Here is a 68,177-nt window from a genome sequence, read left to right as displayed (position 1 = left end):
GCCATGGAAAGGAATTTGGGAAAGAGCTGGGAACTGGCCTTCAATCTTGCACAGCTCAAGTCAGATCTGGCTTGTCTTCAGGATAAATGATATTATTGTAAATGCAGGGTAAAGAGTTGAGATGAAGGAGGGCAGTCCTCCAGTGTGTGTGTATTCCTGAGGGTGCTGCACATTCCTGAACATGGGTCCCATGTGGATAAAGTGTTATTTGCTCCTCAGGACGGAGAAACACACAGGGTCCCTGGAGGGGGAATCACCAGACCCAAAGGCCAGGGGCTCAGATGCTGCTGAGGGCTTACAGAGATTCTGTGACACACCACAAGAAGAGTGACAATGAAAACTGTGCCTCACAATTTTATAATTTCCTTCAGGAGCAGCTGAGGTTTCTCAGCTGTGAAGCCAAGTAACTTTTATTCTTCCTGTGGGGGGTGGTTTACCAGTCATCCAAACCTGACATGGGCTGGAAAACTACTTAACTCGGGGCCTGCAACATTCTCTGTCCTGCAGCATCTGTGCAGCTTTTGTGAAGGGCAAGCCTTGCTGCCTGCTGCAGCTCTTTGGCTGTTTCTACCTCTTCTGGTATTGAAGAAATTCTGGAGATAGTCCTGAAGACTCAGTAAAATGAGGGCTGGGTTTGCTCTGTTTAATAGTGTCACCATTAAACAAGGTGTGGGAGGTGAGAGGCAGCACCCAGCACCGAGTCTGGTTCATTAATTGGATGTTTTCAAGTCACAGATGTGTTTTGCTGGGTTGTTAGTGACACTTGCTGAAAAGAAAAGGGCAAGGAAGTGGGTGGGGGTCCCAGAGGGTGGGAAGGGATGTCAGAGCTGGGGCATTGCTGGACTCCCCCTGTGGGGAGGGGACTTGGGGGACACCACGCTCCCTAAGCACCACAGATTCACTGGGGAAGAGTTTTACCCATCTGGGTGTCATTTTTCCCTCCTGGGCCGATGCAAATATTTTGTGCCTGAGCTCCCTTCCACGCCCTGCCTAAGGGGACTGTCAGGTTCAAGTCACCATGCCCCAAATTCCCCAAAAGCTTCCACGGAAGAAGGCAGAGAGGCACCTCCCGCCCCTTCCCAGCAGAATTTGAATAACCAGGTGAGAGCCTCCCTCGTTAAGGTGTTTGATAATTGACCAGGCGCTCATTCCTGCAGGAGGGCGCCGTGCCCAAGTGCAGCGTGCGGCTCTTCCTCCGCGCTCCGGGAGTCCCAGCCCTGCTGCCACCATGCCTGCCCGCTGCCTGCTCCTCCTGGGACTGCTCCTCCAGCTGGAACCTGCCTTCTGCCAGGAAGGTAAGTGCTGGCAGCTGCCTGACATCCCAGGGAGATCGAGGCAGGAAGGTGCGCCGAGGTGGGAGCTGCTGGTGGGGGACAAGGGACAACTGTGGAAAAGCCTCTTGGGAAAGGAAAATACATCCCAGCTCCTGCCTAAGCTTTAGCTCTGGCTTCACATCGGGATGAGTGGGTGTCCTGTGGGTTGAGAGGTTTTGCCAGAGCCAGGACATAGAAACTTTCTACCTGTTTTGCTGAAGGCTGAAACTGCCACCTGAGGTTTATCTGAGCTGCTTGCACAGAGATAAACTGCTCTGATTTACCCCTGGCAGGACTGTGCACTCAGATGAGTAATCTGTTTTCTTAAGGCTTTTTTTTTTCTTTCTTTTTTGTCATTCTTATCCTTGAGCAAGTGTTGTTCTGGGTTGCTCTCTGAGCTCTCAGATCCTCCTGTTAATCTATAATTTTGACCATTGCTGAGGAGAGGAAGCAAATATTTTCCTCAGCAAATTGCCCTCCTCTTCCCAAAGACTTAACAGAGAAACTTCCTATGGCTAGGGTATTATTTTTAGGAAATTCACTGAAGGGCTTCTCTAATGCTAGAAATAACGAGGAGTAATTAAAACTCATCTGGTGCTGCCAAAGTCCCGGAAAATTCCCTCCCCCTTTCTCCTCCTGATGCCCCAGCCCTGACCGCTCTTCCTGTGTTTGTTTACCAACTTTCTGAGGATTTAACAGTCTGGGGTGTCCATTGTCAGCAAGGTTAAAAGTTTTGCTGTTGCTTGGAAAGAGTAAAAAAAAAAAAAGAAATCCTTTAATGAAGATTCAAAGCCTGGCACAACTTCCTTAGAGAGTGGAAAAGACAGGCCAGTCAAAGCTGTCCAAACACTCAGGGAAGAGGTGTTAAAAAGCAGGTCCGTGTCTTCAAATCAGCTGTTGAGTATGGCAATGGAATTGCAACAAGTGCACAGGCTTATTTTGGCACCGGCGCTTCCCTCGGTCTGGTTGGTAGCTGCAGATGTGTGGAGACACATCTGCCAGGGCTGCAGATTCCACATGGCAAGGAGATCTTGTTTGTGAGAGAAAGCCCCATCATTACCATGGGGCGAAACAGAGAGGAGGTGGCAGAGCCTGAGGCGCAGGCTGACCCAGGAGGGGCATCCCCAGTGAAGCATTTTTCCAGGAGCACAGTCCTGTTTCCACAGGTGAGGCTCATCCTGTCAGCCATCCCTCCTGGCAGGGCAGCAAGGTGTGCTCGGTGGGACTCCAGCCAGGCAGTGCCCCTGAGGGCTGGGACCCAAATATTTACTCCCTGGATAGATCCTATCGAGCTCTTGCTTCTGCCTGATCCCCACTCCTCCTTTCTTTGCCCATGCAAGTTTCCCAGTGGGTGTTTCAGCCCAATGCAGAGGCATTTGCCATTCCCCTAGCGCTCTTATCTGCCCTTGCAGCCAGGCTCTACATGATCTCTCAAAACCAGAACCTCTTGATTTTGGTTTGGTGTTTTCCCTTTTGGCTTTGGATGCTCTGGAATCTGGTGGAAACAGCCACAAGAGTGAGAATTCACTTGCAAAAACATCCAGTGCCTCCTGAGCATGGTTGCTCCAAGGAGGTTTCCTACCACTTTTCTTCCCCCCCCCTTTCCTGGAAGATCACAAGATGCGAATCTGGCAGTTTAAGTCTTTGCTGACTTCATTCCCCACTCGGCCTTGAACTCCCTTAACCCCAGCAGAAACCTCAAGAAGGTCTGGACTTGACCACCCCCCTCTAGGCTTAGGCTGGAAACCCCGGGTCCGGCAGGAAAAAGAAACTACAACTAATAAATAAATAAATGTGGCCAGCAGCCAAGGGAGGATGCAAAGTGAGCCAAAATTCAGCCAGGAGGCAATAGGTGTGTTTGGGGCTGCACTCACAGGGGGGGTGGGCAGCAGGGCACGAGCATCCTTGCCCACCAGTAGGGCAGGAGGAGACCAACACCTGCTCTTGCCCACTGTCACCACCCCGGGGTCCATCGCTGCCTGCTACCACGGCCAGCAGCCTGCTGATACGGTGGTATTTCAGTCGAGACACATTGATACAAGAGGGAATTTCTGTCTGAATTCCTCCTGCTTGAGTTTCTGCCCCGGGACCTCGCAGTAAACACGGCAAATGCCTCTGTGGGGGAGAGGGGGCTGAGAGATGCCCCCTCACAGCCCCTTGCCCGGGAATACTACTGCTTTCTAGACTGGCGCTGCTGGTGAGTCAGCTGGCCAAGCTGATTTCCCTTCCAAGAGGAAAAAAGAGCTTGTTTTGGGGGTTGAGCTTTTGTTGTTGTTGTTTTATTATTTTTTGAATAAAAGTCTCTTACAGTAAAGACTCAAGGAACTGGGAGTGTTACCACAGGACAAGTCTCCCTCCCCAAAATCAAAGGGAGGAGGGGAGAGCTGTCAGCAGCAGAGCCAGTGTGAAGCTGGCAGCAGGTTCGGAGTTTGCATGTGTGGAGCGCGCAGCCTACTCTTACTACTGCTAGTAAAGATAATTTCTGTTTACAGCAGAGGTTTGTCTCCTGTGAGACAGAGGAAGTGTTGAGTGTAAAGTTGCTGAGGGAGATTGCTCGTCCTGGGGCAGCTCAGCCCAGCAGGTGTCCCTGGCTGGGTCTGGGTCTGAGTGTCCTGAGGCTGATGCTGGGCTGGCAGGAGTCACCCTCCACCTGCCACACCTGCCCATGCAGAGGGACCACGTTGTGTGCAAGGGCTGGTGTTTTCATCAGCAGATGAGGAAAAGCTGGGTCTGAGTAAACAGTAATTAAATCTCAAAGGGCTGTGGCTGTATGGACAAGGTGTCCTTTGGTGCTCATGTGGCAGCACGTAAGGATGCATTTGACTATGTCTGAATGGTTCATCGTCCAAAATCCAGTGGGAGGCAAGGAGCAGCCATCCCAGCAAGGGCTGGGACAAAGTTTCCTCTTGTCATCGCCTTGCCCTTGCATTCTTTCCACATCCAGGAATGTGTCTCACAGCCTTCCCACCCATGGCCAGATTCCTGCTTAGGTCTGGATAGGGAAAAATGAACTTGTGAGTCCATTCCATCCCTGGGGGAAATGGGGATATCCCAGTCAGCTCCCAGTGCCCCATCACCATCCCAGTGCTGCTTGGGCACCCTGCCAGCCCTGCCTGGCCTTTGTGCTGAGGTTATCTCTCTGACTGCACCAAGGTTATTCCTCTGAATGCATCAGCCTTCAGCTTCTTTCATAAATCATTAGCTGCACTGGAAACTTGTTGAATGGTGCGTTTTACCAAAATCCACAATAACAACTTTTTGCTGTCAGAGCGGCAACCAAATTTGACACTCTCCCTGTTGTGGAGTCCTTATTTTACCAGTCAGTATTTGGAAAACATCCTGGGAATGCTGTCTGTGGCATCTGGGGATGGAGAATAAGCAGTTTGCTGAAACCCCTCTGCCTTCTTTCCTTTGGCAAACATCTCCTTCCCTCCCTACCTCCATGTCCCCCAGCCCTTTTTTTTTCCCCCCATCACAGAGTCACCAACCCCTCAAGGTGCATGTAGGTGTATTTGTATGTATATGTCAGGGTACATGGGGCCACAAAGCTGCAAGGCACAACATTCCACATGCAAACACCAGCAGCACCACTGTTACTTGCACTTGATTTCATTGCTGTGAAAACCTGCCTGAACTGACAGCAACACATTCTGCTCAGCTCTGCAGGACCAAGCTCTCATCTGGACCTTACTGGAGGTGGACGGGAGAAACTTGGCAGACAAACCTGAGGATGAATTTCTAATGTGTGTTCTTCTTTCCCTGCAGCCCGGGGCAGCCTCCAGCCGTGGTCACAGGGTGTCATCGCAGTGGCTGTATTTCTAGTCCTGGTGGCCATTGCTTTTGTGGTCAACAGGTTCTGGTGTAAGGATAAAGTGTAAGTGTGGGAGGTCGCTTTGGGTTGGGCTTAACTGCCTTGGCACATGTCACTTCCAGCAGCCTCTGTGCTCGTGCCAGGGCTGGGAACACTGTGCTTGCTGTGCCGGGAGGTGGGCAGGGAGAGCAAAGACTCCCTGTCCTCATCTCCCTGTCCTCTTCTCCCTGTCCTGGTCTCTGATCCCTGTTACTGATTGCCAGGTGTGAGCTTACACTGTGCAAATGCTGCCATGAGAAAGCACTGTGCTGGGAATGGGAAAGCCACAGCATTGTGGCTGGATTACATGGGCACTTGTTCAGGGGGCTGGCCCAGCCTGGTTTTCTATGGCTTTGGGGGTGCAGTTCCCATGAGCCATATATCCATGGGATAATAAGCCCAAACCAGCTTTGCTTGCAAAGCAAATGGAGCCAAGTCATGAGAACACACTGAGAGGATCTGGGAGAAGAGGGAGGTAGCCAAGCCATGGCAGTGCTCTCCACCTGGAGCCCACGGCACAGGCAGATGTGGTGTCTTTATTCATCCAAAAAAGGCTCTGTGAGATGGGTCTCCTCTTGCCTGATGCCAGCCAAGCAGAGTCACAGGCTGCTGCTCCTGCTCAGCCAAGCAAGGCCAACTGGCTAAGTTGCAGTAACCTGATAATGAATCTGAGCCCTAAGGCAGCAGGGGACAAAGACCAAAAGCACCCCATACCTGTTTGCCGGTTCCTCTGCACTTGTGTGGTCACTCTGGGCTTTGCACCCTAAGGTGCTGGAGTCTTCTTGTATCTGTACATTCCTGCAGCCTCTCCAGGCAGAGGAATTGAGGAGTTCAGGTATACTCTGATGCTCAGCAGGTCAGCTTTAGCCCCAAATGTGTTTAAAACAGGTCCCTTTGGGATGCATTCCAGGCCAATGCATAATACAATGTGCATATATATATATATTTATATGGTCTCATTTGCTACTGTAGTCTTTGTTTCCCAAAGAGGAACCTTTGTCTTCAAGCTGAAGGAACCCCCAGCCCACGGAGTGGAAGGCAGGGATGGTGTTTCCCACTGCTGCTCGTGCCTGGTTGCCTTTTCCCAGCCTGGAGGCAGAGGATGCTGAGGAGGGCTTGAGGAGGGATGGTGCCTTGTTTTAATTAATCTGGCCTTCCTTCAGAAGAGTGGGAGTGAGGCTCGGCAGCCTGGAGCCCTGCCAGCTCTGCACTGTCACTGTGACAGCAGCTATCAGCTCGAGCCTGTTTATGCCAGGCTGTTCCTTGCAGAAGCCTCTGAAATTGCCCTTGGGCAAGTGCTGGAGGAGGCAGGGACATGCATGCAGGGTGGACCTGCACCCACCCTCTGCAGCTCAATGGCCCTGGTGCTGCTCAGGCCACAGGCTTGCTCCAGAGCTGAGCTTTTGGAGCCTGGCTGATGTTGAACACCCCATCCCTGCCCAGTGGTTCCTTCTGCAAGCAATCCAGACTCGCTTTTGAGAGAGAGCAGCTCGGCTGTGCTCCCATGGACGTGCACAAGGACAGCCCTCCTGCGCCAGGGCTGCAGCACCAGCAGAGCCTTGACTGCTCTCTCTGTGTCCATCGGGATCCGCAGGGGACTATTTTGCAACAGATTACATAGAAGTAGACTGGAAAAACCAGTTAGTGGGAGAAAACAATCCCGCGTGTTGACAATGAGTCCTGCTGACTGCCAGCACGGTGCTGGGAGTCACAGCTATGGAGACAGGGGCTGGCACTTGGCACAGCCTCTGCAAACCTGCAGTGAGGGTGTTTCTCCTTGTGCTTGTCCTGCCGGGAAGGGGGCTGAGCAGGGTGTCTGAGGACAGAATCACATTCAGGTCCCTTATTGTGTCTCTAGTGTCATCACCACTAAGAGGCCGCTCCCCTGCAGGCTCCTTTGTTGCTCTATCTCAGCTCCTCTCTTCTCTCCCTCCAGGGAAAATGTCGAGAATGTGGTGAGTGTGGAGGACAAGCCAGATGCTGTCACATCCAATGGCTATGAAGGGAGATATGTATCAGCTGCAGCTGACTTCAGGTGAAGGACCTGCTCAGACCTCTTCCCCATGGCTCCCAGGCTCTGTTCCGGCCCTCTTGGGGACAGCTCAGACACGCAGAGCTCTTGCCCACTCAGGGTCTTACACGTCCCATGCACCTGCTTTTGAGGCTTTTAACCTTTCCAGGAGCTAAGCAGAAGGCAGTGAGGGAGTATCCCCTTCTCCCTCATCTCTCCCCATCCCTGCAGCTGAGCCCCACAATCCATCCACCACCTCACAACCTGCTATGCCACATTTTTCTTATGCTATATCACACCTTTCTCAACAGAGGAAATCACCAAAAGTGACCTTGGGTCACCACGTAGATGGTGACAGTCAAAACAGCCCTCACTAAAAATTAGAGTAATTCCCACCCCACACTTGGCTTCCCTCCTGTCAGGGTGACCCCTGTGGTCCCCACCTCACCCCTCACTCAGTGCACAGCTGGCACCAGCAAGGTCAGGACCTCAGTGGTGGCTTTGGGCACGCTGGTCTTGCTGGGACTGAGCTCAGCACTGCACTTGTCCCTCTTGATGCAGGTCCAAAGAGAACCAGCATGCCTACGAGAACACGGTGGAGCCCGAGGAGAAGGTGATCACCACGGCCATGTAGCAGCACCCACCAGCCGCCCTCCTCTTCCTCTCGATTCGCTTCCCGCTATTGCGATGGGCAGTTTCACAGAGACCCTCTGCACTGGCACCTCCCGTGAGTGATGGGGCCCCGACCTCTCCACAGCACCACCACCTCCTCATCTTTTCTTTTCCCACCCATGGGACATGCTCTTCTGCCCCGGGGCTGGTGTCCACACGGGCATCGACCCCCAGGAGAGGTCTGGAAGTGCCGCCGTTCCTGCCTGGTGGTCACCCCACCTGGTTGGTGAGGTTGATGTCCCAAGTCCCAGGAGGGTGTTGACCTGTTCAAGACACAGAGGGGATCCCACTGGGTACCAGGGACCTCCCCACGCCCCCAGCTGCCCTCCAGGGAGCTGCTGATGGAAAACCTGCTCTTTTCTCCCCAGTTCACCCTCCTTTTTATGACCTACACCGTGCATTTTAATGTCAGAACAAACCTCCCCCTCTGTACATACCTTCCCGGTGAGCAATAAAGAGGATTGTTGCCTATGACAGCAAAGAGGGTCGTTCTGCTAATCAGCCAAAGGACTTTCTGGCATCTCACAGCTCTCCCAGCCTTCAGGCAGTTGGGAGAATGAAGGATATCAGGGAATGCTCAGCATTTGGACCGCCCCAGAGCCTCAAAGGGATGTATAGGGAGGTGAGAACATCATTCCCCTCCATGTGCCAGGTGGGATTACTGAGCCACAGAAACAATCCAGCACTTCCCAGCGCTGCTTAATGGGTGAAAGGCAGCACTCCCTGAATCCCACTGACCACAACGTGCAGCCCTACAGCCAACTGAGGGCCATTTCCAGGGCTGGAGGCTGGGAATGGCAGTCACTTCTCAATGCTGCCCGGAAGTGGCCGGGGGCTGCTCCGGGCAGTGCTGGCTGTCCTGGGACAGCTGGCCCTAGTGCAACCTGCTCCTGCCAGGCTGTTCATTAACCAAGGTCTGTCTTTTGCTGTGGTGGGGACAGCGCCAGGGTCACCACGGGATCAATGAGCGTTTCTAAGCTGTGGCATCTGCAGATTGAAGTGAGAGACCTCTGATGCCCTGACCATTCCTGGAACATGAGTTACTTCTGTGGCACGCAGGGTCCTCTTCCTGACCAGTGAGGAAAGGATTAAGGGACTCTGCAGTCAAGGGCAGCCCACCTGGAGCAGCGCTGGGATGGGAGGTTTATAAGAGGGGCATTTTTGGCAGGTTTTCCCTGGTTTTAAGGGGAGCAGCGTGTTTTTAGGGTTCTGCTGTGCACTTCCCACAGGTGAAGCTGCTGATGTCCCTAGCAGGTGGTGACCCAAAAAGTCAGGCAGAAGCCTTCCAGTAATAGACCCACCTCAAAAGGCATTTTCCCTAGAGCCTGAGGTAGGATAGTATTTCAAAAATGCCCTCAAAGACTTGGCATTGAGAAATCACAGCTGCCGTTGAGAAATTGCACGGGAGTAGAAGAAAACAGGCAGAAGGGTTAGAGGGGTCAAGCCCTCGGCTGTGGAGGCAGGATGGCTGCATCCCCAGCATCACAGCAGAGCTGTTTCCATCTACCACCCTCCCCTGGGCAGCTGGAGGCTGAGCCAGCCCCAGGCTGAGTCCTGGACCACTGCACCCTGATGGAGGCTGCCCCCCGACTTCCCTCTGGCAGGTGCCAAACGTCACATGGGTTTGGAAAAACAAGCTCCCCAAGGTTCAGCAGTGCTGCTGCACTCAGCAAGGTTTAAGTGTTAGTCATTGCCTGTTCCTGCTGTGTCAGCACCTGGGCTGGGGGTGTGGCAAGAAGAAGGGAACCCATTAATTTTTTACCTCTCAGTTGCAAAAGAAGTTAGCAAAGACACCCTTATAATGAGTAACAACAGGAGTTTATTCCCTGCCCTGTGCGCAGGGTGAATGTGTGACAGATGTCCGAGCTGTTCACCCTGCAATGCCTTCATTTGGGTTTGGAGTGGAGCTGTGCTGAGGGCTCAGTGGGTCTCAGTGTCCCTTTCCCCACGGAGCCCTGCCATGGCTGTGAGTCTGAGCAAGGACAAGGATGAGGCTTTACTGCTGGGCTTGCCCAGGAGCTTCCGTGCTTGGTCTTATCACCACCAGTGCCCCTTTGGAGTTCACTTCCCTGGGGAAAACACCTTACGCAGGCGCCAGTGCTATGTCCCAGCAGGATCTCACCTCTGCACTGTCCAGGGTGCTGTCCTGCCTCAGTTTCCCCTGCCTGTGAAGCACAAGCCGAGGCTGACTGAGGCTGCCTTCCCACGAGCTGCGCAGCTGCTCGCAGACTCTTCTCGGTGTGATCCTAAAAAGAACAAAAGGGAGCGAGTATAAATGAAATTTATTGTTGGAAAATCTTAATTAGATTTTAAGCCCCAAAGGGAGAAAAGTGAGGTATTATCTGACACAGCTAATGAGTGTTAAGGGTCCATTGTTATATTTCTTGTTTACCTTTCTGTACTGGCTGATACGGCCCAGATCCTCGCCTGTACTGCCATAATTAGGATATCTCATCTCTTGCTGATAGGGTCGGGATGCTCTTTAAAGCACAATGCTTTAATGTCTCATCCCTCCCTGGCAGGATGAGCGTGATTGGGAAGACAACTTCTGGCGTGCCACTGCTCGTGCCTTCCACACTGCCCCTGTGAGCTGGGGAATGTCCTCCAGAGTCAGGGCTCTACCTGAGAGCCTCCAGGTGAGGGGCACCTCCCACAGCCTTGTTGACCTCTCTGAAGGCCCCTAAGCCACCTTGCCTGGGGGCCAAATCGTCCCCAACGCCTCTCTCCACACAGCACAGGGGGACGAAGCTGTCCTTCACAAGCCTCCCCATGCCCACCAGTGAAGGGGAAGGACACCATGGGGGCTCCATCCTACCTCCCCACTCCATAATGCCATTATCTCTGAAGCTTTGGGCTTCAGGAAGATGTCCAGGGTTGGGCTCTGCTGCAGAAAGGATAGTTTTCTTTTGAGCAGAAGATATTCAGGGTGGGGTTTTTTGCATTTCCACCTTGTTACAAGGTGTATCACAGCTTTTCTTTGTGACCTAGGAGGGTGCAACCCATCTTTGGACCCCCATATAATGGGGTATCTTGTTGAAAGCCACCTTTACTCTGATGTTCCCCCGATCTCTCCTGAGGCTCTTTAGCTATGAGGGTTTGGGGTGTTTCTGTTACCAGCTGTAACTACAACCCTGGAGCAGTTTGGGCAGGTGGACACTTACCATATAAATTATCCAAGGTAGTTTAATTAAAAACTTGCTGTATTCAGGTAAACTGCTGCTGGAAGCAGCACCAGCTCTATCCCTGCACCTGAGCAGTGTAGCCTGGGGTTTGTATCCTGGCACTGGGCACCTTGACACCCAAGAGGTGTGATTTGGACCTCCAGAGGAAAAAAGGGAGCCTGTCCCACCATTGTGGCCCTTTGGGTGGGGAAGAAGCCCAGCCCCCCAGGTAGAAGCCAGGAGCACCGCTTGGAGGGGTGGCTGTGTGTGGGCAAGGGGGCTGCAAAGTTTTTGGTCTCGATTCAAGCCACTGAAAGCCAGGAGTAAAATACCATCCATTGTTGGTTTATACACCCGTAGTAGCCAAACAAACATCCCCGGAGCCTGTCCTTATCACTTTATTACACCTGCTAGAGTGAATAGATTAAAGAGGATGGGGGAGGAGGGAGAAAGCTGAAGAATCCAGCAGAAAAACTGGGTTTTGGGATTGTTAATTATTCTCTGGGGTCTCTAATCTTTAACTGGCAAACAGCATCACTAACTGTCTTAAAGCCCCTCCTGGAACATCCTGATAATAAGCCATCTGCATGAAGGCACCCCGTTATCTGCCCTCCTCCAGCCGCCTGTGACATGGCTGGAGTGGGAGATAATGAATGTGTGGTGTGTAATAACGACACGTCATTCATGATTATCAGCCTGATACCCAACCTTTTAGCTCCATTGTTTGTGCTTCAAAAAGAAAAAAAAAATAAATAAAAGGAAAAAAAAAAGAGAAAATAAAAAGGAGTGGGGAAAGAAGAAAAAGGGGAATTTTTGGTGCTGTGGATTGTCCCGGGGTCCCCAAAGTGTCTCCCTGCCAAAGGGGCTGGCTCTCGTAGCATCTCCCAGAGGGTTTGTTGGTACTCGGGAAGGACTCGCCCGTGGATTGGCGGCTGCTGTAGCCATGGTGATGGAGGAGCGAGCTGAGACAGCACAGAAATGTCACTGCCTGGCAGGGAGACATTTGGGGCAAATGTGTGGGTGATTAGATCTGTGTCGCTGGCTGCTGCCCGGCTCCTCACGCGGCTCCTTTGCTGCCCTCCCAGCCGTTTGGTGGTGGCTTGGCAGAGGAGGTTATCTTGTACAGGCTGCTGTCCAGAAACTGCCACTGTTTGAAGGTGGGGGGATGTTTGTGCTGCTCAGTTTGACCTGGCTGAGCTGAAAACTGGAAGAATTTTCTGCTGGTTGCTGCTGCATTGGGGCTCCACGATGCATTGGTGCCGCGAGATCTTTCCTCAAAAGCTTTGGCCCTTCAAACTGCAAACCTGGTTTAAGCGTGATTCTTAACAGGAAGAGATTTTAGTGTTTGGCTCAGGGTACCTCAATTACTGTCAGAGCTGCCTGGAATAACAATCCATTTTTTGCATCAGAAATGGCAGCAGCTTCTCCTCTCTTTCCCAAGCAGATTTCCAAGAGCAGTTTCCCTGGAGAAAGTCTCCACTGGAAGTGATTGAGGTTTGGCCATTCATAACAATCTAGCAATCAGAAGGACTCTTGGAAACCAAATGTTGGTCATGGCAGTGAATAGGGTGATGGCCCCAAAACACAGGGCACCATACAGGCCATGGGGTGGGCAGCAGCTGGGGGTCCTATCCCTCCCATTCCCAAACCAGAAGATGCTGTGGTCACACCTTTAAGTGGCACCTGGTTTCCTTCGCAGCCCACCACCAAGGAGACTGGGATGAGTCTTTGTGGCCAAGCGCACCCAAAGCTCGTTTCTTGGACCACCTGCTGGAGAGTAGATGAGCAGAGCTTCAAGGTGGTTTGTCTGTTCCCACATGAGTGGCTGAAGTGTCTGACAAATAGGATTTTTCGGTAATGAAAAGGTGTTACCAAACTACTGCCCTCTGAAGGCCTCACTGTGCTGGAGCTGGGGACGAGGACAGCAGGAGTCTGACCTTTCAGACCTGAGCTCAACAGCAGTGCCAGGGTGGTGGCACTGGCATCTACACGATCTACATCCAGTCTCCTTCTGTGGGTGGGAAGGGGAGGGCTGGGAGAAGAGGAACTTGGTCTCCAGCTGCCTTGCAAAATAAACACAAGCTGCACCTTGCTGGTTAATCTCAGCATCCCTGTCCCTTTTGGTATCCAGACAGCCAAAACAAAGGTCTGGATCCAGCCTGAGGAGAGTTTTGTTTCTCCAACTGAGGATACAGCAGGCAGCAGAGGTGGGGAGCAGGAGGGCTGCACGGGTTCAGTCAGATGGGGAGATGGTCAGATTGGCTGTCCTGATCTGGCCATCAGCAGAGAGCTGCCCAGAGAGACAGACAGACAGACATGGTTTGGATATGTTGGTGCCTGCAGTGATTCTGGTGATGCCATTGCTGTGGGTGAAAGCTGCACAGTCTGTCACTGTGGCATGGCACATATGCAGGCCTTCATGCTTTAGTTTCCCCTGATGCCCGCTGGGTGCCCAGGCCCTCGCAGTGACAAAATTCCCCCGGGCTGTGGGTAATGCCATCTACACGCCAAGGACTGTGACAGAACAGTGGCTGCTCAGCTGAGGGTGGGCACAGGGATGTCCCCAGGGATAGGGTACATCAGCTGCCTGCCAAGCCCAGGGGGTTTTACCAGGGACCAAGGAGGGCTTTTTCTGGGTCTCCCACTGCCACCTAGTGATCCATTTCACACTCCGGACTTGCAGCTCATCCAGATGGTCCACCTTGACTGGTGCTGGGGAAAGGCTCCCTGTGCCCCCACAACAAGCCCAGTCCCAGGGCCAGTGCTCACCTGCACCCCTTGGGCAGGCCATTCATGAACTGAGCTGTCGACTCTCAGCCTCTGCAGGACAGGGTTGGAGGCAGACCCATGTTTCCTCCAGTTTTATTTTGCAAGCTGATGTTGTTCTTACCGCCAGCACTCTTGTGTGTGCAGTGTGTATTTCTGTTTTGCTTTGTTTGACCACATATCATTTCAGTTGTTTCCTTACCATGGGAACTCCTGGAGTCAAAGGTGAGGTGATGGATGGGTGGGATGTGTGGAAACAGGCTCCTCAGGCTCAACAGGGTGCGTGCAAACAGTGCTTGTGGCTTGACAAAACACTGACAGGGCTGCACCCTCGGGCACAGCCTTGCCTCTGGCCTGCTGCACCCCCAGATGCAAAGGAAGCCAAAGCCATGCTGGGAGATCATCCCCACAAGGCTTTATTCTCATTTCAGAGAGGAGAACAAGGCTGATCACATGCTGTTTCCAGTGTGCCAAGTGCTTCCTCCAGGTTAGCTGGTGACAGGTTTCTGCGCTGGCTCCTGACTACCCTCAGCCCAAGGAAGTTCAGAGCTGGGGCAGAAAACAACCACAGGCATTCATCTCCATAATGGTGGGCACAGTGCCAGCCCCAGAGCAGGAATCTTTTGGAGGGTGGTGCGTGGGGATGCAGTGAAGCTGCCGGGAGGAGCCCTCCTGCCCTGGCACACCCAGGCTGGAGGCAGGGCAGGGACTGCGCTGGGGCAGCGCCCAGGCTTTAGGCATCCGTGCAAACCATGCCGGGCGTTGTTCACTGCCAAGCCCAAGCGGGGAACTGACAATGGGACAAATCCACAGATGGGTGACAGAAGTCCTGTCAGGGAGCGTATGAGGGCAGGTTGGAGGTGAGGAGATGAGCAGGACATGGAGGACGCCCGTGGAGGTGAAGGATGAGCCACAGCCATGCTGTGGAACACCCTTAGCAGTGCTGCTCCCCCTGCAAGGAGGGGACCTGCACCTGCTGGGTTTGGTGTTTGCAAAGAGCACCTCTGGACAGCAGCAGGACAAGGGTTAATATGGGAGAGGTCCAATGTGGCCACTGTGGGTCTGTTTGGCACTCCCCTCTTAAACCTCTGGGTGGAGGGTCTCCCCTGGGAGAGCTCTTGCCCCTCTGCCATGGTACCCCACAGGATCAGAAAATCTTCTTCAAATGCAGGTGTATCCCGTTGCTGGACCTGAGGATGATCTGTGGTACCATTATGGGAAGCTTGGATGGGTCTGGGCGGAGCTCGAAGTGGAGCAGGGTCAAGGCCAGCGCCACCTTCATCTCGTTCATGGCAAACTGCTGCCCGATGCAGTTCCTGGGGAGGGGGTGACAAATGCTCCGATTGCTGCCTTCGTCCCTGACCACCCCCAAGCTGGACTCACCCCATGTGTGAGCTGGGGGACTTCCAGCTGCTGCGAGGATGACACCACAGCTTATCTAGTAAGCCCCTGATGAACTCAATTCTGTGGTGGGGTATTGCTATTTTTCTTATTAATAGGCATTGGAAAAAGATACAAGATTGAGAGAACTGGGGCTTATTTCACTAAGAAGTGCAGCCAGGATCCAGACACCTCTAAAAGGTTATTTCTGGCTCTGTGTGGTGATCCTCTTGCAAGTTACTGAGACCTCAGTATCCTGCATCTGTCTATCGATACAGCATTGGAACCACAGAGAGGTGGGCCCAGCTTGGCTTGGAGGTGCACTCGGATTCACCCCTAAACAAGGGAGCTGTGTTCCCACTGCAGGCAAGAGAAAATGTAAACATCTCCACAAAGCCACACAAAAAATGTGTGAAATCCTACTGTGACCACAGAGCTTGGGGTGTGGGAAGTGCTCTGGAGCTGACAGAGCATGGGAATCCCATTACAGGAGATGCTGTAATAGGAAATCCTGTTACAGAAAGCCTGCTTGAGTTGGCCAGGCCAACTTTGCTTGTGGAGACTGAGGGAGGATTAGCTGCAGGGGCTTGACTCTGAGCTAGGTCTCACATGCAAGGCAGCCTGATGGGAAGGAGAGGGCTGAAGGATCTCCCACCTGGATCCAGCAGAGAAAGGCAGGAAAGCATGGGAGTGCCTCTGTGTTGAGTTCTCTGGAGAAAACCTCAGGGGATCATAAACCTGTGGGGGAAACAAAGACCATTTGTTCGGTGTTTGGTCTGATCTGAGTAGCACCAAGGTCTTCCCTGGTCCCCAAGTTAGGGCTGGACATGGCCTCTGCTCTTCCTGGGAGAGCTGCAGATGACAGTCATCTCTCTACAAAGCCACCGAGTGGATCTTCCCCTTGGAGATATCCAGGTCACCCACCACAATGCCCAAGATGCCTGCAGGTGTTTCCTTATCCATGGCAGTAATGACCAAGTCAGGATCCCTCTGTTCCAGAGATGCCTGATCCTTGTTCTCCAGACAGAGAGGCAGCTATGCACCCTGCCTCAAACTTTCCAGTTATTTCTTGAAGCCTCTAAAATATCATCTTCAAATCACTCCCCGGCCTGAAGGGCTTGGGGACTTCTCAAACCATTCTAAGTGGGCAGCTGAAAGCAGTCTGGATATCTCTGTGTCACCGTGCACAAAGAGACTATTGAACACCCATTCCCAGCACTTTCTCATATTCAAAGCCTTTGGGGTGTTTGGTAACTCAACTGAACTTTGCATTTGGATGTGGACTGTTGGAATGACAAGGGAAAAAAAAAACATAGCAGGGAGGCACAGGCTGCCTGGTCCAAGGGGAATGGATGTCTGGGCTCAGAGATCATCTTCCCTTTCCTGTTATAAAGGTGAAATACCTCGGGGTCCTCCCAGACATCCCGGTTCCTGTGAATAGCAAATATGTTCAGTCCAATCTGGCAGCCTGTGAAAGAAAAGGGAGAAAAAGCTGATGACACCTCAGAGTGAAGATGCAGGAGAGGTGTTTTTGGGATTCTCTCCCTCCCTGAGCTCTGCAGCGGCTGTTGCAGGAGATCTGGCAGGGATCTCCTGGAAACCTCACATGGAAAAAAGAATGGCCTTAGAGCTAGGCCCCTTTCTCTCATCAGTGTATCACTTTGATTTGGCTGGGAACAACACTCCACAAGTCCCCTCTGAGCTCTGTGAACACCCCACCACCCTGGAGCATGTCATTGGACTCTGTCTGGCCACCCTTTACAGGCTCGCTGTGGTGGCAAAGCCATGGTAGCTCCATACAGCCCTTGGGAGAAAGAAGGGAGTCTGGAAGACCCTTCAGCCTCTCCACACACAGCAAGGAAGCCCCGCTTGTCACGGACAGCCGCAAGAAGGATGAACAAACTCAACAGACCTGCTGGCAAGCTGCGTCCATCAGGAAATGTGACGGGTTTGGAGAGCTGTCGGGACACACCAGGAACTGGTGGGAACAGGCGCAAGCTCTCCTTGATGCACATCGTGGTGTAGGTCATCTTCCCAAGGTCTTCCCTGAAAGCAGACTTGCTGAGGGTGCACTCAATCCCTTTGTCTATGTCACTGATGAAGATAATAAACAGTACTGGCCCCAGTATGGACCCCTGAGGGATACCACCTGTCACTGATCTGGACATTGAGACATTGACCCCTGCCTGCTGGATGCCACCTTCCAAACAATTCCTCAACCTCTGAACAGTCCACCCATATCTCTCCAATTTAGAGAGAAGGATGTTGTAGGAGACCATGTCAAAAGCCTTAAAGGGTAAGAAAAAGAGTTCAAGATAACGGAATAAGCACTCCTAGCTCACCACTCAATGGTGTCTCGATCTCCCAGGATTCCCTGGATCTCCTCCCTGCACCGTTGCTGGTGCTCAGGGTGCAATGACATGCAGTAGAAGAGCCAGGAGATCCCACTGGCCGTGGTATCATGACCCTCAAACATGAAGGTGTCCACCTCAGCACGCAGGTCCTCATCGGACAATCCAACTCCATTTGCATCCTGATGAAGAGGAGAGCATATAATGCCTAATCACACAGGCCTTTTATTTTTATACCCAAAGGGTTTGAAGGATTTGGTGTCTCTTGTGCTTCCTTTCTTGTGCTGTTGCACCCTCGGTGCCACATGGTTCTGTTCTTTGGCATTTGGTACAATAATTTAAAACATTCACCTTGCTACAAAGCAGAATGTCCAGAAAATCCAGGTGTCTCTTCTTCTGGATCTTTTCAAGTTCCCTCTCGTTGGAGAGCAACATCTTTCTTTCTTGTATTACCTGATCTGCACAGAAGAGAGATCAGTTCGGTGCATCCTGCCTCTTCAGAGTACCCTCATGTACCTGACCACTCGGTCATCAGCTTGGGCTCTTGTTTAATGTGTAACCCTCTGGCCAACGCATACTGCAACCTTGCTCTGTGCCACTCCAGAGACAAGTGGGGGAGAGGTTCAGCTGGGGGACAGGACTGGGGAGAAAGGGGCAGGAATACCTGTGTGGGTATGGGCCAGCTTGCAGGCATCCTGAAACTCACGGCCTTTGCGAGTCAGGTCGTAGAAGACATCCTTGAAAGAAAAAGTCTGGATTCTTTTGTTCAGGAGGCAGCTCAGGTCATAAACAGCTCTAATGTAATAGTGGGAGTTGCTGTAAGGAGGCCAAGGTTAAAGCTGGTGTTAGCAAAATGAATGGTGAAACAGGAGCACTTGCTTTGCCAGGGTTTAGAAATTCAGGCACCGACCTCTGAGTCTGACAGTTGGAATTAAAGCTGAAGGCACATTTCATGATGCTGTCTAGTGTCATCAAGCTGACATCTTGAAAGAGCTCCACTGACTTCCTCTCCTTGATACGCTTGTCCCATTTATCCTAGAGGGAGAGACAGGGGTAAGGAGAGACAGACTACCATCTGTGGTCAGGTCAAGTTTTCCCGTCCCTCTTCCCAGATCCACAGTGCTAATTGCTTTCTTTTCTGGAAGCAGAGGCCGTAGTTCATGATATATTCCATTAATCTAATCTAACTCTTCTGTGCATTTCTTTTTCCAGGTGTATCATGTCAAGGTATGAAAGGATATTCTTGCAGTGGTTGATTTTATTGGCAAAAAAAGAAAGAATAAGTGGAGAGTCCAAAGGGACACTGAAGGTGAAGGGAGAAATTTCAGAACTTCCAAACTACTCCAAAAGTTCAGTGAAACTCTAGAAATTATCTAAGTGCAGTCTCTTTCTCTCACTCATTCACAGATCTGATTATTTTCACTGTTTCACAGCTGAAATGTAAAAGTAGCAGGAGTGGGGATTCTTACCAGCATCACTTTGACAGAGTCTGACATCAGGGTCACATAAGATTTCAGAACATCGTAATGAAAAGCTGGGGTGAGCATCTTCCGGTGCTGGAACCATTTGCTTCCTTCCAAGATCAGCAGCCCCTTCCCTGAAGGCACAAACAGCAAAGGGACAATCAGCTCCTTCAGGCTCTGATCATAGCTCTGACATCCTTACTCTTCTTCTGACTTACCAATCCAGGGAATTAGGAATCTGTAGGGTAGACTAGCCTTGGGATCTGTAAAACAGAGCAGGTATCAGAAATACATGAATAATGAATTCAACACAACAAAAGAGGAAATTCAGGATAAATTTGCAACGGATTTCACCCTCTAAATCACAAGATGGGATTACTCTCATTTCAAGACATAAAATATTGTACCACCAGAGGTAGCGTTTAAAAGCGGTCATCTACAATTATGATGGCAGTCGACTTGAAAAAACAGAGAAAGAACAAAAAAATGCGTGTGGAAAAGAAACAGCCACGGCAAATTTTAAAACTGAGAACAATGGATGGGAGTTACTGGGGATGGCCCCGTATTTAACACTCACATGCTCCACAGAAGGGAGCAGAGGAGAAAACTTAAGATGCTTTCTGAGAGCCATTGCCATGCCAGCTCACCCTTTTTACTGGGTTTACTGGGAAGCACAAATATTGCAGTGGTAGAATCCATAGAAGACAATAAGACAAATGACCCTCAAACTGGGAACTGACAGGAAACTGGAAGTAACAGTGCCCAGGAACCTGGTCACTGTTTTGCACAAGAATACAAACTGCTCCATAAAACCTGGGGCAGGCTGGCAGTTCATGAAGAGGAGCAAAAGAATTGCAATAGCTGTGAAGGAAGCTGGCAGAGGGGATGATTCCAGGTAAGTTTCCCAGTATTTTCTTGGTAGGAAAGCATCAAAGACTTCTCAAAACCAAATGTAGAGACTTACCTGTTCGGCCAAGTATGCTTTTGGCATATTCAGGATGATGGACAACTAGAGAAGGCAAGACTGGTCCAAACCATCGGGGAAAGGCATAGGGATATTCTTCTCCCCATGACACTATCTGATGTAAAAAATTTTCAGAATGTATCTGCAATGAGAATTAATCAGGGATTAATAAAGGCAAAAAAAGAGGGACATGGAAGGGAGAGCAGAGGTTAAACTTGCACTCTCATGGAAAGCACATGCAAGACATTCTCTCTTGGGAAATGAAGGAAGAGTGGGCGGACTCGCCACACAGGGGCTTTTGTGCTGCAGGTGGAGGACAGGATGAGCATTGCAAGGGGACCGTGCACAAGAGGAAAAGCTGCCTGAGCCACCAAATCCCTGCAGCACAAGACAGCTCCACGGAGCGTCCCTTGCTGGGCTGGCTGCAGCTGAGCCACCTTAGGATGGCCCAGGCTCGGAGCAGCTCCGTGTTGCACTTGGGAGTCTACAGCTGGCATGGGCAATGCCAGGATGCCTGGTGGACAGGCCAGGCAGACCAAGGCTGTCACACCCCTGTTCCTAATTTCAGCAGTGCAAGGTGGGCATGCAGGGTGAAAGCAAAACATCTTCACCATAGAATGATGGAAATGGCTGCATTAAAATTCCCTGCTTTTGTGGCCGTCTTCTTCAGTGGCTATAGGGCAAGGCACTCCTACTGGTAGAAGGTTTCATGTAACAAAGAGACGTTTTATGGTTGCTCATACTCAAAGAACTTCATGGAAGTCCCATAACTCTATGTTTGAGGGCATGATTGAAAAGAGCATGACTCTTTTTTGCCAAATGATGTACACCTCATATCCAGCACCCTTTCCTCTTGCCCTGCAGAAGTCTTGGCACTCCTTCTGCAGAGGTCCTCTCCTGAAGGAAGACACAGGAGCAGGGGACACACACACCCCATGCAGTCCTTCTCATCCTGACTGATGCCTTGCACAGTTGGGATAAACCCACCCTGGCTGAGCCCAGCTCACTCCTTACCAGGTGATTGTGGCCATAGAGCCAGTGTTTTGGGGGGCCAGGGAATGCCTCCAGAGCTTTGGTGAGTTTCTTCCTCTCCCGGTAGAACTGGAGCACCTTCAGCAGCACAAAGATTACACCAAGCAGCACAGACAGCTGCAGGACGACAGCAGAAGGTCTGGCTATGTTGTCCAGCAGAGATGCCATGCTGGTCCGGGACACTGCCTTCTCCTGCCTGTTTCTCACCTGCTGCTCTCACACCTGAGCCAGGTGGGGAGCTCAGTGCAGGTAAAAATCCTCTCCCTCCTCCTCTGCAGGAGCAGAGTCTGGCGAAATGGAGCTGACAGCAATTTATAGCTGCTGGAACATCATGGCAAACACTGCGTCAGCTCAGCCAGCAGCCTGTGCTCCCACTCGCCCTTTGACCTGCTTTCTGCAGCCTGCCCCTGCAACCTGGATAACAGATAGCCTCTGAATCTTTCCTGCTTTCTCTGAAGTCCCAGCAGCACTGTCACACACTCACAGTCCTCCATGCCCAGGTGGACAAAGACAGAGGAGGAAGGAGGTGAGATGTAGGCAGGCTGGGGCTCTAGTTGAGCTCTGTGCTGTCCTCAGACAGTTCAGGTATAGAAGCCATCCATCTGCCCGCATGAGGTGAGGAACACAAAGGCCACCTCTTCCCAATGAGTGAGCTGCATGGATTCAGCCACCTTCATCTGTAAAAGCAGCGCTCTGGGTGACTGCAGCATCACCCAGCACTGCTGGGCTGTAATCGAGAGAATGGACATAACTCCAGCAGCTCACAAGGGATGTGGCCCTGCTCCCCGAGGGCTCCTGCCACAGAGAAGGCAGGAGACAAAACTGCAGTCCAGAGGAATTACCATGGCCAGTAGATGAGACAAGGAGAGGAAATGCTGCAGAGCAGTGAAGTGAGCGGCATCAAGGTGGAGAGCACATGATGGGGAGGTGTGATGGAAGGTCATGTTCCCTCTACCGTGCTGGTGAGCCCTCCTTCCTCTGTCCACATGGCATCTCACCTTCTCCAAAAAAGGCTCTGTATCACTGCATTTACCTCTCTATTGAAGTGATTGGTTAGGGCCCAGGTAGGACCCTCCTAGGAATCCCTGTGCAGCTCCTGCTGGTTACCTGGACCCACATCCCATAAGCCCAGAAACCTGGAATGGCAATGTGGAGCTGGTGGAGAATTGGGACTGGAAGCATATGTGTGTGGGTGACTTCCAGGCATATTGTGAAAAGGAGGATCCCCAGATGGGCTGAAGTAATGTCCCATTTGTGTCTTGGGATATTATGAGGATAAATGGGTTATCATTTGTGGAGGCTGATAGTCTGATAGGATACAACATAGGGGCTGCTGAACTTTGTGAGTGCTTCTCTTCAATGTAACACATCTCTGAGATACAGGACTTCTGATGTTTGGGCACTTTCCTTTAGTTTTTAGTCTAAAATATGCCATGTCCCACTTTTTCTGCCTGTAGAGTCATTTTGTTGATAAAACGTACTGTTTATCTGATGTTCAATGTCACTGCCTTGGAGAACATCCCTGGTAGGCACTACACTGAGCAGCATTACCTTTTCACACACTTGGCCATCTTCATGAAAATTAGTGTTTCTTGTTATACTGAGCCAGCTGGATCTGTGTGAAAGTTCAGGGGAGAGTTAAAGGTTGATCTTTAAGAGGCAGAAAGCTACAATCTGTCGGGTTAGGCATTTCTTAGGGAGGGCTTTGGTGGGAGCCAGAGCATGAGGGACCCAGTTTGCCATGACAAACTCTCACGTGAAGACCTGCAGCAAATTCCTAAATCTAATGATGTTGTGTAGTTGGGTCTCTCGCAAGGTCTGCACAAGGAAAACAGGGAGGTCTGATGTTTGAGCCTTTGTTCATTGCCAATGGAGCTGTCTGGAATTTCCTGTGGCACCTATCCCATTGCCAGACTGACCAATCTGGATTTGGCTGGCACCTTTCAGTAATGATGTAAAAAATAAGTCATAAATACCCCCAAACCCACAAGTGGAGGGGACAGGCCAGTGGATGGAGTTTCTGGTGCAGCCACAGATGAAACTTTTATAACAACCCAGAAATTCTTAGTGGTGACAAAGTCCCTGGACAGTTGGTTTGACCGTGAACAAAGTCAATTTTTACCAAACTGGCTCCCTTATAGTTATAAAATAACCAATAACAACTGTTGAGCACGAAGCCAAAGCATATGGGTTGTCGTGAAGGTCAAGTGAGATGTCAAGTGCTGAGCTGATACGGAGGGAACATAAGGGACAGAGTGGCTAAACCCACATTTATGGGGATTTGGAGCAAGAATCTGAGCTTGGGTGATAGCAAAACTGGGTGCTTAACCCAGCCTCCAGCCTCTGCATTCTATATTTCACTGGTGGAGGGGAGAGAAAAGCCTTTCTCCTGTATTTCAGAGGTTTCACAGCAAGAGGGGCCATGAACACTCACAGCCTGGGGAAGATAACTCAGAGGGTTTTGCAGGGAAAGAAATCATGAAAGTTCAAAAGGAAAAGTGAAGTTGCTGCAGAGCTGCAAGCGGAGAAAAGTGAAAAGGGACAGTACTGGTTTGATCATTGTAAGGGCCTGGGACAAGGCCAGAACGATCTGTTAGCACCAGAAGAATCTACAGCTCTGGAGGAATCCAGAAGAAGATCCCAGCATGAAAAAGCAGGTACAAGGGTCTTCTGATAGCCGCAGCAGTCTGGGGGGGCTGGCAGGGGGAGCAGAAGCTTGGCTTGACCTTCTGGACATTTGAGACTGGTGAAACTGCAGTTGGGTGTTAAAGGACACTTGGAAGGTTGTCAAACGTTTGCAGAGAGCCTCTGGAGGGTTGGCTCGATGCTGCAGATGTTCACATGATGGCAGTGGGGACACGACAGGTCAGGCCACCAACATAAAACAACCCACTTACACTGAAAAATTTCCATCCCATACCCCAACCATGGACACAGCAGGCTGTGAAATTTGGGAATTTTTTTTCTTTCTGGGTCTTGTGAATTTCTCCGCTTACTTTAGACACCTAAGCAGAAGAAGGAGAGGCTCTTCCTCACTGATTTAACTCACACTGTTGGAATTCATTGCAGAAGAACTGGTTTACTGAGCAGGTGAAATTTAGGTGGCAATTGGGTACTTTGCCCCAGAGTGTGATCTTGCAGCAGCTGCTTTCCCTGGTTGTGCCTGTGTTTATTCAGATAGGAGGAAGAGTCCAGGCCCATCTGTCCCTGTGTGTTCCTGCAGCACTCAGTGATGACAGATGAAATGTAACAGTAATGCCAAAAAAAATAATAACATTTCAAGCTTCCAAACACATGATAGATGAGAAAATCATGGCAAGAGCCCAGCAAGTGTTGCAGAGTAATGCAAGCTGCCTGGATCCCATCTGACCACACGTCTCGAGGATGAATGTATATCTGGAAGCATTTAATACAGCTGTCTTACAAATATGTTGCAATATTTACTTAATTTACAGGCTGCTTCCAGTGTAAAATCCCAGCGGAGTTTAGATGGAAATTGCTGGTGCCATCTGACAGTGAATTTTCCTGGAGAGCAGCGTGGGTCCTGTGCAGGGACAGCATTCCCGGTGCTGCAAGCCAGCTGCTCTCCCTGCTGGTCCTGCTGCTTCCAACATGCCTGGAAGCATCTGAAAAAGTGCCACCACTGAACTGAGATGGACAGACACCCTTCACGTGACAGGGATGCGGCTGCACAGTGCTGGTGACAGTCTGTGGGGAAAGGAGTAATTGTGAGGGAGTAGGTGGCATCTTTGCCCTGCTGCTGCTGAAAAACCAAGCTGCAATGAGAGAAATCCAGGCTGGTTTTAACTGAAACAAAGACTTAACCCTTGCTGCACCTCACACAGCCCCTCCCGTGAGTTCTTGTTAAAATAGTTATCTGAAGGTCTGAATCCTTCAGACAGTCCAAGGTCAGCCCATCATCTTTGCAATTACCCTTTCTGCAGAAAGTAGGGAAGGATTAAAGAATGAGGTAAGCTCTCTGCAGCTGGTCCTTGACTGTCCTTAATGCTGTGAGCAGTACATCCCATGTGACCAGGTCTTTTTATTATTACCTTGTCTCTAATACCCAGGAGGGGAAAGGCAACTGGGGGGAATTGCTCTCAGGAATCACATTCTGGAAAGATCTGGCTCACTCTGGCCCTGGGGCACAGTAGCTCCTGTTGCAGCCTCAGGCCCACTCTCCAGTTCAGAAGCAGAGCAGACATGGAAGATCTGTGATGTGAGACGGTGCAGGATGTGGGATAATGCAGGATGCAGGACATAGGATGTGGGATGAGAGATGCAAGATGTGGGATGATGCAGGATACAGGATATGGGATGTGGGATGCAGGATGTGGGATGCAGGCTGGCCAGCCCGGCATGGAGAGCTGGCCTGGCATGAGGTGCTGGCCCATGTGGCTCAGGGAAGTTGGGAGCTGGGCTGCCATGTGTGGGGTTATTTGGAAGAGTGTCTCCAGTTCCTAGCCTCAGGGGGTGACAGCACCAAGGAGAGATTTGTGAACAGGTCTTGTGCTGGGTTTGGGTGGCTACAAGGGGAACCAGGCTCTGCTCCCTTCTCATGCGAAGAAGCCACAAGCACAACACAGAGAGGATGGTGAGAATGCTGCAGAGCATCTTCCCTTTTCCTCTTCACATTTGAAGAGGCAGATTTTTAGTGAATCCTAGAAGTCACAAGGGGGACAATGGCTGAACAGGATGAAGACAGGAGCAGTCAGGCTTTTCCATCCTAGGGCCCAGAACATTCGTGTGTTTCCAGCTGGGAAAGCAGCAGTGCAGCTTTTCCTGTACCCCCAATTCAGTCCACTCACAGAAACCAAGCCAGAGGTAACCTGCTCCAGCCTTACACCACATCCATTACCTCCTTTGGGCTTCTGGAGTACCCAGTAAAACCAGTCACCAACTTCTAAAACGTCTGCAGATTCCCCAGATAACCTATGTCAGGGCTTTAGAAATCTTAGGGAGTGCTTGATGTTACGTAATCTGTATCTACCCAAATGCAATTTAGCAGCTGCCATTTATTTAGACGAGGACTGTTATGTCAAGCTCCCCTAGTTTTATCCCCTTTAACCTACTCTCCTTCAGTGGGTACACCATGATTTCAGCCTTTGCTCTTGCTCATTAGGTGCTTGTGCTTTAATCTTTCACATTGGAATGCCAAGGTCCATCCACTCCTCTTTAGATGGCATTTTTTTCAAATCTTGTCTTTAAAAGAAAATTGCATCCAATACAGAGATATATGTAATTTATTCTAGTAATTTCAGTTATTTTGATTAAAAATTTTCTCATTTTGCACTTTAGAGTATGCAAGCTTGGAGTAGATGCCGTTGCTTTTATACTTAAATCTCCAAACAGGGTTGAAGGACACTGTCTCATTCCATTTGCTGAAAGAGAAGCAAGTGAAAAATTTTTGAGAAATATTTGTGTTTATGCATCCAAGTATGATGTTTGCTGTGATTGCAACAGCAGGATATTATTGATTATTATTACCTTTTCTGTCTCTCTGAATACCCACTGGAGAGATTGCTGCCTGTCAGTCATTTCCTCTCTTGTCTTTGTGCAATGTCTGTGCCTGCTCTTGTGTTTCAGACTTGCATCCCATTCACTGCCACAGTTTTTCAATTTATCGAGATAATTTTGCATCCTGATATGGCCCTGAAAAGAGCTTGTAGTGTCTCATAGTTTTGTAACTTTTTATATTTTGTTAAGCATACTCTGTCTCTCTTCTTTGCATAGTTGTGATTCCAGCTCGAGAGCTGCACCTCTTGTCTCAAGAGGGGACAGGCAGCTGCAGAAAGTGGATTTTCTCCTGGGCTGCCCCAGCATATCCTTGCAAACCAGCCTCTGCAGGGGGGAGCTGTATGAAGTCAGCTGCTGTCTTACTGCACAGCAGCCTTCTCACAATCCTGGAACCACAGCTGACATCACTGTGATGATAATTGCAACAGCAGCCTTTGGGATTCCACATTTGATGTGTGATATTCTATCCCAACAATGATCCCTGCAGGGGAGGAGGACAGCTCACTAGTGTCTTCCAGTGTACCAACTCTCATAACTTAATCAGCTTAAGAAAATAAAATAATACTAAAAAAACCAGGGACATCCCCCCCTCCCCCACACACCTTCTAACTATCAGAACTTTGACTGAAGATTGCTTATTGGACCCCTGTTAGAGTTGCCCATGGAAGGAGATGCTGTGTTGGCTGTGCCTGGAGACCCACAGGCAGTTTCCTGGCCTGCCCAGGATCATCTCTTGCTGCTCATGGGCTTCCTCTCCATCTTCCATTTCTAAATGGGTTTTACACTGCATTTGTGATGAAGCAGACAAGCACCGTCAATATAAACAACACAGTTGCTGTTGCAGGAAAAATTATTGGTTTATTAAGACAAAAATTACAGAATATTTTGCAGTTTGGGCAGAATTTCAGAGCCCAAACTGGAATCAGTGCTTTCAACAAAATAGAGACCCACTGAGTGTGAGAAGTGAGACAGAGGCCTGCCACAGGCCGTCCCCACTGCAGGAGAGGAGGGCTGACCTCTAGGCACTGAGGAAGGTGCTGACGACGGAGCAGGGCTGGAAATGGTCACAGATTTGGCCAGGACACGAGTGTGAAGGCAGGATTTGGTAAGAAGGAAGCTGGTGGGGCCTGCAGATGTTCCCAGGCCAGGCCAGCCCTTATGGCAGTGCAAGGGGACAGACAGCATGGCCATGCCTGGCTGCTCTGAGATCAGTGCCCTGGAGCAGACGGCTCACAGTGGTCTGTGCAATGTCATCCCAGCTACCTGGGCCTAGCCTGAAAAGGGCTTTCAGCTAGTAGACAAAGCACAGAAATCAGGAATCCTCATCCCCAAATCCTGCCCTGCACTTCTGCCCCAGAGAAAGAAACATTGTCCGTCATCTGCTTGGTCCCTCCCTCTGGTAAAGGCAGGAAGGTTTCCAGCATCAGCGGATTTTCTTTAAGTACAGGTGAATCCCATTCTTGGAGCGAAGGATGAGCCGAGTAATTTTGCGGGGAGGCTTGGCAGGGTCAGGCAAGAGCTCGAAGCGCAGCAGGGTCAGAGCCAGTGCCACCTTCATCTCGTTCATGGCAAATTGCTGCCCGATGCAATTCCTGTGGAGAAACAGAGCAGCTCAGCCACCTCCACCACAGTGCTGGGCACAGCAAACACCCGCAGCCCATCCCAGCCCTCCCACACCAGCACACATCCTCTCCTCTGCAGCTCAGGGGCTCCAGGCAGTGCTTTGGGCAGCAAAACCAGAGGCATGGGCTGAGCAGGAGGAATTTAGAGGAATATTGGGAGCTCATAAATGTGTGTTCAATGAGCATGGAGAAGGAGGGACATGGGGAAACCAAAGGAGAGGCCAGCAGGGATGAGGTGGTGGGTCTCCAAGCAGGGAAGGTCTGCAAGGTGCTTGCCTTGAAGGAGTGAGCACAGGGCAAAGGGAAGGATTGAGGGGAGGGGAGAAGGGGGAATGAAAGGGCAGGAGGGTGGGATGGGATCTTTGCATCAAGGAGAGGATAGCAGGCTCCCTGCAGGAAGCCAACAGAATGTTCCACAGCTTTGGGACCCAGTTCCCTGTCCCCAGAAGGGGCTTGGCAATGCTGCCTTCCCATTTTGCCTGCTGGTATCAGAACCCCTCTGTTACACAAACACTTATATCCTCATTTAACTATTCACTGCTGCAGGGCCAGGACTGCAGGTGGTTGTTTCTGCCCACTACACCTTCAGTGTTCAATTCCCCTTACCTCATTCCAGCAGAAAAAGGCAGAAAGGCGTGAGAGTGCCTGCCAGAGAGATTCTCCGGGGAAAAACGCAAAGGGTCAAACACCTGGAAATTAAGAATATGCAGCAAGGAGAAGCAATTATTTAAAGAACACAGTACTGACTGGTATCTTGAGAAATTTGACACCCCTTAATTTATGAAGAACCCCACAGGAGAGAGAGAATTCTTCTCTCCTGCTAACGGGTGAAGGGCACATGGGAAGAGGCACATCGTAAAGGGAAAAAATTATTAGGAGATCAAAAGAAAACTCACCAAAGGATCTTTCCATACTTCAGGGTTTCTGTGAATGAGGTAAATGCTTATTGCAGTGATGCTGCCTGGAAAACAGTTGAGGAGGAGAAGAGGGCTCACTGACAAAGAAACAAGCAAACATCTGCACAGCCCAGCCTGAACATCTGTGCCAGCGAGGATGCAGCTGGTGCCTGAGAGCAGAGTTTTGTGCAGCGGGAATGGGATTTACAGACCTTCCGGCAAAGTGCGTCCATCAGGGAAGGTGATGGGCTTGCTGAGCTGCCGGGACACTCCAGGCACTGGGGGGTAAAGGCGCAGGCTCTCCTTGATGCACATGGTGCTGTAAGTCATCTTGCCCAGGTCCTCCCTGTTGGGACAGGCAGGCTGAGCCCCACGCACCCCCACTGCCTGTGCTGGGAGGTCCCTTCACCCACAGACACCCACCCCCTGAGCAGATCCCCCTGCAACAGAACAGAGGCACCCACAATGTCCAGACACAGGCTGCTGGAGGCTGGGGATGCCAGGACACCTCTGAACAACCTGGACAACCACTGAACAATCTCAAGTGCAGAGTGACAGCGAAAGGTGAAAAGCACATCTATGATGTCCTGTGGTGAGAAAACAGGAGAGAGCAAAGAGCAATGCTGGTTGCCCAAGACTTGTATGGCATGCAGAATGTCCCTTCCAGGGTGGCAGACTTAGCTGAAGGATCTGCTCCATCCTGTGAAGTCCCTGGGCATGCAGCAACCTTTAGCACCCCAGCTTTTGAGCCTTGAAGACATTGCTCACTTAGAAATGGCAGAGATAGGAAAAGAGTTACCAGCAGAGGAAATGGTGCAGCCTTACCACTGGATTGTGTCCCGGTCCCCCAGGATGCTCTGGATCTCCTCCCTGCACCGTTGCTGGTGCTCAGGGTGTATTGCCAGGCAGTACAAGAGCCAGGAGATGCCGCTGGCTGTTGTGTCGTGGCCCTCAAACATGAATGTGTCCACCTCGGCACGCAGGTCCTCATCAGACAGTGCAGCTCCATTCTCATCCTAAAAGTCCAGAAACACTCTCAGTGGACCATACATGTAAAATTTATATATATATATATATTACAGTACACACACACACATATATAAATATATAAATATCCTTATATTCTTTCAGCTATTGCAAAAGGGGCGTGATGCTGCCTGTGGGATACATATAAACAAAATCAATGTCTGTTTACACTGAATTCAGGGCCCTTTTCCCTTCACTTTTAAATCTCTTTATCCCTCCATATTAAACCACCAGGACTATGAAATCCCTCTGCAGGTTGTATACCCAAAAAGACACTGCCAACATTTCAACAATGGAAAATTGGATCACCTTGGTCTCTCTTCAACTGGGTGGGACTGGGCTAATTTTTCTTTTTCTTTATGGATTGAATTTTTTTTAATGGACCCTGAGGGTCTCTGGGGGTTTGTGGCACCCTTGCAAAAACTGACTGGCATGTGCCCTGCCACACACACACTCCTCACCACTCACTTTGGCACACAGCAGAATGTCCAAGAAGTCCAAATGTCTCTTCTTCTGGATCTTTTCAAATTCCCGTTCATCTTTAAGGGATTCTTTTCGCTCATGGATCACTTTGTCTGGGGGAGAAAGGGTTAAAGGTTCAGCAGGACCAGGAGATGCCAAGCTGCAAAACTGTCCTGCCTTTGAATGCAAAGCTCACCCAAGGGGGTGAGCACTGCTCAGTCCATGATGCATTTGATCTGTGCTTCTGCACCCCAGGCACTTCAGCTCTTCAGCAGCACAGCAACAAATGCCATGGATATTGCCATCCTTTTCTGCAAACTTCTTAGTCCACCACAGACTTTTCAGCCTGTTTTACACACCCCTCATGCATTAAAATCACACCTGGCTTGGAAAATAAAAGCATTCCTTGCATTAGTGTTGCCTGCAGTGCTCATGCCTTGTTTCACCAGTCTCTGGCCATTTTACAGGAGCATTTCCTGAGGGCAATTCCTCCATTAGTCCAGTTTAATAACCAGGTAGCTGTGGGACCCCTTTGCTTCATGCCTAGATCAGACCACTACTGCAAGCTGATGCTCTGCTTGGATCTCAGCTCTGAGCCTCTGGGGAGGATCACTGCACAGGCAAGGAGGGACTGACTGCCTCCTTCCAAAGTTTTGGGAGAGGATGACAGCAGGGAATACCTGTGTGGTCGTGAGCAATCCTGCAGGCCTTCCTGAACTGAAATCCATGGGGGCTGAGCCAGTAAATGATGTCATTGTGGTAGGGGAAGATGCGGAGGCGCTGGTGCACCATGTGGCAGAGGTCGTAGACAGCCTGGATGTAGGTGTTTTTCCTGGAGAGTGGGAAATAGGAAGCTTGTAAATTTGGGAGCACAGTGACAAGCAATTTGCCCATTTCCCTTCTGAGCTGCAAACTTCCTGCCAGGGTTTGGGGCAGCCAGCACTGACCTGTTGGTCTGGCAGTTGCTGTGACAACTGAAGGCACATTTCATGATGCTATCAAGAGTCATCAAGCTGACGTGCTCAAAGAGCTCCACTGGCTTCCCGTCTGCTGTTAGCTTTTCCCACTTATCCTAGGGCACAAAGAAGACAGAAATGAGAAGGCAAAGGTCAGTTCTGCATGGATCTGCAGTCATACCCTGGTTAAATGAGTGCTCAGATAGGGATACATCCCTGAGAAATGGAAAAAAAAAAAAGGGGATCCCTTAGACACCATCAAAATCCCAGAGAAGAGAAGCCAAGAGTGGGATGGTTAATACAAGATTTGCCTCAGGCAGCTGCTACTCTTGGATCCTGGTGGTGGTGAGCCCTGCTACACCTTATTCTGAGGCAAGAGCACCCTGGAGAAGCCCAGGATAGGTGCATTTCTGGGTGATGGGGAGTTATCTAAGTCCTCCTTAGGACGCAGTGTGTTCTCTGTGTAGGAGCAGCATATGCTGGCATTGGGCTTCACTGGGTCTGTTGGTGAGCACATATGAGCTTGGTGCTCAGGATGCAAACTTCGGAGCAAGGTTCTTTTCTCTGTCACACGATCTCTGTGCCAGTGCATTTTCCCAGCATGTAATACAGGAGCTCTTGCCCCACTCTGATCCCTAGAGAAACTATAAATCCTGTCTCTCTTCCCCAGCAGACATGAAGTGATGATGAATCCTCTGTCCCCTCACAGTGGCAAGGAATGAGTTGACTTAAAAGCTGGGAAAGAGAGGAGAGGGAGGAGTACGGTCCAAACCAGGCTTACAGGGACAGATGCACGTCCGTAGCACGTACAACGATTGCCACCTGGTGGCACGGGCTCACACAATTGGCGCTGACGTTGTGCACACGGAATTCCAAACTCCCAGGCACTTGTGAGCCTTGCAAAAGTCTTCCTGGCTCTCCAGCCCTCGGCTCCTGGCTGCTCCCTGGGCCGCAGGAGGAATCCAGCCAGGATCCGTTTGAAGCTGCTGGGGAGGTTGGAGTGAGGGTGGTGAAGGAGAAGGAACAGATCCAGCACCCAGACTCCTCCAGTTCATGTGCACAAAGCCTGGTGCCCTTTGCCTGTAATTCCTACTGGTTTCCATCCTGCCCAGCACCAGTGGATTGAAGAACAATGCATTTTCACTGTTTATGAGGCATGGCAGGGATTGCAGTCCACTCACGGGTATGCCAACAGCAAATGATACCCTTTAGGTTACAGTGTAGCTCTGCTACAACCTTTATTTTTGGGGGATTTATTATGAACCTTTATTTACTTCAATTCTTCATTTAGACAAACACCTTGTAAGAAGTTGCTGTTGGAACTGAGATCATGCAGGGTTTGGGGATGGCAGTAACATTCATCCTGAAATCTCAGCCACAGATCCCAAGGCAGTACCAGAGATGTCATCACTGCAGACAGGCTCAACCTGCTCATCCTTTCCAGCTCAAGGGCAGGGATTTGGGGTGACTCAGAAAGACTGACCACCAGGACACAGTGTGTCCTTACAATTACCAGGTAAAGAAAACCCTGCTTCAGCATTTACCTCCTACCCAGACAGGATGGGGAAAAGAAAACAGGGCAGAGAGAGGAGCACTGTGAGTCCTACCAGCATCACATTCGTAGACTCTGCCATCAGGCCCACGTACGGTTTCAAGACATCGTAATGAAACCCTGGAGTCAGGAGTTTTCGGTGTTGGTGCCACTTGGGCCCGTGTAAGATCAGCAACCCATTCCCTGGGGAAACACAGGCAAGGCACGTTTTGCTGGGAACAGGCAGCAGGCTGCTCTCACCCGCCTGCAGACACAGTGTCAGCAAGGAGCATGATTAAATCTCGTGTCTGAACTGCTGTGAGAGGGTCTTTGCAAATGTTGCCATCAGCTCCAGGGTTCCCGGAGCTGAGGAAAGACTTGCCAATCGAAATGGCACAACAGTGTCTCTGAAAAGAAACATCAACCCCGCTGGAATAGAGAAGTTCAGAAAGTTCAGAACAGCAGATATATTTTTCACCAGTCCTCCACTGAATCTAAGCTTCTCCCACCACCAGCCTTTGCTATCTGTGGACATGTAAGAATTTGTACATATGTTATGTCTGAACTTTCCTTCCTTGAAAATAAATAGAACTACTTAGCACCTTTATCAATAAATGTAATAATTGCAGGAAGCTTTTAGGTATAACTCCATCAAGGAGCAAGTACAATGCTGTTTACTTATAACATATTTTGTCTAACTTCAGAATCATTCCTGGCAGGCAAAGCCCTGGGAATACATACCAATCCATGGGACAAGGTGTTTATAGCTGACATTATCCTTGGGGTCTGTGGGAAAAAAAAAAAACATAAAAAAAGAGAAAATAAAATGGTATTTTCAATATTTTCAATAGCATGAACCCACTGGTTTGCAGCTGAAAGCTCCCTCTGGGCTCTCACTTTTGGTTGGGTATGAAGCAAAATCAGTGGCATCCCTGCAGAACTCCCAGTATTTCACAACAAAACAACTTTGGCAATAAGCACATATAAAAGCAGATGCCCACACCGGAAAAAACAAGAATACTGGTAGTCCAAAGCCTGTGCAGCGTGATAAATGGTTAACCCTCTCAGAGACCACTGTTCAGCACCTTTTCTTCTCAATGCATAAAGATCTTCCTCTGCAGTAGGAGCCAGATCTCTGAGCCTAGAAAAAAGCTCCCAGGTGTCTACTCCTTGCTGGGATCAGGCACTGAGTAGTTAACTTTCAAGGAGCATTTGAGGAAGTCTGATTTTCCAGCAATGCACTTGGAGTCAGGTCAGCCCTGCAGCCCTGTGCCTGAAGCACCCAGGGCACATGCCTTGAGATGATTTCTGCAAGAAACCCTCTCTGTGAAACCCTGCCCTGCTGTAAATTTTGAGGCTGGCATGGGAAATCTGCAGGCTGGGGTTGCTGCTCCACAGCTGAAGCCATAATCTCTCACCTCCTCTGGCCAACAGAACCTTGGCATAGTCGGGATCAGCAACAACCAGGAATGCTGAGAAACTCCCAAACCAGATAGGGTGAGCATATGAGTACTTCTGTGCCCAGATCTCTGACTTGTCCAGCACATCTTCCTCCTTGAGAAACTAGTTGTGGAAAAGAAAAAAAGAGAAAGAATACACAGATTCAGAGAAAAAAAAATTAAATAATCTCTCAATACTCTGTCTTAAAAGTTCAAGGTCTTTCTGATCACAAAACCAGATAAGGGCAAACAAGGTGTTGTTCCTCTGTGTTTGCAGAGCATGGGTAGTAGAGATGTTTGCTACTTTTAAAGCTCATATAAAATAATTCTTCCTTATCACTTGACCTTGAGATAGACAACATCCTTAGGCAACGAGGCGGTGCCTATCAGCTCATATATGTTACCTGCTCTTTTTCCATGGCCACTCCATAGAAGACTCAGATTTGTCCCAGACAGCATCTGCACTTGTGGCAAGCAAATATATTCTCACTTGCACATGGCTGAGCAATTAGCACCCTGCAGCTGGGAAAAAATACAGCAGCACTTTTACAGCAGCCAACTGCATCACTGCTGGGTCTGCCCCAGCAGTGCCTCCTGACTGGGAAATCGCAGCTTCCTCCAGACATTTAGGTGGAGAAGGCCAGTGTCCAGGCAAAATTCAACAGAATAAGTCCAAACTCACCAATGGAGTGAAGAGAACACTGGTTAATATCATTACAATAAGAATTCATTTATTTCTGTGAATTGAATTTCATAGGCAACGAAGAGCTGGTGCTCCTAGAAGAATTTACCTCCTGTCCTTGGAAGCTGCGATCTGAGGAGCAGCATGAGCACCAGCGTTCATATCAGCAGCAGTGGCAGGTTCACTCCAAAGTGATCACTGCTTTATTGCTTTTATAGCCTGCGCTGTTATGTTCAGGCAATAGACAAAGAACAAGTGGAAAGACCCGTGGAAAGCTCCACAGTCACAGGCAAAGGAAAAAAATCACAGAGACAAAACCTTGTAAGATTCTTTTTTTTCTTTGAACAGAAACTACTCTGGGCCAATATGCAAAGGGAAGGATTTTGGTAAGCTAGGTCTGACAGAGCTGCTGCTGCTGCTTTGACTTGAAGTTTGAAGATTAATTAAATCAGCGTACTGGTGCAGAAATCAGCCACAAAGTCACCCTATTGACTGTATCAAGTGAATATTTGCTCAGGCGCTTTCGTGCTGAGTTAGCTCAGCTCAGTCTTTAGTCTGGCTGGTGTTTCTCAACCCAGGACATGGCTCATACTCAAATAATCACGCACATCAAATTATCAGCCACGTGCGGCTTATCTCGGACAGGATACTCAGGAGTCAAGGGGCATCTGCCAGGGGCTGCACAGGCTGGGGGGGGCATGTCCAGGTTCAGCTCCAAGGCTGAGCACCCCCTTCCTCACGAGCTGGGGGAGTCCCTGCAGCACAGCCCGTGTGTCTCCCACACGCAGCAGAATTATGAACTATACCCCTTTATTACTTATTACAGAAAGCTCAGCTTCAACTTCACTTACTCAGGTTCAAGATTGTGAACTTAGTAAACAGAACCATCAATTTCTCTGATTTCAGGGATCAAGTTTTGGGGCAAAAGGAGGAAGCCCTCCTCAGTGCCCACCTCTTCAGCAATGCCAGCAGAAGCAGGGCTTGGCACAGTGCCTTTAGCTAAGTGACACTTGAACATGTGAAAGTCCCTTTGATACAGCTGCTTGTGCTTCTCCTGTCATGAATCACAGAAAGCATAATGGAAGTAACTGGGAGATGCTGAGCAAGTCTCACTGGCAGAAGTCCTAATCCTAGAAACTTTTGCATCCAGCCTTGTTTTGGAGCACCAGCCTTGGTTTGTGCTGTCAAGAACCATTCCTGTGCTGGCCAGAGGGTTGAATGGGTTTATTTAAGAGGAGAGGTTACCCTCAAGGTGAGTAACCTGCTGCACCGAGCACTCCTGGAGCAGAGAGTGTAAAGTTCTGTGAGCTGCAGAGGAATAGAAAGCTCCCAGTCCTTAATCAGGGCTCCAGCTACCCGGCTCTGCATGAAAGACCATTACTTCTTTCTCCCTTGGGGGCTTGAAAAGAAAAGCATAAACCCCACTTGGGTCTAAGAAAGAAAGGTAATTGCCTGATCTCATGCTGAAATGCAAGTTTTGAAATGGATCCAACACTAAAAGCATCTAAGGAAGAGGCTTGAGGGCACTTTTAATGACTATACACTGATAGCAAATGATAGACAAAACACAGGAGCTGAAATCTGAGCATGAAGCTGTCCTTCGTGCAGCCAGAGCCGGGCTGGCTCCTCCCCACACAGGGCAGAAGTGGGCAAAGGGCTGCTGAGGAACTGACACCTTGTGCCAGTGGGGCAGCGACCCTGCTGTCCTTTGCTTCCCACCAACCCCGGCCATGGGGAGCCACTTTGGTCAGCTCAGGGCTGGCACTCTGGGTTTTAGCTAAGTCGTGCTGCTGCAGTGAGACTGAACAGCTCCACACAACCTCTTCCTGATATTTTAATGTCATTTCTACTGAGCGATTTGGATAAGCAGAGACTACTACCCGGAGAATGCCTTAAAACAAAGTGATGTATTCCCAGGAGATCCACCCAGAGCATGACAAATACATTTGAGATTCTAAACTGGCCTGGATCCAAACTGGCAAATAATCAGTTAAATCAACAGAACAGGAAATGTCAGTTCTCTCCCTGAATACAGCTCGAAGGTCCTCCTCGAGGTGTGTGCAAACTTTGTATTCAGCGTGTGCCCAGAGCATTGCTGGTTTCTTTGCTGGCTCGACGAACTGTTAGGCTTTGGGAATTCAGCAGCATTAATCAGCAAATGATTAAATCTTCAAAAAGGAATTCTCAAACAAACATTGTCTGAGGTAAAAGTTGAGCCACGAACAACCTAGCCATGATGACAGCAAGTGATTGGCACAAATTCCCGTCCAGGACAAATAGTCACAACTAACAAACAGAAGAACATACTTTATTTAATTGCAGTTTTAAAGTCTAACTGGCAGTGTAACAAAGCCCTGAACTGGCCCATCTTCATGCTTACATTGCCAAAAGACTGCTTGTCCCATCCAGCACAGCAAAACTGGTGCTGCCACAGCAGAGAGACAAGCCCTGGAAGGTCTCCTGATTTCCCAGACACTTTTCAGGGTGCCAATTATTTAATGTGCCACAGATTTGGCCACGACAAGACAAGAGCAGAGCCCAGCAGAGGGCAAGGTGATTTTAAGCAGCCTTTAGCACGTACAGAAAAGCCTTTTGCATCAGGCAAGCTTAGTTACGCCTCGTGAGGCTGCTGATGAGTTGTGAAAATCTGCTTGCCAAGGCTGCTTGCCAAGGCAGCCGCGGTGATCTGTGTGGGCAAGTGCATACCTCGGGGAAGAGTCATCCCTGCCACCAGTGAGCAGAACAAGGCTCACCTATGTACGTGAGTTTAGTTGTTCACGGCTTTAATGCAACTGTAAGAAGATCCACAGTCCCTGTGCTAGATGCAATGCCTGTGGCGTGTTTTGTGGCTTAAACGTGGCTCAGAATGATCAGTTGTCTGGTTCACCTGGCCGTGAGGCCGATGCAAGCTGGCAGGGGAGAGAATGTACTCCTGGATGCCAGGAGCAGCGAGCATCTGGTCAGCATCTCATCAGCTCAGCGCCGCAGGAGAGCTTCTGCGGCCCTGCCCTGGCTGTCAGAGGAGCAGAGAGGTGACAGTGGAGCCTGCCCCGGACAGAGCAGCGCGGCTCTGCTGCCTCCAGCACCGATGCCGGCTCACATCCCGAGATGACCTTGCCTATGCCACACTGTATTACCGCTCTCTTTGCGTTCGAACCAGCCACCACCCTTTTCCACCGTGCAGTCTGCAGCAGCCTGCGGGAGCTCTGCGTGAGCCACGCTCTCTCTAAGCCTCACGGGCAGCGAAAGCACACTGCTCTGGCTGAGGAAAGGGATGCCCGCCTCTCACCTACCCCGCGGACTGGGAGGAGCAGTTCTCCCGGACCACGGGAACAAGTCCCACTAGCATCATTCCCACACGCCCCTCGGGAAAGCTGCTCCCCGCACTCCCCCTCGCTCCCGGCAGCGCAGACCCGGCTCTCCCCCACCTCGTGGACATGGCCAAAGAGCCAGTGGGTCGGGTGCCCGGGGAAGTCGGCCAGCGCCCGGAGCAGCTCACGCCGCCGGTGGAACAGCTGGATGGCTTTCAGCAGCACGCAGGTCAGGCAGAACACGGCGGCCAGGTGCAGCACCCTGGAGACATCCACGCCCAGCCACAGGAGCTTCATCATCCCGCCGAGAGCCGCCGGCAGCTGCCTCCGGTGTCCCCCAGCGCCCCGGCGGTACCGGCCGCGGCAGCCAATGCGGGGCGGAGAGGCAGGTCCAGAGTCCGAGCGGCTGCCAAATCACGGCAGCGCTTGTTGGGAGGGAAGGGAAAGGAGAGGAAGGGAAGGGGAGCATCCCGCGGGAACGCTCCGCTCGCTGCCGCACCGGCTGGGAGCTACTGCCCGCCCCGAGTCCCCCACCGCCGGCACCGGCTGGCTCCGCGCCGGGACCGCAGGCCAAAGAGAGAGGGAAAGACCGTACCCTGGGATTCCTCCTCCCGAGGTCTTCATCACATGTTCCTGCCTCACGACGTTTCACCCTCATCTCCACCCTTTCCCATCCCGCATCCCGGCTGACGGCTCCCGCCCTCCTTCCCTGTCTGCCTCCCCGCTGCCGGCACTGTGAGCCGCATCCCAGCGCCGACCGGGACAGCATCTCCCCAGCAGGAGCGCGGGGAATCCCGCACCGCGCCGGCTGGCGATGCCGGGTGTCAGCCGAGGGCCGGCTACCGTGGCAGCTTTGGCACGGCTTTGGCACGGCTTGGTGGCAGGCAGACGGCAGGCAGCTGCCGGGCCACACCGCTTCCTTGTCACCGCTATGTCTGCCAGCAGCAGCCCCCTCCGAGCCTGGTGGGCGAGCGGACAGAGCGTGGTCCGCGGCGGGCGGCACCAACCAGGCCATGCCCCGCCGCGCCTCACCGCCCCTTTCCCCGCCCGTCCCACCCGCCGGGGGCGGGACTCGAACCCGCGGCCCTGCCCGCTCTCGGCGGCCCGCGCGGGGCGGTCCCGCGGCGGCCAGTGGGAGCGCGGCTTGCTGGCAGGCGGGCGCGGCGCGGCCGGAGCGGCCATGGCGCGGGCGGGGCGGGCGGCGGCCGTGGGGCCGGGCGAGCCGCCGCGGGGCCGGCGGGGGAGCAGTAGCCGCGGCCCCGCGGAGCGCCTGTAGCCGCCGCCGGGCCGCAGGCTGGCGAGCCGGGGCGCGCTGGCGGCGGCGGCGGCCGAGGAGAAGGAGGAGGAGGCAGGCGGCAGCCAGCCGCCGGCCGCGCCGCCGCCCCACAAGAGGATGAAGAAGCGGAAGGAGCTGAACGCCCTCATCGGCCTGGCCGCCGACGGCCGCAGGAAGAAGCCCGCCAAGAAGGGCTCGGGCCACCGGCTGCTGCGCACCGAGCCGCCCGCCTCCGACTCCGAGTCCAGCTCCGACGAGGACGAGTTCGCAGGGGCGCGGGGCCGCTGCGGAAAGTGAGTCCCAGGCACTGCGCGGGGCCCCTGCTCGGACAAGTCCTGCCCCGGCTCCGCGGCGGGGCTGCGCTGCCTTCAGCGGGTCGGGTTCGTGGCTGGGGGGCTAAAGGGGGTGTGCGAGGCTGGGGACTGCCAGGGGACACTCGGAGCTGCACTGAGCGTGTCCGACCCCGTAGGTTGCCTGTCTGGGGATAGAAGTATCATCGAGTGACAGAATAGCTTGGGTTGGAAGGGACCGTAAAGATCATTAGTTCCAACCCCCAGCCATGGCCAGGGACGGCTCCTACTGGACCATCCCCTGGCTTTTGTCTTTTTCTCCTGTTTTGTGTTCACCGCAGCGCAAGTCCTTGTGGACTAAACTCGGGGGCAAGCTCCTGGGGATGCTGAGCGCAGTTACCAGTGTGTGTGCTCAGCGTGGCACAGTCCCGCGAGCTGGCGCAGTGCTGGCTTTCTCGGGGACGTGGTGTGCTTTTGCCAGTAAATAAGCTTTTCAGTTAAGTAACAGCATTAATAATGGGCCTCTGTGCACACCTGAAAGGAGGCATGTCTCAGGGAACCTTGGGCTTTCACAATTTAGAACGCTCTAGAAGTACTTGTTGTAACATTGTGGTAATACCTTGTCTTAAAGCATGTTTTCCAAGCTATCAAGCAGATATGCCTGACATAAGTTTATGTCAGCAGAGCAGGATATTTTCGTAACAGAAACCGGACAGCTGCTTTTAAATATGCTGAGGATCAATCGAATAGAGAGTAACAGCCCTGACCTGACTTCATAGCCTTATTTATTCCTGAAAACACTCTTTGTTAGTCCTGTCAGCCAAAATGTGTGCTGTTACAACACTGTCCCATACTTTGCTAGAACAGCATTTAAAATAAAACTTTTCTAGGCACTGCTGTATATTCACAAGCTGTTATTTTGTTTTCTGCAGGGGAGACTACCTGCGATGCTGCAGGTTCTGTTACCCTTTATGTGCGTTTGTCATTCTTGCTGCTTGCGTGGTCGCATGTGTTGGCTTAGTCTGGATGCAGGTGGCTCTCAAGGAGGATTTGGATGCAATAAAGGAGAAGTTTCGAACTAGTAAGTATGAATGTAGCTACTATTTCACATTTTCTTTGGGCAGTATGAGGAGCTCTAGTTGCTTGCCTGCTCAGTCAAAGTCTGGAAGTACTGAGCAGACAAATCACTTCTGAATTGAGGAATGCTCTGAGCCAAGAACACTGAGAGTTGGTGAATCTAAGGTGAATGTTAGATGTTCTTGCCTGCTCTCTATCTTCTGAGGAGCAGGCACACTGGACTGGGTGGGCCTGTAGTTGCTTGCATATACATTTCTAAAATTCCTGACTTTGGTCTTTAAAGTGCTCTCTTCCAAGGAAAAACCCTATTAAAAAAATTCTGATCAGCCCTGTCAAAGCAGTCTAGGGAATTCTGAAAATAAAAGAAAAAAAAAAAGAAAAATTCTTGTCTTGAACTCTTTTAAAAACCTCTGATACTTGCTATGGAGTTACTGCAATTCGAATGTTGCTTCAGTACTATATTTTCCCTCTGTATCCTCTGAATGTTCATCTTGCTTGCATTGACCTGTTCTTGTTCAACTTTTACGTCAGGTTACGAATAGTGTAGAGTTAATATGTTTAATACTTCGAGGTGTGGAGTTAAGGTGAAGTGTTTTGCTTGTAGGGCTCAGGTTTTCTCTCTCCATGTCAAGATTGCCATGCCAAGATTTCAATATAATAACTTCTGTAGAGCTGGGGTATCACAAATGGTGATATGTGCGTGTATGGTATGCTCTTGGTTCTCTGTACCTCACCTCTGGGCACAAGATGTGTTTTGAGGCCTTATGTTAGTAGTGTTTAAAATCCTATGTATATTGAAAAAGGTCAGCAAAGGTGTTGTTTTGCTTGTGGTAAAAGAGGCATTGAGAAAGTGCATGTAGAAATTCATTGTTGTTGGTGTTTAGGTGTTCCTGTTCAGGCATGGGAGGTGGGGAGTTGTCTGCCAAGGTGGAACAGGCTGGCTGGGTGTGAGAGAATTGCTGATAGATGTGCTTTTGTATTAATTGATACTGGACTCTAAGAGTTGGCTGTAGTTGCTGTCCACCAGTTCTGGAGGATACCTTCAGTTCCAGGTGCTGCTTTGTGGCTGTGAGTGTTCCCAGCAGCTCTGCAGTGGCTGTTTCTGTGTTCTGGGTCAGCAACTGCTGCTCTTCGTGGACTGCTCCCCTTTAAGGGTGTGCTGGTGGTAAAAGTTTTGCACGAGGACAGCATTTGTTGGCTTTGGTGTAGTTAAGTTTCATCATTCCTGTTCAACACAGACCTCTTTGTTAAAGCAGCTGTTCTCCCTGAGCGCGTTCTCCCTGTCTGGCAATTACAGATGGGCTTGTTTTCTTCTTAATAGCTCTGACAGAAGAGCTGTGCATTTAATGCTTTGTCTGGTAATAAACGTGTCAGATTTCCTTGCCAACATAATAGCATGCCTAGGAGTTGGATGGCAGCCTCATAATGAGGCACAGCATTTAAATACTACAACAAAAAAAGCAGGCAGTAAGAACAACCTGGTTCCAAAAGGTAACCTTTTGCCTTGGTGAAATGTGTGGGTGAACAGAGAAACAAAGGCAGGTGACCCATCTGTCATACAACAAGTTTGGAAAAGGAACCTTTCTTTGAATCTTCATCCAGACTTTTTTCCCCATAAGAACAGATGTTTGTGGCAGTATTTGTTATGTTCTGCCATCCTTTGCACGAAGTGAGTATGGTATGAGTGCTTTTTATAAACAAGACATCTTTGCATCAAGTGTGTTTGGAATAGGAGGAAGTCATGTCGTGTTTTCCCTTCAGCTGTCAGTAATGATGCTAAGAACACGTGTGGCATTTAAGCTTCCTAGTGCTGCAAAAAACTCTTCAAGCAGAGTCTCACTGTACACAGTGAGAGGGGCAAAACAGAAAATAATTTGTCTGTGAGAGCCTATGAAAATGAGATTTAGTGTGAACTGCTTGTGTGAAATGCACTATTAGCTCTCAGTCTGTTTTGGCTAAAACACACCTTTCAAGGTCTTACCCCAAAGTGTTGTTTGTACCTTGAGTGAGGCAGTGCAGATTACTTTGCACCTAAAAAGTTCTTTTAGCACTTGCTTCAAGAGAAGTGAGGTGGGTTTTTGAAAATGCACAGCTTTCCAGTTTTGTGTGTTTAGGTATCCACTCCACAGGCTTCTCCTTTTGACTGGAGTGGTCACACATGGAAATTTGTTCTGCTAGCTACAATACACAGAGGTCCCTCTGCTCTTGGCAGTCTTGTCTGAACGATGGCTGTTTGTTGTGGAGCTTTCCAGTGATGCCTTACAGGTTGGAGGTGCAGATTTTGGAGAACTCTGTCATCTCCATCTCAAAACCTTTGCTTATTTGTTTCTCAGACCTAGGGATTTAGGATTGCCTCACAGCACAGCTAAACAGCTTAGTCACTGCAGATCTGGAAGAGCTGCATTTGTGAGGCTCACTGGAATTGCTTTGAGCTGCACGTTTCCCCCTTCTAGTATTAATGGTAGTAATAACTGACTTTATTTCCAAGGACCTTGTTTATTGATTTGTTTACCAACAGGCATTAATGTATAAGCTTATACATTATTTTTTCAGTTGTCTTTCTGTCACGCAGAGCAACTAATTACATTAATCTCCCTGGAATTCGCTTCATTGTCAGCAGCCCCTCTGCAGGCTTGAAAAGGGCACTGAGGTTCATTTCACCTGCCTCGTTTGCCCTGGGACTGTTGGCAATTCTTATTCACAGGCCCATTACTATTTCATGTTCCCCTGTGGAGGTAATGCAAAATAACTGCACTAAATAAAGACCTACTGAGGATGCCAGAATGACAGGACTATGCAAAGTGTTAAATTTAGTACAGTCTCTCTGGGTTCTCTCTGCAGATATTGGTACTCTTAAAACAAAAAAGAGCTGTCATTCTGAGCAAACACTGAATCCAGAATTGGCAATAAACCTGTATGAAGAAACTGTTATTGCCTTCTTTCACTGCTGTAGATGTTGCTGTTTGTAATTTGTTTTCTGCCTTTCACTGTTGTTTACTTGAACTTTTGTTTTGGTTTGACTTTTAAACATACTTAATTATTTTTTCATTCTTTTAGTGGAATCTAATCAAAAAACATCATTCCAAGAAATTCCTAAACTGAATGAAGATTTGGTGCAGAACCAAAAGCAGCTAGAACAAATTGAGACTGGAGAACTGGGGCTGAGTAAAATTTGGATAAATATCACAGAGATCAATAAACAGGTGAGAGGGGATCAGTCCTTGGTTTTGAAAAGTAATAAAATATTCCATTCAATTTTTTTAATGGAAATTAATTTTATCTAAGGACTTCTGTGACCGTATACATCGCTCTTATTTTTAAAGTTAAAATAGAATATAAACCTCACTTTAAACAAGCAAAACCCAGCTTGAGCATCCAGCTGGGCTGGAGATTGATGACAAGAGGAGAAATTGCATAACTGGTGGAAAGAGTTCAGGCAGAATTTAAAAGAACCCAAGGACTGTGCAGTTCTTAATTTTCCTGCCAAATAGTTGTGATGTTTATGATGAGAGATTTCAAATTTCTGAGAGTGTTTTGTAAGTGTGGAAAAGAGTTACCTGACTCAGAGCAAGCTCCTGTTGCTGCAAACAAAGGCCGGATGTCCTGTGAATATAAAACCTGCTAACACACACTCGGCCTCTGAGCTGGTGTAAATCTTGGCAGTGTTGATGGGGCCAGAACTAAACCACTTACCAGAGAGCTCTTTGCTCAGCTGCTCTATTAAAACACACTTCAAGTGAAGCATCCAGCAAGGCTTTTACTGAAATTTCTGCCCTGGAGGGTAAAAGTTCAGAGCTGCTCACAGTGAATGGTATTGAGAGGTGTGTGGGGGGAACTCTGCTTGACACAGGTGCTCTGGTTTAATTTGTTAGAGTACTGAGGTGCCTGCTCAGATTGATTTTTCTTCAGTCCCATGTGGTGGTTAAGTGCTTACTGGGGCACACCTAAGAGTTTGATTTGCTTTCTTTAGCATCTCACTGTTTTAGCCAGTTATTTAGGCTCTTCATGAGACTTTTGAAAATGCTCTTATCTGCACCTGGGTGTTAAAGATACTTGCACATGGTTCTTGCAGGCCCTCCAGTTACCTCAGGATCTGGTTACAGTCTGAGCCAGATCTTCTGGGGATCAAAATTTTCTCTGTTTTTTTATCCATGAATTGTTGGGATGTGCTGCTGGGAATAATCTCAGCCAGTGTTCACAGCTGTGGAGCTAGGGAGTCTGCATGCCAGCTGATCAGCATTGACCTAATGTAAAATGAGGATTTTTTCCTCAAGTTGCGAAACAACTTTGTTTTTTAACCAGAAGAAAGTGAATTTTAGTCTCTGTTCCAGTTGTGTAGTAGAGGGTTGGAGTGGTAGGTGCAACTTCTTTCCCCATCACTCAGCTGGAGAGGTTGCATGGCTTTGCTGGGTTTTGCCTGCTGGGTTTCATTGCTAAATACAAAAGTGGGTGATGGTTTCCTCCATGTGAGGACTTCTTGCACAATTTTTTAAGTCTTTCTTGGGCAACAGCCTCTCTCTGAGGATGAATGTAAAACTGGCAGAGGGTACCTTCTTGAAAAGAAGGGTCTTCTATAGCTCTCATTTAAAAAAAAATAAATAAAAACCTGCTCTTTTGCAAGAGACAAAATATTTTTAATGCAGCCTACACAGGACTTCTTACCTAGTGACAGGGGTGTGTACATGTATAATTTTGTATTGCCTTATGTTTTAATATTACACATCAGTATTGGAGAAGGTCAGAATCAGGATTATGTCACCTAATTCTAAGTGTTCTTTTTTGGTTTTAGATATCACTATTGACCTCAACAGTAAATCATCTCAAAAACAATATAAAATCTGCTGCTGACCTGATTTCTCTTCCCCTCACAGTAGAGAAACTTCAGAAGGTGAGTACTGTAAATGTGGCTATCACTAAATGTGTTCTGTGTGTTAAGCTGCAGCTGGGCTCTTGCAGACAGCAGTGACAATGGGAGCTGCCTGAGTTGCAAGGAATATTTGCTTCTCTTGTCTTTAAAATTTGACTTTATTTATTGTATGGTCCTGTGATAATGTGTGGCAGGTAAAAAATTTAAAGGCCTTTGTTTATCCCTTTTGGAGATGTATTTGTTTGTATTATACTGTCCCATGTGTACCCTGGAGCTGATCTTTCTGGTTACTTTCCTTCAAATTGCTAATCTTAATATAATGTAAGATACTTGGAAAAAGTCTGTCTGCAGTTTTATAACTGCATGCAAATAGGTGGTTTGTTTAGCTTTTTTAATTGGAAAAGGAAATGCATTGCTTTCTGTTAATACAATATCTTACTGTGTGCCTTAGCTGAGCATCTTTTACCAAAGAACTGTCCCATTTATTTTGGTAAAAAGAATGGCTTGTTGAGACTTGCAGAGCTCTTCCACGGCAGTTCTGTTTATTTAGCAATAAACATTTATATTGGGCTAACACCTAATGTTAGCAATAAACATTTATTGGGCTAACACCTAATGTTAGTCCAGTCTTTGTGGCATTATGGGTTTCCACATCTCATTTCCTATCCCTACAAAATTAATGTGTCATCAACAAGCTAGTGATATGCAAAGCAATGAGTGGTTTGGCTGATGGGGCTGCCAGGATTTATTTTTCTGGGAGGAGTACAAAGCTGTTTCCTAAGTTCCTTATTTGCTGCTGCAAGCAGGCTGGATTTTCAGAGTGTCCTGTCAGAAGCAGTCTTAAGGCATGTTGTTTATCAGGAGTAGTGTGGCAGCAGGACCAGGGCAGTGATTGTCCCCCTGTACTGGGCACTGGTGAGGCCACACCTCAAATCCTGTGTCCGGTTCTGGGCCCCTCAATTCAGGAAGGACACTGAGGTGCTGGAGCGTGTCCAGAGACGGGCAGTGGAGCTGGGGAAGGGTCTGGAGCACAAGTCTGATGAGGAGCAGCTGGGAGTGTTTAGATTGGAGAAAAGGAGGTTCAGGGGGGACCTTATCACTCTCTACAACTCCCTGAAAGGAGGTTGGATCCAGGTGGGGGGTCAGGCTGTTCTCTCAAGTGGCAAGTGATAGGACAACAGGAAATGACCTAAAGCTGTGCCAGTGGAGGTTTAGATGGGATAATAGGAAAAATTTCTTCACTGAAGGGGTTTTCAGAGAATGGAGCAAGCTGTACAGGGAGGTGCTGGAGTTGCTGTCACTGGAGGTATTTAAAGGATGTGGATAGGAGCTTGGGGACATGGATTAAGGGTGGACTTGGCAGTGCTGAGTTAACAGCTGGACTCAGTGTTAGAGGTCCTTGCCAACCTAAGTGATCCTATGACAAGGCTGCGTTTCTTATGTAGGATTTGGTTTTCTTGAGCCTTTTTCCTTGTAGGTACCATTCCTGAAAATACAGATGCCTGCTGGTGTTAAATCCTGAAGGATTACTGAGGGAGTTCCTCTCAGACTGGTTCATACTGGTGAAGGGTGCTGAAGGTGTCCTGAGGTCCTCCAGGGCAGAGGTTGCTTTGGGTATAATTTGCAGTTTAGAGTGCAAAGAAAGTTCCAAATTCTTCAAACTCCTGTGCATATTTTTGTGGCAGCCTGCCTGCAGTTTCACTAACAAAACATTGTGTTCAGCTGATTGGTACTTTGAGACAGTGCAGTTGAAGGAAGGCTGAGATTTCTGTCATCTTTTTTATTGCAGACTGTAGCCAACATAGGTAGCACCCTTACCAGTGTGGCTCATGATGTTGAAAATATACAGACTGCTATTGAGGAATACAAGAAATCCATAGAAATACTCCAGAATGATGTGGTAAGAAAAATGCTTTAACACTGCCTAATATGAAGCAAGTTAAAGAAATGCTTGGAGTTGTGCCTTTTGCCTTTGAAATACTTTTGAGCTTTCTGTGGGTTGATGCATTAATTAGTTAATCTTCTAATCCCTGTGTGACATCTCCTATATGGTACCAAGTTTGTATTTCTCCGGAGCCAGAATTGTTCCTTTCTACTCTTCTTATCCTGCATATTTTTGCTTCCTACTCCACAGATATGGGGGCTTGAGAGATGCTTCTGTGTGATGCAGGGTACTGCTTATGGTAGCTGTCTGCACTGTTTTAGGTTTGGGGATGTGAGAAAATTGAGATAGTTTGTTGGTTGAATTAAGAATCCATATCAGGATGAAATTACTGACTGTCTTTACCAGACACTACTCACTGTATTTATCCTGACCTCTCACTTGGGGTTGACAAACTGAGCTGGTAATTACAGTTTTTCAGCTAAACTGCAATTCAAGAATTCTTGCAGATAAAATCTAAATTAGACACGTAATAAGGCTTGATTCAGTCAGTGGGTGCTCTGAAAACATTGCAGATATGGCAGTGTGTATGGTAGCAGTGAATGTGTATCATAACACTTCATTAAATGGAGAATGGTTAATTAGGAGGGTTTAATGAAAATAAATTTGGACCTTATGTGTTTGAAAGAGAAAACTATTAGCCTAGTTAAAATACTGCATGCACAGCAGCCCTGAGTGACTGTAATTGTAGCAAAACATCCTTAGCTCCAGTCTGCCACTTATTAAGCACTTATTCACAGGGATTTTCTAACACAATTTTCTACTTCTTTTCTTAGAAGGAATTAAAACAGCTGCCTTCACTTCCCTCCACTATTGTGCCAAGGACTGAGGGAAATGAGACAGAATACTGCAAAAAGGTATTTTTCTTCCTTGCATAAGGGATTTTGGTACAAGTGTCATGGATATGTAACTTACCCATGTATTTTGCAGTACTGTAGTGTGCAAAAAGTATGGTTTTTATCAATACAATGCAGATAGCACGCTTTAAAGCAAATCATAAGGGTATTTTGCTGTAGTTTGTTCCTGTGTATGTGCAAACAGGAGAATGCCTTGTTCTGAGAGTGGATTTTTTTTGTGTTCTGACTGGGTGAGGAGTAAAAAGAGTGAAACCAATATCTGACAAATTATAGGTGTGCTTTACTAAAGTAAATGAAAATAAGTTAAAAGCTTTTAGTGGAGTGGATTTTATAGCAGGTACGTGCTAATCTGAGCAAACTTGGGAGTGGCCTGTACTGAGTCACCCTCAATGTAATGAGGTGTGGAAAGCGGTAATTCAGCAACAACAAAAAAAAGGTTAATGTGTAGGTGTTTAGCTGAATGGGTTGGAACAGAACGACTGCACTTAACTTACATCTAATACAGTCAATATCTTCCTCAAAAATGAATCCTGTATATAAATATGCCCAGTACATGCTTTCTTGGGGAAAATCATTGTTGTGCTTACAAAGCTTGACCTGGAAAATGAGATGAATAGGCTTTCTGTGTTCACTGGCACGGCTGAAGTGATTACATTAGCAACAAAGAGGTTAGCCCTGGGGAAGAATCTCAGTTTCAAACGTTTAGAAACTTGGAATAACTTTCTGGAACCTTCCAGCTGGATGTTTTCAGTGATGTCAGTGGAGAGTTAAACTGAGTCAGTTATGTTGTTAATAGCAGGAGTTGCTGCACAGATTGGGTAAGATGACACCTGCTGTGTCCATATTTCAGGAAAGCCAGGCACTGCATGCAGCTTTGGAACAGCTAAATAATACTGTAGTGGTGTACCAAAAGTTGAATGACATCAAACTTCTAAATGTGGATTCAGCCCTTGGCAACCTCAGCCGGAAAGTGACGCTGTTGGAAAACTCCCCCCTTGTTATGAAAAATCTGGAGAAAAGAGAGAACTCGTCTACCATCATGGTAAGAGGTGGCTCAGGGTGTCTACTCAGGCTGCTACTTCCCTTGCACTGCAGATACAGCTTTTCAGACCTAAGTAAAGAAAATATCAGAGTGAAACTTGAGATACTTAGGAGTTCATTATAAAAGGCTGGAATTTGTTTCTGAACAGATTAAGAGTGTCTCAGAAGCAGAATTTTACTTATTTTCTGCAGTATCTACAGGAAAATGTCCAAAACACTGTGACATTTAAGAGTTGGGTGGTTGCTTTCTGAGGCAGGATCACAAACTGAGCTATGTTTTAGGAATCACTCTGGTATAGATCTGTTAAGCCACCCTGAGGAGCTAAGTGGGGCTCTGCATTTGTTCAACAGTGCTTAAATTCTAAAAGAAAAACAATAATAAAAAAACCTCCTAAATAAGTTCGTAAGTTCTTCCAGTGTTTTCTGTTTGCCACACTGGGGCCAGTCTGTGAGAACGTGTTCTGTATGTTTAGCAATAAAGGAACATGATGGCGTTGCTGTGGTAAATTATGTAACCCATTTTTATGACTTCATGTTTATTCTACAGTGTATCTGCCCTGGTCTGTCTCAGCTTCATGTCTGCCAAATTTGAAGGAAAGAAACTCTGTTGTAGAAAATAAAAAGCACATGATTAAACTCTGCTCTGTTTTTTCTGAAGGGGAATGATGCAACTACCTCTCCAAAAGTGGAAAATGAAGATCAACTAGATAGTGAAACTGAGTCAAGTAAAGATCTGAAGGTAAAGTAAGGAAATACAAATAACACTGGATTAGTAGAGCATGTAATTGTCTTTCTAAAGATGTTTTAAATGGACCTTAATTGAGCAAAATTCTGCAAAGAGGCACTAGTGGAGTCAAGGATGTGCTGGAAGCCCCTCTCAGTGATGGTCTTTCACTGGCTGGGAGTGAGTTTAACTGAATGGCCAAATTGTGGGCTAGGGATAGGAGGGGATGCTGCTGAGTTTAGTTTCCATCTGCTGGAAAGAAGGTGGGTGAGTGAACAGACTGCACTGTCAGTTCTGGGCTTGCATTGATGTGAACTCAACCTGTCATCTGGAATGTACCAATGAAAAGAGTAAGGGAGCTGCAGATTAAAAAATGTGGGCCTTTTACTTGAACAGAGATACAGTGGCTCCTACATGAGGGTTGCCACTACTTGCAGACAAACCTTTGAAACGGCTAAGCAGTTTAATTAATGTATAAGTGCTCACTCCAAGTGGGCTTAACTGTTTTATATTACAGTTTTTCAGTGTCTTGCTCTTTTCTGTAGGAAATACAGAAAGTAAAAATCAGATTCTTTTGAAATGGGTGTATGCAAAATAATTGCCTGGTTTTCAGGTTGAGGTACTGATTCTGTTGTTTTCCTACAGACCGTGTAAATTTATTCATTACATCATCCCATAGATTCTTGTATTTGTTTGTTGGTTTTAAATCTTGTTTATAATTTTAAACTTGATCAGCCTGGATACCTCTAAGTCAGTCAAAACTGCTTACACATTTTAAATTACTACTTTTGCTGATCTTCTACATTTACTGAAGGGGTGCATTTTAAGATATTTTTTTCTGTACATATGCAGGAAACAGAAACTAGGGATACTCAGGTATCAAAACTAAAAGAGACTCTTCAACGGATGAATGCTCTCACAGGCAAGCCAGAAAATGACAGACCTATTGAGGCATCAAAGAATGGTAAGAATGTCTTTTAACAGTAATCTGTAAACCTGGATGTTCCCTTTGTAATTCAAAGAATAACTAATTAAGGTGGATAATTCAGACTCTTCCTTAAGATTTTGATGAAGGCTTTTTAGTTAAAGCAGTAAGAAACAGGTGTTTCTAAACCAGAAAGCTGTATATGACTCCAAAAGTTGGAAGGTGACTTAAAATGTATATGGCAGGATTCCTGTGGATCAATAGCTGGTGTTTGGCATGCAGTGATTAACTGTAGAACTTTATACCCAGGAACATCTGGCTTTGTTTTTTCAAAATGTAAATGTATCATAGAGGAAGGTTCTCTGCCTCTGTGCTGACTTCGATTCTGCACTTCTGCTGAGCATCAGATTTTTAAATATTTCATTACAATAGAACTGTGCTGCTTGTTCATTCCAAGCAGGAGTTTGGAAGTTTAGACCTTGCTGTTAGGGAATGTTGATATTGATGAGGTGAAAGCAACCCAGGTGGGCAGATGTAATTTGCTCAATGAAGCTTCTTCAGCACCCTCAGAAGGGGGAGCAGAAGACACTGCCAAGTCATTCTTTGTATGGGAGTTTACAAATACACACCTCCTAGTCCAGAATGGAAGATGAAAGCTGTGTGACTGTCCTTTCAATTATTGGTAAAAGGGGACAACACCACTCCCTTCTGAAATACTGCAGCATTCTTATCCCATACAGCTACTGTAATAAAAAAATTTAAAAAGTAATTAGTTTCATTGGATTTTTGTTCGGTTTTGCTACTGTAATTCTGTGGAATTAGTAAGACTAATAGAATTTGTTCTGTAACAGTTGAAAGTAGTCAGAGTACTACAGCAAAGCCCACAGAGCTATCAAGGGTGGCTTCAAGGTCAGCTGGTGACAACACAGAGAGGAACGGGCAGCTGAGCCATCTGTCCTTACCAGGAATTTCCAGCATTGAAGGTATGTCCTTTTCAGGCTGACCTTTTCTTCTGAGTATTTCATGTAAATGTTTAGGAGAGGATAAGTATAAACATTCTGGGAGATACGAGGTCAATTTTAACAGCTTGAGGACTATGGGCTTTAAAAAAATCCCAGCAATTAAGAAAAAAACTGAAAAGAAAGAATAGCATGTAAAAGAAAAGAAACTGAGATTTAAGCAGGAGTGTGCATTGTTAGTGAATTATAATTGTTTTGAGTACCCAAAGTATTACATCGAGTGCCCCAGAGAGTGGGAGAGAAGTCAAGGGTAGAATTAACGTGCTGAAGGAAAAAGAAGTAGCTATGAATGTGTATGTTCTGGGGCTTTTTTCTTTTCTGTTTTTTTTTTTTTTGCAAGAGAACACTGCCTGGTCAGATGAATGGTTTCTGGATCTTGCTGTTCAGTCTCTTCAGTTCCTGAAAGGGCAACTCTTTGCATCAGGAAGTGAATAGACACTTTTCCCTTTATATCATCTGTCCTGTTGGTATAGCAACTGTCATTCAGAGCTTGCTTTTGTGGGGGACAACTGCATCTGCATGCAGTTAGTGTCTGTAAAATGGGCTGTTAGCTGTGGCCAGAAATAGGGATTACTTTCTTCAGATTTAGTGTAATTTAATCCAGAAATGTTCATGCTTTTTTCTCCTAAACTGTTATCAGCAGCTTGTGACAACATAGGAGGCAAACTCCTCACTCAGGAATGCCATATGTAGTTACTGGGTAGTAAGAGACAGGGCTGTAAAACTGGGAAAGCAGCTTATAGGGTATTCCTGTGTACTTAAAGGAGCTGTTTCTCAATCCTTGTTCTCTTTGCAGATCTTCAGAAACTGTTCAAAAAAGCACCTGCCGATGCTGATGGAAAACTCTCATACCAAGATCTTCAAAAGCTGCTTGGCTCCACAGCCCAAGAATCCCAGAGCTTTAAGGAGTTTGACACAGATGGAGATGAGAAATACACGCTAACAGAACTGAGATTAGCACTAGGTGTATAGGGTATATGTTTAGAAATGTGATATTGGTGGATGTTACTGTAGCTAAAGGAAGCTACAGGACATGAAAAGCTATGGCTGCACTTTCCCAGTGTTTTACTGATCTTTGGAGCTAAATTACTGTACACATAGTCACCTCTTTTTTTCAGTTGCATTTATTGAAAAGAAATTTACAAACTTATATGTCGATAGGACATAATATTGGGACTTTGTTAAAATCCAGGAAATTCCCAAACTTGGAAACATTTTCCTCTCATTATTTCCTTCTCAAGGGAGTTATTGGTTATAACTTAAAATGTGTACATACTAAAATAAAACTATGGTTTTATATTTCACTGAAATTTGCCTTAAATTAGAGAGCTGCACTTTATGTAGAGCAGAAGGAAAATCTGTCTTGTGAAGATGGGCTGCTTCTGCTTGTAAATATTTGAGATAGAGTAAATTATGCATATTTAAGGAGAAGTTGTGTCAGGGGCTGTGTTGGTAGTAAGCTGTTTATAATGAGAGACTGAGCCTGGAATGCAGGGTTAAGAGCTTCAGCTAAATTTCTGATTTTGACTAAGTATATCCATGAATAAATTTGGCCTCAGTCAGAGGAAAGCTGGAGGGGTAAGTCATGCCCATCTACAGCAGGATGTATTTTTAAAGGGAAGAGTTGAAACATGTTTTTATATCATGAGCCTACAGGAGCAATTAACTTGCCAAGTGCTTGGGTTTTCACTTCAGCATTCTTTAGGCTTCGCTGTGTTGCATTCAGATTATATTTTGTGAGATGAGCCTGTCTATTTATTTTTTTTAAATGAACATATTGAATAGCTTTAATAGATGCTTAAGAGGTAAAAGGCTACAGTGCAGCTTGCTGAGCAGCACCTGAGCAGTTCATGCCTCAGCAGTGCTCTGATACACTCCGGGAGTGTGAGTGGGTGGGAAGGCCCAGAGGAGACTTGTGAGCTCTTTCCTGACTGTTGTGACCGTGATCCCTTCTTGGTACCTTTATTTTTTGTCTTCTTTCAAACAGAAGGATGTGAAAAGCTGTGTAGGCATGTGCAACAGCATCATCATTCTGTACTGCCACATGGTTTGTGAGTGAGGTTTCCTTACTACAGAGGAACTTAAAGATCTGTTTATAGTAGTGGATCTAAACACAGTGTATTTATTATGTTCTGGAACATAGAAAAATGACTTTCGCAGAGGGGATTCTCTCTTGCAGGCTAGATCAGGGCCAAGTTGGGTGATTTTGCTCACAAATATCACTGATCTTGTTAAGAGTTTGCATGATTAGTGAGTTGCCCAGCTTGCTGAAACATCAGTTTATGAGGAAGTCAGTTCATAATTGTTGACTTTTATGTAACTTTAGACTGGATGTTTTATCATTAATTGTATTTTGGAAGTATGAATCAGCAAAGGAATGTACAAAATGGAGCCCTGTTACCCATTTCCTAGGCTTCTTTCACTGTTGCTCTTCTATCCTGTTTGGGTAATGCAGATGCCACCCAGTACCAAAATGCTTTTAATGTGACGTTTGAAAATGCCATATTTCAAAACAAAACAAAACCAACCAACCTGGGCTTTAGAGAGGACAAGAAGCCAACACGTGCTTCTTGCCACTTCCCATACCCTTTTATACACTACTGTATGATTCCTTAACCAAATAAAGAAAAAAAGCAATAAAATGTAACCATTCTGATATTTTATTTGTACATACTGTATCATAGCCATATGCCAGAGTTTGCAAAATATTTTTGGAAGTTTGTTTGTATGAAATTTAACTTTACCTTAAAATTTAAAAGATTATGGTACTGCCTTGTGAATCTTTCAGTGTTTTGTTTTGTTGCAGTCTGCTTTACTTTTAGAAGGCTCTTCAGCAGCAGTAGTGAAAATGCCAGCTAGACCTGATGTGTGCTGTTCCACTGCCCGTGTCCTCTGCCTGTGCCCAGGGAGCTCAGCCCACGGCTGCTTCTTCACTTGCATGTCGAGGGCACAGTCGATGGCTAATTGCTGTGGTCACTTGTAGGATGGGCTTGTGCTGCTGTCAGTTAGACAAAATCCAAGTGGTACAGTGGTCTCTTCTGTGCTGCAGGCTGGGAGCACCGGTCCCATCCCTGCGAGGTTTCTGCTACGCCACCGCTCTCCATCCCGCATGCTTCCAGAAGCCCTGACGCCAGATGTGGGCAGGGTTACTCTCCGGTGTTTGATGAAAAGCCGTGAGTGTAATAAATACACTCATCCAAATCAGTTCCCTCCCCTAACTCGTGCGGCTGCTGGTGGGGTACCAGAGGGGCGGCTGGATGCTCTGGGCAGCGAGTCCTTCAGGAAAAAGCTATGTTTGTGTGAAATCAAAAGCAATGAAGCGCTGAGAGCGAGCTGTAGCAGGAACAGAGCTATGAGCCGCCGAGCCTTGCTGTTGTGCCGTGATTCCTGGTACAGCTTTCGGGCTGTACCTGTGGGTTTGGGTGACCACTGTGTGTACCTCCCCCTGCGGTTACCGACCTGCGCGGGGAGCGGGGCCGTGCCCACCGCGCTTGTTCGCTCCGCGGCGCTCTATCATGTAATGCGACTTTTACGTGTCTCAATAAAAGCTCCTTTCCAGTGTGCGGCTCCGGCTGGTGCCTGGCAGGGGAGGTGGAACGGGGTGGGTCGGGGCGGGCTGAGGGGAGCGGGAGCCATGGCGGGGCGGGCTGAGGGGAGAGGGCGGGGCGGGCTGAGGGGAGCAGGAGCCATGGCGGGGCGGGCTGAGGGGAGAGGGCGGAGCGCGGGGCGGGCTGAGGGGAGCAGGAGCCATGGCGGGGCGGGCTGAGGGGAGAGGGCGGAGCGCGGGGCGGGCTGAGGGGAGCAGGAGCCATGGCGGGGCGGGCTGAGGGGAGAGGGCGGAGCGCGGGGCGGGCTGAGGGGAGCAGGAGCCATGGCGGGGCGGGCTGAGGGGAGCGGGCGGAGCGCGGGGCGGGCTGAGGGGAGCAGGAGCCATGGCGGGGCGGGCTGAGGGGAGCGGGCGGAGCGCGGGGCGGGCTGAGGGGAGCAGGAGCCATGGCGGGGCGGGCTGAGGGGAGCGGGCGGAGCGCGGGGCGGGCTGAGGGGAGCAGGAGCCATGGCGGGGCCGCTGTGCCAGGGCTGGGGCCTAGGGGCGGCCCTGCGGAGCCGCGCCGCGCTCCGGCCGCTCGGGCTGCTGGCACCGCCGGCACGGGGGGTGCTGGGGCCGGCAGCGGGAACGGGAGCGGGATCGGGATCGGGAGAGGCGGCGCTGGAGGAGAACCCCTTCTACGGGAGGTACCGGCACAAGATCCAGGAGCTGCGGAGGTGGGCCCTGAGGGAGGCGGCGGAGGAAGGGGGTGGGCGGGCTGTGTTTTGGGAAAAGGGAGTGCTGGGGGAGCTCTTTCTTCGAGGAGGGGTGTCGTTCTGTTTTAGCTTTTCGCCCTCATGAGAAACTCGATTAGTTTAGGCCAGTTGCCCTGAAATTCACATGTGGTCGGCACCAGCTCAGTGAGGGTCGTCTCCCAACGTGGTCAGCTTGATAAGAAATAGTTTTGCGAAGATGAAATTAAAATTTCAAGTTAAGAGCATGAATCAGTATCATAGTAAACATTTTAAAAGGCCAAATGATGTTAATCACCCAGCACTGCTCTCCACCTTTGGAAACCACTGGAGCAGGCGAAGAGTGTTCCAACTTCTACTCTTTTGTTGTATTGTAAAGGAGGATTTGAATAGAAAAGGAGTAGGCAGAAGTTGGTCTTATTTTAGGTGTAAGTCCATCTGCTGGCAAGGCCACAATGGGAACAGCCCAGAGAGGAATCATGGGTTTGAATTATCCTGAAAAAGGTGGGTCACCTTGCTTAGCAATAGAAGTAAATGAAGCAAAAGACTTCATAGGCGCTCACAGAGCCATGGAATGCCTTGGGTTGGAAAACACCTTCGAGATCAACTGCTTCCAACCCTCCTGCTATAGGCAGGGACAATTTCCATTGTGACAGGTTGCTCAGAGCCCCATCTAACCTGGTCTTGTTGGAATCCAGTGCCAAAAACAAATCCAAAGCCTTGGGTCGTAGGAGATATTGTGAAACAGCTTTCACAGTTTCTTAACTCTGCATTGATTTTTCCTGTTTATTGTCATAATTAAAAACTTAAGATTATTTAAAAGCAAACTGGAATGTTTTAGTTATATGAATTTATGTCCAGTTGGACAAGGAGCAGGGAGTTAGACTTGGATGTTCCTTATGGGTCCCTTCCAACTCGAGCTGTTCTATTGTTCTGTTGTACTGTTAATAGTCCCTTTTCCAATTCAGGTCCAATCCAGATGTGTTTGAATCCCGTATGGAAAAAAGAAGTGAAGTGAAAAAGCAGCCTGTGGGACATTCCAAACAAGGAGAGTTTATCAGATGCATGGAGGAAAAGGCAAGGCCAGTTTTCTTTGTAAATCACATACCTTAAAGCTATAATGTTATTTATATGGGATCAGCATAATGTTACAAACTGGAAGCATCCATATCAGTAGGAGTCCTGGAATTTCACTGTCTGATTGCTAAAAGCATTGTTCTGTATTCCTCTGTATTATTTTTTAGACTGTAAATTCCCTGCTTGAAACGTTGTTCAAGTTTAATTAGCTCCAGATTAGTTTGGCCAGAGGAGTGACACAATCCTGCATTCATCATTTTTTAGTGAATGCAAGAAAATTGTTCAATTATATTGTATCCAAAATGCATAATAGTTTCCTTTTGACTAATCCTTTCTGGCCTTGAAATTCATAATTCACACTAATCTTATTTACTTCACCTCATCAATCACTTATTTTATTAAAAATACACTGCAGTGATCTTCAAGTATCTTGAGCTCCCACTCAGGAGTTTTTGGCAGCAGGTAGGTTAGGTGTGGCAGGGAAGGCAAATAAATGGTATTAAAGCATTAGCTGTAAAACTAAAGAAGGATGTTTTCTTGCAGGCAGAAGGCTTGGGCAACAAGACATCAAAGGGAGGATTCACAAGGGATAAGGTAAGGGAAATGAACCTAAGTGTTAGGAGGGGGCATTGTGGCAAGGCAAGGGTGTGGATTGACTGTATTGCCGTAGTCAGTGCTTCAGTCAAGAACACTTTGATATAATCCTGCTGTTCCTTATGCTGCATTTCAGTGTAAGATTTTAGTTTACTGTTGGGATCATGTTCAACCTCAAAACTCCTGGCATTCTGGGTTTTTATTATCCTGTCCTTTCTCTGTGACACCCTGGAAGTTCCTTCCAGTTGGGGGATCTGTTCTGAACAATAAATGGAAAGGGTTAAGCTGCTTTTACAGCATGAAAATACATTTGCAGTGATCAGCCAGCCCAGGGACAGGGGAATTCCCTTTCACATTTTTTTATTTTGGTAAAGTCTCAGTGTAAATCTGCCAAAGAGCACACGTTTGAGGTGGCTGAAGGCAAAAGGCTGCAGCTCCTCTTGCAGCTTCAGCAGGGATCTGCACAAGTGGAGCAAAGCATGTGCTGTGTCCTGAAAGAATCTACTCTGCCTCTGTGTGAATTCACGTCTCAGTGTGTTGCTGCTGTATTTTACTTGGCAATTAAAGGGACTAATTAACACTATAAATTGAATTAAGTTCTTTTAGGTTGATTTTTTTTCTCTGTAATTGCATCTATTCATTCTGGATTCCTACATGATCACAGAACTGCCGTCATGCCAGATTCTTTATGCTTTCTCTTGCAGACACTTGATTCAATTCTTAATGTTGAGATGGTGAAAGAAAAATCAGCAGGGGAGATAACACAGGTGATGGATTTAAATTTAATAAACTTTGCTTCACATCTGTGCTTAACAGTAATCTATGTGTAAGGATGGAAATTTTACTTAGACTGAAAAATAAAACGCAACTGTGGATGTATATTTATAAAAAGCACGTTCACATGGATATCCACTGGAGAAGATAAAGTTTTCTCCATCTAGGTGAGTCCTTCTAGGAGGTACTAGGAGGTACAGGTACACTAAGGTATTGCCATCCTGCTGTGGTGAAGAAAAAGACTGTCAACACAGAGGAGCATTATGCAAAGACTTGTCTGCTGTTGAAAATGTTTTATATGTTCTTTATTAAAAAAACCATCACCACCACCACCAAAAAACCCCAACCAAAAGTCATTAGTGTGATGTAAGAAGCACTTCTGATGGTTAATAAATACTGAGCCACCTCTGAGCCCACTGCAGATTTCTTTTACCTGGTTGGAATCTGTCATTTGGCACAAGTACTCTGGAACCTTAGGAGAAGTGTGTTGCATTAGCAGGAAAGTCAGGCTTGATTGAAAAATGACTTCTCAAAGTGCTTACAAAGGTTAGTTGACATTTCAAAGCATTTAACACTACTGCTAAATGCTGAACTTTAGCTGTATCTCATCTTTGTTTTCTACAGATTTGGAATCAGTATTTTTCTGCAAAAGACACGGTTTATGCTGTTATTCCTGTAAGTAGTTCCCCTGTAGTTCTGCACTTGAAAAGCCAGCATGCAAAGCTTTCCAATGGTGATTCTGCTGCTTTTAAAATCAGTCATTAAAGGAAAATGAGGTTTCAAGAAAAAATTTATTTTCTGGGTTGAGTGATTTTACTGCCCCAAACAAAGGCTGTTGTTTCCAGAAATGCATATCCCTTTTTTTCTCACTCAGAGAAGTTTCAATAAATCAAGGGCCTTTTTCTGCACACCTGGCTGGAATTGCCAGGTTTATTTTAATACAAGCATCCAATACTCTTCACATGGCCCTAGTGTTTAGAAGCAGCATTTATATTTTTATTTACTTTTTCTCAGAGTTGCTTGTTTCTTTGCCCTCTTCCCTGCAGCACAGGCAGCTGCCTCAAGGTTAATGTGGCAGTCCTAGAGCACTTGGCTGGTAACTTGCATGTGGCTAATCACTTATGACTTACTTTCATATATTTACAGTTACTGGCAGCACTGCCTTTCGTTGAGATTGCAGGGTGTTTTCCTGAGATAAGATCATATTTCTTACTCCTGATAACTTTTCCAGATGTTAATGGTTTTTAGTTTGCATTAGGCTGAAGGAGGCTTTTTTCACTTTGGGGATTTCTCTTTATTCTTCAGGGTCATTCTGTGATTGCAATCTCTTAAATCTGTCTTTCCACAACTGTGTGTTTCTTGAGTTCTTGAAACCTCATTTAGATCTGGGGTCTGATTTGTAATTGTATTTGGCCCTTTGAGCTGCAACTGAATTCAGTGGGAGGCAGTATTCTAAATGTGTGATGTGCTGTATGCTCTGAAAGTGGAAGTGTGGGATTTGAAGTCAAGCAGCTTCTTGTTTCAGTTTTCCCAACATGTGGATGTTGTGAAAATAGTTTGACTTGCACATTTACTGTAGCAGAGGGCCAGAGCCAGGGACTCCAGTTAAAAAGATGTAGGTCTTTCATTAATGGGGCTGGCACTGTGCTTTGGTGCACTGTTTTAGGAGGAGTGTTGGAAGCTTTTTAAGACTTCAATGCAAACCAGATCCCAGGCACATTAGGAAGCAGTTCATGGTGTCATCGAGGGGAAAAAAACCCTTTGTCTTTTGCCAGAAGCTTTCCATTGGCTGGAAGAAAGGCCTTGCATAATTCTCCAGTGCTCAAAAGTACACACAAAGGAATTTCTTGTTGATGAATGGCATATGTTTTCTTTCCTGAACACCTGAGAGTAGATATTAATATAGTGCTGGGAAGCAAAAAAAAATTGGGCAAAAGATTTGGGGAAACACGGAGAACATGTGAATGAGATTGCCAGGTTTCATCAGGGCTGACCAAATAGGGTTGTGGTTTCAATTTAAACATAAGCAGTAAATATGTTATTGTGTGTATATATGGGCTGCACTTTTATACTGAAGAACAGATGACGATGTAAATCCACAATTTGGAGCCAGGGTTGTGTTGTCTCGCTCAGCTGTTGACACTACATGATGCAGTGGAGCAATTACTGAAAGAGGATGTAATGTAAGCCTCAGGCTTGGGGCCCCCACATCCAAGGAATAAAGCTCTGGATCCAGGGAGTTTGCTGTTGCATCTTAGAGACAGCCTTGTTAAATTGGGATACTGATGACTTTCAGGTAAATAAGAACAAAATTCGGCTTTCCGTGCACTCATTGCCATCTGTCCCCGCAGTGGGACCTTCTCCAGACGGAAGTTGTACCCACTAAAGGTTAATGAGGTGATTGTGAACAACTCTGCATCCACGTTTGTGTTATGAAAATTGAACTTCTCTTTCTCCTTCCCCAAAGGCAGACAAGTTTGATTTGATCTGGAAGAGAGCCCAGAAATGTCCATCGGTACGTACAGCAGTGCGTGGTTGTAGAGCTGAAATGCCTCCCCTCTTCAAACCTAGCCCATAAACTTTTGATCCTCCTGTGTTCATACCCATTGTATCAGCCTGATTAGTAAAATCCAGGTGTTCAAACACTTGTCCTAGTGCTCAGATAAAGCAATGGCTATTCATATGTGTTGAACAGTTTGATCTAGATAGAAGAGATGGAGGGTTGAGAGAACAGCAGCACAGAATCTCCCAGGGAATGGGAACTTTACTGGGTTGATGGATTAGTCCTACCTACTTCACTTGCCAAGAGCAAGATCAAATGTATCTGGCTTCCTGAGCTACTTGGAGATGGGGAAGTTATTTATAGCCTGAAGTGCACTTCTGCACAGTGCACTGGCATTCAGTCAGGTATCCTGCATGATTTTCTGCTCCCATGTTGTCCTTCCCTTGGTGTGGGAGAACAAGCAAGTCTGTAGCCTCTGGAGCTGGATAGGCTGTAAATCTCTAGAGAGAAGATGCTTGCTGCCTGTTCTGGAGCAGCTGATAAAATGACAGGATTAAATGCTCTGAATGCTCCTTACCTTTTATTTGACCATTTCTGCTGTTAGTTTTCAGGGTGAGAACAAAAAAGTCAGGGTCTGAATGTTCTCCACTTTCCTTTTTATGTCTCAAAATACTGATAAAAGTATTTGCCAACATATTTTGTAATGAAATAATAGTGATAGGCTAATTCTGCTTTATTGTGTGCTTTGAAGTCTGGTTCTTGCTGTTCTCTCACCCCTGGTGGGGCAAAGGAACCCTTTTTTCTGTTGTGGTTCTGTTACTAAAGCATTAATGCTGGAGGCCAGTGTGACACAGGCCTCATTTTGTTCTATGGAAGGGAAAATTGGTTTGGTTTTTTTATCATGTCTCTGCAGTTTCTGTATGCTTTGCCAAGGAAAGAAGGCTATGAGTTCTTCGTGGGGCAGTGGTCTGGAACAGAATTACACTTCACTTCCCTGATAAACGTTCAGGTGAGTGTTTGAGATAAAAAGTTCAAAATTGGCTTAGGATCCAGAAATAGATAATATCAGCATATTGGAGTATGTGGTATTTGCTAAATAGTTTAACCAACAGGTTGTCTAGCTTAACTTGAAAAGAATTATCATTACAAAAGCTGTTATTAATTATGGTTTAATTGTACATTAGTTACAGGTAAAATAGTAAAATTATGGGTGTTAAGTGTCTTTCTAGTGTAGAAGAGAATGAGGTAGAAATTCAGTAGTCTCAAAACAGGAGCAAGAGCCAAGCTTTTTAGAATGGTTTGTGCAATCTACTTAAAATAGCAGTAGATGTTGTGAGATTAAATGTCTTTCTAAAAATCGTGGGTTCTTTTAAATGCAAAATGGTCTTTAGTCAAGGAAAAAAACCATCCTAACTCTACAAATCCCTTATTTTCTATAAATACCAAGAATAATGAACTTCTAATTAGAGCTGACCCTTAAGCCCTGGGAAGTAACTGCCTCTGTGGCAGTTAATGTTCAAATTTTGTAATCAAGCACCCAAATCGGCAGTGGAGGGAAGTTTTTTATGGGATGCTGACAGGTTTCTTTCTCTCTTTCAGACCCAAGGTGAAGCTGCTCCAAGCCAGTTGGTCTTGTACCATTATCCTGATCTGCAGAAGGAGAAAGGGATAGTACTAATGACAGCAGAAATGGACTCCAAGTTCTTGGTAAGAGAAGTCTGCTCATTGGCTTCCTTCATTTTATGCTGCAACTCCTCATACAGTTTTGCATTAAAACCAAATTACAGTGAAGCCTTTCAAAGACCCTTTGCCAAAGAATGGTCTTACTGTCTTTCTTTAACCTAGTGTACTTAAGGCTAGGGAAAGCTAGAAAGGAATCATCAGTCTTTGGTGATTTCAGTTCATGCATTCTTTTTTTTTAATTTGGGTATAATAGTTGATTGTTGTAAAAGAACAAAGCTTCTGTTTTTCTTACTAACAGAAGTAAATTTAAATGAAAGCTGTTGGTACCTACAAACAAGTTAAAACAGTGTTTTGAAGCTTAATCTTATTTGTCAAAGCAGGAGGCTCCAGAGTTGCGTGTTCAGTTTGTGCACACCTGTGCTCTTTCCCTCTGTGTGGGCACACCATTATTGGCACATCTGTACCAGTGCCTGGACTGGTGGCACTGGGCACTGTAGTAGTGGAACAAAATGATTAAGATATCCCTCCTCTAACTGACCTCCTGACCCCTTCTGAAACAATAACTGGAGTAATTGGTAATGCTTTTCTTTTGCCCTGTTGGATCTCTGAGCAAACGATGAAACTTTGCAAGTAGGTCAGCTGTAAGAAGGAAAAAACAAGGACTTGTTGCATCTTAGAGTGGGCAGTGATCACAAAAGACACACTTGACCTCTGAGGCAGATGCACAGCAGGAGAGTTGCTAAAACACACGGTGCTGAAGTGTTTAAGTAGGTCAGGAACAAGAGAGAGGTGGTTTGTTAAGAGATTTGCTAAACTAACGTGGCTTGGAGTTGAGCCATGTGGTGAGCAGGACTGTGGCCTTCCTTTTGCAGTCCCACCCTGATGGTAACAGCTCTGTTCTCCCTCCCAGGTGGTCCATGATGCCCAGTGCTTGGCCAACCAGGTGCAGCTGTTCTATGCCACGGATCGCTCTGAGACCTACGGATTAGTGGAGACCTTCAACCACAGATCCAGTGAATTTAAATACATGTCAGTTATAGCAGAGCTGGAGCAAAGCGGGCTTGGAAGAGAACTGAGACCTGGGCAGGTTTCTGACAAGTCATAGAGCCTGGCCTGTGGTGAAAGGAGCCAGCAGCAGGCAGGGGGTCCTAGGAGGGGTGGTCCTGTGTCTTCTGTTTTACAGCTTGGATTTGGCCACAGAAAGTCTGCAGACATCCTGGGAGAGTGACAGTCAAGCCTGTCTGGCACTGATGCAAGATGAGGACGTGGGCCATTTGAACAACACTAACTAATTGCCAACAAATGGAGCCCAATACTTCAGTGTAACTTCATCAGAAAGAGCCATTTTCCCTGTCCTGTGACTTCCTGCTGCCTGCTGGATTGTGGAAATTGGAAATAAAGTGACAGAAGGGGAACTATGTAACGGGCTGTACTGACGTCAGGACAGAGATGACAACCAGTGTTTCTTCTCAGTAAACGCATTTTGAATGCCCTCCACCATTATAATTGCATGGTTCAGTGCTTTTTAATCTGTGTGGAATTCATACAGGCTTGTCCATCAAGAGGAAAGAATAGGAGCAATGCTCTAAGACAGACACCTCTTTGTTCCTTTGTGAGGTGTCTTACACACATATGTATTGTGGTCTGAGTTTTTCTCAGGATTAAAAATACAGAGTCACTAGTTTTGTTCTGGGAATTTTCTGCTTCTTAATTGATATATTAATTGTATCCTGTTGCTATGCTTCTGTCTTTGAGATGTTATTTTTGAGCAGTATGAACATGGTTTTATTTTTTTAGTATATTTTTAATACTGTAGAGGAATCATTGCCTGTTTTATGGGATTATTTTTTCTCAGACTGGCATCTAGTCAGCCAGCTCACAAATGGTATTTGAAGGGACAAAAAATAACTCTTGTTCCCACTTCAGGAAAGGCACTATCCACAATAAAGGAAAGATGGACTGGCACAGTGACAGAGAGAGAGAGAGAGTCACCAGCTAGCTTCTTGTTTGTCAAGTGACAGCTCATGAAAAAAATATGTTGCTATGAACATGCAGAGCTGCTTTAATACAGCAGTGTTGGTAGGAGCCTGGCATTACAGACTACAGCAGGTTGGGGGTTTTAAACCTGCCCCCAGCTAAAGAATCCCAAAAGATTCACACTTTGAGCTTCTCTTGTGTTCATTCCCAGCAGAGGCAGGCAGCACGTCCACGGACAAGGACGCACTGCAGCAGTGATGTGCAGCCTGTGGGGGTTACCAGCACTGCCACCACTGCGCAGTGGGACAAGTAAATACAGGACAGCCAGGAGCTTCCAGGAGCAACACTGAAATACTTCCCATGTCTGCATCAAACCCCCAGCACTAAGTAGCTCTGGGCCACATTGCACCCTGACAGCCTGCTGGAGCTGGCAAGCATTCCCTCCTTTGCCAAAAAATGGGGGCAAGAAGTTTGTCTCTGTTGGAGGGCATGGCTGATACCAATTCTCTTCATTAACCACAAGCTGATACGGAGCTGTGATGAGTTATGAAGGTTTCTTGCACCATCTGTTTGCTGTGTAGATGCAGGACCCCATTGCTGTAATGCCCACTGTCACTCTGTACTTTCTCAGCCCATTCTTTGCACTTTGTGGCCTTTGAAAGGTCCGTTCCCACCCAGCCCATTCTCTGATTTTATGATATGAACACTTCAGCTGAGCACTACGGCTACACAGTGCAGTTTTATGTTAGGGTCTATTTTATCATCAGCTCCTAGGTGTTGGCTGTGAACTCCTGTCCCTCCAGGAAATTGCAGGATGTTTCTAGAAGAGGCACATCTTTTGGGGCTTTGCTGAAAGGAGATGGTCTGGCTCTCTGGTAATGCCTTTTGGTTTCTGTTCATTAAGTGTGTTCAGAGCAGTCTGCATAGCAGGGGAATAATCAATCAGAGCAGGTGTGGATAGGGCTGTGATATTCTGAACAGCAAATCACTTTTATTAAAAAGCATTTCTACTTCTGGTTTAGTGTTCATGCTCCATTTATCATTTTTCCTTAGCTGATAGAAGAGCTGTTTTGATTAATTATTCACTTCCTGCTTTGAAGAAGTTGAAGTTGCTGCATTCATTTTTAATGTAGCTATAATGTAACATCTCTGGGAGTGAAATCCAGGGCTTCCAAATCTACACCTCAGCCTCTTTCTGAGCATAAAATACCAAATTCTCATGTATAAGGCTCTAGTGATCACTAGCTGCCATTTTGAGTGGTGTTTTTTTCAACTCATCTTGTGATTTTTCCTGAAATAAGAACTTCTCCGGGGCTTTTAAAAAGACAGAAATGGCCAATGGTGAGCCTGAAACTGGGATGAAGACCCATAATAAAAAGGTCCAACAGAATCTCTAGGTCTGATCCTCTGCCCCAGTGAATGGCTGCTGCAAGGGGGAGAAACCCAGCTGAAGAACTGGCCCTACAAACCACCCATGCTGCAGAAACCAGCGGCGATCGTGGCTGTGTGGCTTCTCCAGTGCCTGGGATGCACTTGTGCGTGAACTGTGCTGCCTGGCACAGCCTCAGCATGGGCTGACCACGGGCATGGATGGGCATTGCAAGCTGCAGAGTGGACGCAGACCCCCGGGACTGTCTGGCTTTGTGCAAATCAGAGCTGCGCCAGTTTTAAGCCACTAAAAACTCACATAGAATTTGTAAGATTTGATGCCCTTAGGATCTGCCCTGAGCCTAAGGGCTGGTGAAAAATAACGCTCTTAGGCTTGGCATGGGAAGAGATGTAAGAGAGAGAGAAGGTGGCTGTGGGACTCATGTGCCATCCAGCCACTAGAGGGAAGGTTTGTCTCCTGATTCTGAGCTCTGGGCACACACGCAGCTTGCCTGAGCCTGTCTGCTCAGCTCTGTGAACTTCGTGAGTTGCGTGCTGAGAACCCTTTAAATGCCCAGGCTGCTCCTGTATGGTCCATAAAGAGCTGGGCTGCGCTGAGTTCAGCCCACAGTTCTGCTGGCCCCCTGTCCTAGATCCCACCTGAGCTGCTTCGGGGAGGGCAAACATCCTGCAGTAGTTTCCCAGCATGTTTTGCTGATTGCCAGTCATTTTTGGGCCAGGATCTTCCCAAGATGGACGTGTCTGGTTTTTAGCCCTCAAATGGCCACTTTCAGAGAGAAGAAGCCCAAGACTCCTAGTGGCCCCATGTAAACTTCAGCCCCTGCAGCATCCTGCAGCAAGGACTTGCTGGCAGAAGCAGGTACTGTAGGAGCCCCCTCAGTGCTGGCTGTGCTCTGCCTCCAGCTGGAGGAGAGCCCAGGGCCGGGATGTGGCAGGAATTCCCGCTAGGAGTGCTGGAGCAAGCTTTGCAGGCAGAGGCCCATTGTTACCAGCATCTCAAACCTCTGGCTTGCCCACCCGCCCCTGACATCCTGGGAGACAAACCCAGAGCCCGTCCTGCTCCCCGGGGAGGAAGGTGGCAATCAAGGAAGTGCAGATTGACAGGCGACGTTCTTACCCTCACTTAAAATGATGACTCCAGTGCTTTTTCATCGGCACCTGGCTTTTTTCCCTGTGCCGTAGAAAATGGCAGGACTCCAGTGCCCTCTGATCTACAGCTGAAGAAATTCTCACTCCCTGACTCGTGAGTTTATGCAGGACATGGTGGAGCAGAGCAGGGGAACTGACTGTTCCTGACGCTGCATTAGCTGAGGCCAACTTTTCTGGGCACGTCCTTGTCCCCCCTGGGAACAACCAGAGCAAACCCACTGCTCCCTTTGCAGTGTCTTCTGGTGTGCACAGGCATTCAGAGCCTTCAAGCCCTGCCTGGGAACAAGCATCTCCCCGGCTGCGGCAGGGGCTGTGCCGGTGCGGTGCCGT

General features: G+C 47.9%; 5 protein-coding genes across 6 annotated transcripts; 3 read left to right on the top strand and 2 right to left on the bottom strand.

Moving 5' to 3' along the window:
• The first annotated feature begins 962 nt into the window (after positions 1-962).
• On the top strand, positions 963-8,327 carry PDZK1IP1 (PDZK1 interacting protein 1). Its single transcript, XM_032118624.1, has 4 exons — positions 963-1,295; positions 5,079-5,187; positions 7,100-7,198; positions 7,736-8,327. The coding sequence occupies exons 1-4, from the start codon at positions 1,229-1,231 to the stop codon at positions 7,806-7,808; spliced, it is 348 nt and encodes a 115-aa protein (XP_031974515.1). The 5' UTR covers positions 963-1,228; the 3' UTR covers positions 7,809-8,327.
• Positions 8,328-14,168: 5,841 nt separating this feature from the next.
• On the bottom strand, positions 14,169-21,265 carry LOC116448196 (cytochrome P450 4B1-like). The gene is made up of 12 exons (XM_032118316.1): positions 20,946-21,265; positions 19,932-20,073; positions 19,186-19,230; positions 18,974-19,101; positions 18,415-18,539; positions 18,169-18,320; positions 17,856-17,962; positions 17,496-17,686; positions 17,066-17,199; positions 16,557-16,621; positions 15,809-15,891; positions 14,169-15,089 (listed from the first exon to the last, which is right to left on the bottom strand). The coding sequence occupies exons 1-12, from the start codon at positions 21,129-21,131 to the stop codon at positions 14,921-14,923; spliced, it is 1,527 nt and encodes a 508-aa protein (XP_031974207.1). The 5' UTR covers positions 21,132-21,265; the 3' UTR covers positions 14,169-14,920.
• Positions 21,266-27,312: 6,047 nt separating this feature from the next.
• Positions 27,313-38,931, bottom strand: LOC116448195 (cytochrome P450 4B1-like). Of its 2 annotated transcripts, none has more exons than XM_032118314.1 (12): positions 38,523-38,920; positions 34,392-34,536; positions 33,715-33,759; positions 33,050-33,177; positions 31,434-31,558; positions 31,167-31,318; positions 30,493-30,599; positions 29,824-30,014; positions 29,211-29,344; positions 28,999-29,063; positions 28,709-28,791; positions 27,313-28,072 (listed from the first exon to the last, which is right to left on the bottom strand). In XM_032118314.1, exons 1-12 carry the CDS (start codon positions 38,703-38,705, stop codon positions 27,904-27,906), a joined length of 1,527 nt encoding a protein of 508 aa, XP_031974205.1. In that variant the 5' UTR covers positions 38,706-38,920; the 3' UTR covers positions 27,313-27,903. The 2 variants fall into 2 exon arrangements, with proteins under 2 accessions (XP_031974205.1, XP_031974206.1); XM_032118315.1 differs by having other exon boundaries at positions 27,986-28,072; positions 28,709-28,763; positions 38,523-38,931.
• Positions 38,932-39,620: 689 nt separating this feature from the next.
• On the top strand, positions 39,621-55,986 carry EFCAB14 (EF-hand calcium binding domain 14). Its single transcript, XM_032118113.1, has 11 exons — positions 39,621-39,974; positions 40,904-41,052; positions 44,106-44,251; positions 45,838-45,936; positions 47,705-47,815; positions 48,634-48,714; positions 49,565-49,756; positions 50,414-50,494; positions 51,332-51,443; positions 52,256-52,387; positions 53,220-55,986. Exons 1-11 carry the CDS (start codon positions 39,799-39,801, stop codon positions 53,393-53,395), a joined length of 1,455 nt encoding a protein of 484 aa, XP_031974004.1. The 5' UTR covers positions 39,621-39,798; the 3' UTR covers positions 53,396-55,986.
• A 460-nt stretch (positions 55,987-56,446) lies between these two features.
• On the top strand, positions 56,447-66,325 carry ATPAF1 (ATP synthase mitochondrial F1 complex assembly factor 1). The gene is made up of 9 exons (XM_032117687.1): positions 56,447-56,686; positions 57,670-57,778; positions 58,322-58,372; positions 59,077-59,139; positions 59,771-59,821; positions 61,614-61,661; positions 62,563-62,658; positions 63,249-63,356; positions 64,243-66,325. The coding sequence occupies exons 1-9, from the start codon at positions 56,478-56,480 to the stop codon at positions 64,435-64,437; spliced, it is 930 nt and encodes a 309-aa protein (XP_031973578.1). The 5' UTR covers positions 56,447-56,477; the 3' UTR covers positions 64,438-66,325.
• Positions 66,326-68,177: the final 1,852 nt, after the last annotated feature.

Source organism: Corvus moneduloides, chromosome 9, assembly GCF_009650955.1.
Source record: "Corvus moneduloides isolate bCorMon1 chromosome 9, bCorMon1.pri, whole genome shotgun sequence".
NCBI classification, from domain to species: Eukaryota; Metazoa; Chordata; class Aves; order Passeriformes; family Corvidae; genus Corvus; species Corvus moneduloides.
This window is presented reverse-complemented; position numbering and strand designations above follow the sequence as displayed.

Coding starts and splice junctions, on each gene's coding strand:
- PDZK1IP1 (XM_032118624.1), top strand. CDS start 1,229: ATGCCTGCCCGCTGCCTGCTCCTCCTGGGACTGCTCCTCCAGCTGGAA. Junction 1,296..5,078: donor ACCTGCCTTCTGCCAGGAAG/GTAAGTGCTGGC, acceptor CTTTCCCTGCAG/CCCGGGGCAGCCTCCAGCCG. Junction 7,199..7,735: donor TCAGCTGCAGCTGACTTCAG/GTGAAGGACCTG, acceptor CTCTTGATGCAG/GTCCAAAGAGAACCAGCATG.
- LOC116448196 (XM_032118316.1), bottom strand. CDS start 21,131: ATGGCATCTCTGCTGGACAACATAGCCAGACCTTCTGCTGTCGTCCTG. Junction 18,540..18,973: donor ACTCTGTCAAAGTGATGCTG/GTAAGAATCCCC, acceptor CTCTCCCTCTAG/GATAAATGGGACAAGCGTAT. Junction 17,687..17,855: donor ACATTCTGCTTTGTAGCAAG/GTGAATGTTTTA, acceptor CCTCTTCATCAG/GATGCAAATGGAGTTGGATT.
- LOC116448195 (XM_032118314.1), bottom strand. CDS start 38,705: ATGATGAAGCTCCTGTGGCTGGGCGTGGATGTCTCCAGGGTGCTGCAC. Junction 31,319..31,433: donor AGCAACTGCCAGACCAACAG/GTCAGTGCTGGC, acceptor CCCACTCTCCAG/GAAAAACACCTACATCCAGG. Junction 28,792..28,998: donor AAGTATGGAAAGATCCTTTG/GTGAGTTTTCTT, acceptor CTTAATTTCCAG/GTGTTTGACCCTTTGCGTTT.
- EFCAB14 (XM_032118113.1), top strand. CDS start 39,799: ATGAAGAAGCGGAAGGAGCTGAACGCCCTCATCGGCCTGGCCGCCGAC. Junction 44,252..45,837: donor TCACAGAGATCAATAAACAG/GTGAGAGGGGAT, acceptor TTTTGGTTTTAG/ATATCACTATTGACCTCAAC. Junction 48,715..49,564: donor AGACAGAATACTGCAAAAAG/GTATTTTTCTTC, acceptor TCCATATTTCAG/GAAAGCCAGGCACTGCATGC.
- ATPAF1 (XM_032117687.1), top strand. CDS start 56,478: ATGGCGGGGCCGCTGTGCCAGGGCTGGGGCCTAGGGGCGGCCCTGCGG. Junction 59,140..59,770: donor CAGCAGGGGAGATAACACAG/GTGATGGATTTA, acceptor TGTTTTCTACAG/ATTTGGAATCAGTATTTTTC. Junction 61,662..62,562: donor GAGCCCAGAAATGTCCATCG/GTACGTACAGCA, acceptor ATGTCTCTGCAG/TTTCTGTATGCTTTGCCAAG.